The sequence below is a fragment of the Dermacentor variabilis genome, chromosome 3, assembly GCF_050947875.1.
Source record: "Dermacentor variabilis isolate Ectoservices chromosome 3, ASM5094787v1, whole genome shotgun sequence".
In the NCBI taxonomy this organism is placed as follows: domain Eukaryota; kingdom Metazoa; phylum Arthropoda; class Arachnida; order Ixodida; family Ixodidae; genus Dermacentor; species Dermacentor variabilis.
This window is the reverse complement of record NC_134570.1, coordinates 79,095,463-79,167,551: the sequence shown is the minus strand read 5'-3', so window position 1 is coordinate 79,167,551 and position 72,089 is coordinate 79,095,463. Positions and strand designations below refer to the sequence as shown.

General features: G+C 43.1%; 2 protein-coding genes across 3 annotated transcripts; both read right to left on the bottom strand.

Annotated features, from left to right (window-relative positions):
- Positions 1–18,717: 18,717 nt before the first annotated feature.
- Positions 18,718–61,007, bottom strand: LOC142575931 (uncharacterized). Of its 2 annotated transcripts, none has more exons than XM_075685736.1 (22): positions 60,850–61,007; positions 59,248–59,480; positions 57,613–57,690; positions 54,377–54,497; positions 50,218–50,282; positions 49,019–49,096; positions 46,638–46,761; positions 45,723–45,787; positions 44,503–44,580; positions 44,086–44,200; positions 43,394–43,458; positions 40,696–40,773; positions 40,254–40,374; positions 38,707–38,771; positions 36,476–36,553; positions 36,064–36,184; positions 32,542–32,606; positions 30,877–30,954; positions 28,854–28,974; positions 25,409–25,479; positions 23,582–23,659; positions 18,718–18,910 (listed from the first exon to the last, which is right to left on the bottom strand). In XM_075685736.1, the coding sequence occupies exons 1-22, from the start codon at positions 60,896–60,898 to the stop codon at positions 18,797–18,799; spliced, it is 2,061 nt and encodes a 686-aa protein (XP_075541851.1). In that variant the 5' UTR covers positions 60,899–61,007; the 3' UTR covers positions 18,718–18,796. The 2 variants fall into 2 exon arrangements, with proteins under 2 accessions (XP_075541851.1, XP_075541852.1); XM_075685737.1 differs by having other exon boundaries at positions 25,415–25,479.
- Positions 61,008–63,774: 2,767 nt separating this feature from the next.
- LOC142575927 (uncharacterized) lies at positions 63,775–70,826 on the bottom strand. Its single transcript, XM_075685731.1, has 3 exons — positions 69,064–70,826; positions 66,041–66,142; positions 63,775–63,862 (listed from the first exon to the last, which is right to left on the bottom strand). The coding sequence occupies exons 1-3, from the start codon at positions 70,522–70,524 to the stop codon at positions 63,803–63,805; spliced, it is 1,623 nt and encodes a 540-aa protein (XP_075541846.1). The 5' UTR covers positions 70,525–70,826; the 3' UTR covers positions 63,775–63,802.
- Positions 70,827–72,089: the final 1,263 nt, after the last annotated feature.

The window sequence follows — 72,089 nt, the reverse complement described above, 5'->3', positions numbered from 1 at the left end:
ACTACTTTTTCTGCTATACATTGATGATATCGCAGCGGTTGTCCAATCACCTGTAAAAATTAAGCTTTTCGCAGATGATTGCCTAATTTATTGTCCGGTAACATGCAGGGAAGATCAATTTAAACTCAACCAGTGCCTTCAAAACTTAAGCTCATGGTGTCAAAAATGGGGTATGGAAATTAATTTTAAAGAAACCACTTACACACACATAACAAAAAGAAAGGAAGTGATCTCGTTCACATATAATATTGCTGATAATATACTGGTAAAAGTATGTAGCTTCAAATATTTAGGTATAACCATAACAGATAAATTGAACTGGCGTCCTCATGTTGAAAATATTTGTCAATCAACGTACAGGAAGTTGTGTTACTTGCAAAGGAAATTACGCCAGGCGACGAAAGAAGTCAAGTTGATTGCATATAAGACATATATCCGTCCGAGCCTAGAATACGCTGGTGCTGTGTGGAGCCCCCATCAAAAGGTTTTAAAACATAAACTAGAACGAATTCAAAGAATGTCAGTTCGCTTTATCTGCTCTAAATATCGACGACGTGACTCGGTAACTGAAATGTTAAAAATATGTAACTTGGAACCACTGGAATCAAGAAGGCAGAAGCAGCGATTGAAATTGCTTTTTCAAATACTACACGCAGATGTGAAAATAAACAAGGATGATTATCTGACGCTCTTTCACAAAAGGTTACCACGAACAACACGCAGTACATTCGTGCAACCAATAGTAGCTCGAACCGACTTATTCCGCTTTTCTTTCTTTCCTGACGCTATTAAAATGTGGAATGAATTACCGAATGATGTGGTACAAAAAAATGCTATGAGTGATTTTGAGGTTGTCCTTGATAAGTATTTCGCTCACATTGTATAGCTTATATTTGTTCCTTGCATGTAGCTGTGTGTTTTTTTTTTGTACAAATGTTCTATGTATTACAAATGTTCTACTACAAATGATCTTCAGTGTTTGTCCTATGTACAATTCAATTACCGACCCTCCCTGTAACGACCCTCAAGTGAGGGTTAACAGTATGACTAAATAAATAAATAAAATAAAAAATGAACAAGTATGCACGTCAGTAATATGTACCACAAGAATAAAACTATCAAATCCCACCATTAATCAGACAGTTAAGTGAAGAACTATGTCCCGCTGCGCCAGAAAATGGCCTGTGTACGCCTCGTTCCTTCGGCAGGGCTGTAAGTTGCTTCTCAGATAGAGCATAGTTGGCATTCGACATAGAAAGCACCCGTTCGAGCAAGAAATCGGGCGAAAGTAAGAAAGAAAGCTGTTCGCTTTAAAACAGCAGAAAGAGCCAGTCCAATGAATTCGGTTTATTAAAGGAATGAGGTGCTTGAAGACATGTTTGTTGCAGTGAGGATATCTAGGTAGCGAGGTAGCGCTCGTCACGTTGCGTAATTCCGTAGAGAACATAGTCGCGGCACCTGGCACATCTGCTGTGCCAGTACAGATGGCTCACCGTATAGCGCCAACTCATTATATGGGTGCTGTCTTGTCTTGAGCCATGTTAGAGGATGACGCAGTTGGATAACATTTTAACGCAAGCAGATAAACACCGAAGGAGGCGTTGACACCACTAAAAGCCGCTTCACTAAAAGGAAACCCGTAAATTCATCTGGCTTCCCAGTGTAACACGTGTGGTTGCAACCAGATTTTTAAGAAGTGCGAAAAAATTGGAAGATATAGTGAAAAGCGCACGCGGGAAATCGTTGAGGCCGTTTGCATATTCACAATTGGCTACGCATCTGCGTTCTGCATCTGCATCTACGCATCTGCATCTGCGTTCTGCGTTCGTCGCGCTTTTAACAAAACAACTGGATTATTCCCATGACTAAGGCTTACCCTTGCTAACTTTCTTTTATGTCACCTTCAATAATGTCTATATATGCTGTTTCTGCAAAAAAACCATTGGGTTGCTAGTCAGCGCTTTGTCTGTGCTCTTTACTCGCTCGTCCTGTGTCACGTTGTTTCTGTTTCATTCCAGTAAACACCACGCTTCCTTCCGTGGTGTGCACGCTTGCCTTCTGTCGTTACCTGTTCATGCTAAAAAAATGTTATCAAAGTTCAAATAGCAACAGGCCCAACACGCCACAATTGAGTAGTTTCCGTGAAACGGAGGTCTGCGGTATACCCTGTTAAAAAGCACTTCTTCTGCAGAAATGACTTCATTCTTTATACTGAAACGTATAAAGACCCCTTGGCCATCCTTAACGACCATGAAATGTGTAGCGACTCAATTTTTGTTGCTTTTGCTATTAAGTAGTAGAAAACTAATAAGTGCATGGTATTCTGAAAGAACCTCTGTCACGAGCTCATACCACGGCTCTAAGGTGTCACCACAGTTGCTGCGAGGTATGGCTCCCTTTCAAGACGAATAGGAACTACCTTCTTTGTCACAGCAAGTCTCTCTTACACATGTTTCCGAGAGACAAGTGGTGTCTCTCCCGCATCATATATTTCATTACTAGCTTGTTCGGCTCCACATGACGTACTTATGACGGCCTGTGCTAGAGTCTCAAATCATACGAATGAATGAATGAAGCGTTTATTAATATAAGGTTCACTTTATGGCCTAAGTGGGAAGAGGTGGGTATGACAACGAATGAGAGAGGAGGGTCAGCGTAGGAATCAGCGACCAATTGCTCAACTCTTATGGCTCAAGAACTACACTAGAATAAGATAACAGATTGCCTGCTCTGTTAATATGCAGCCCTTAAATTCATCATCCCCTTTATCCTGTGTTCAGAATATTTTGTGTAAGAATTAACCTATCAGTTCTATTTGTGCTGGAATAGTGGGGCACACCTCCTGCGGATTACAAATATTGGCAGTGACGATATGTTAGGTACTTCACGTGACAATGTATAAAAATGGACTGTAATATGGTCAATATGCTGTTAATTACTGTTAGTAACTAATCTCAGCGCTTTCTGAGTGTAGGCTGCTCCGTCGCCATTTTCACTCCTGCACGTGTCATAGAGAGTTTTTCGTACAGAAGCCCAATTTAAGCGATATATTATTGGCCGCTCAAAAATGACCAGAGCCAGTATTCACGCCTGTGCTGTCCATAAAGCGCTTTCAGTGAGAGAACATAGAGGCGATCGCCAGGAAAACAGAAGCAATACTTAAAGTCATTTTATTATTAAGAATCGTGAAAAACCGAATTAGCAGTCGCTGCCCTCGATAGACCAATTATCCAGGAATGAAAATAGCTTATCTGCGTTGTTATTGGCATCACTGTCACTATCAGTCTACTGTCGGCGGTTAGACTCCAATTTTCATTAGACTTTATTTGGAACGCATTTCCCGAGCACACACTGTCCAGTCGGTCCGCTGCGCTTTTTATTCGATGACACCACTTTTTCATTCGTCAGCTGTTTAAAAAGAGAAAAAAAAAGTTAATCCATAGGGAAGCCTTCAACATCCTTCAACATATATTAATACAAATACATAAAGGTGTATAAAGCGACCATGTAAAAGCGTGGGTTGCGCCAAACCGTTGCTTTTAAATAAGGAACATCAGACGTTTTTTGTTGGTTTATCATATCGGAAGCAATCCACGTGACTTTGGTGGCACCTGCATCTGCGCTTGGCGAGGAGTCTTGAAGAGACGTGTGCGCAGTTACAGAAAAGTTTGTACACAGGGAAAAAAATAGCCAGAGTATACCACTCTGACGACGAGCACCGCAAGTCACATCATACGAGAAGAAACCTCTCCACTGGAGCGCCCCTTATGTCACGTAGCGTGATCTAGTGGAAGCATGGAACAACTCTTAGATAGCAAAACTACCTGTATGCTCGGGGTGATGCATACTTCTGTAAATCTCTATAGCGGGCGCTGTGTTGCCCAACATTGCCTGCCTCTTGTTGGACTTTGGACAAGATGTTGGCCTGCCGGGATCAGCAATTACACACCCTGCTAGATGCTATGTTCGTTTGTATATGAGAAACGTTTGAGAGCGCTGAAATCACGACGCGCAAGCGGGCGTGTCACGTGGTATATTTTTTGTTGTATTTTGCAGGTAACTGCAATAAGCGGAAACACACTAATACCTAATAGATAGAAAGTTAGAAACTATTTAGTCGGATGTTTTGCAAAGCGCTCTATACAAGTTTCTAATCGGAATTTTTTTCCTAACTTCGTTGTCTCAGAAGTTGGTTAACTAATCTTCACTAATTATGCAATTAAGCAGAATACAAGAAAAATAGTGTAGCTTACTACGTACAATAATCAGCAACATGCATTTGGTTGCATCGTCTTAGAGTGCATCGCATGTTTTGAAAGTCCGGCTAAAGTTAGCAGGGACATCCTGCATATCGTGTTAAGAGCGAACAACTTAATGCCTTCATTCGGTCGTATTTTAGTTAACTATAGGCGATGTTTCAGACTCGCAGACAGGAGCAAGTGGACAACAGCTATGGATAATAATATCACAATAACTGAGAGATGACCATGGAGTATGAGAAGTCACGAGGACAGCGATCGACAGTGATCGAATTATAAAAGCTGACAATAATTGCGCGTTGCAGTCACTCGACGGAAGCGTGACTATCTGTTAGCTTTCATTTGTTTTTTGTTTTGCATTTACTGTGAGTATTCGCTTTACTTTTCTGCCTTTGCAGATACAGTTCCTTGTAATGGCGTGCTGATAGCACATGCATCGCTTTACGAGAATGGCTGCAAAGTAGTGCTTTGGTCCTTGACTTGCTGGGCGAGAGGAAACCCACAAATCGCTGCGCGTCGTTCGTAAGGTGGTTTACGAGGGCGGAAAGTAATCATGGAAGAAAAAAAAAAACAGCAATTTCATGACCAGTTGAATGTGGACACACGCGATCAGCTATAAGGCTCGCATTGTTGCGCAGCTTTCGGTTGCCGGACCTTTTGGTTACGGAGATATGGAATGTTCGTCTCACGCATGTCGAGCTTGTTTGTTTTTTGCGCAGTTGCTGTTCACTCTTTCCGCTTCTCAGCATTAACCGCTAGCTTACGCACTGAGAGGAAACACTTCTTTGATGCCTGAAAGACAGAAGATTGCGTGAAAAGCTTCATCGAGGCAACGGATTTGCGCTCTCACTTTCTTTTTGCTCTTTTTCTTGAGCCGTCGTAATGGAATTTCAAATGTATCATGAGTATACATCAATGACTTCAAGATGGTTGTTAATTCCTGACGATCATGGAAGTTTGACATCAGCAACAATGGTTCTAGAAGTAGGTCCAACAGGGAGGAAGAAATAACAGTTCACTCTGACAAGATATCTGTTTGGGCAAGATCGGTGCTACATGTGTGCGTACACTCGTTCTTTTCCTCGTCCGATTAGATCTATTTCAATAATTAACAGTTTACTAGTACGTTATAACTATTGCGAAGGCTAAAACGAAAGAAAGAAGCGTTAAATTATACGATGCAGCGAATGGCAATGCGTTGCATCCTTGACCGACGGGAACATTACATGGATCGCTGTCATTAGGAGTCACTTGTCCAGCCAGACCATGCGTAGCAAGTCCTATTAGACCAACTCCAGTGCTTGAGTTCATACACTTTAAAGGATTGTTAGGGAGGTGCTGGTGGCAGCTTATGGTTTAACAGGAAATAAATCAGGGCTGGTTGATAAATAGAAAGAGCAGGGAATCGTCACGGTTGTGCCCCTTTTACTGTAACACGGAAACTAGAGGCAAGGGAGAGAACTGTAACAATAAGATCAACCTTCCCGGAGTAGCGAAACCACAAAGCTTTTTAATTTACTGTTATCCCTACTTCAATTGTTTTAAAAGCATCGAGTAGGCCAAAATGGAAAGAAAAAGTATCTCGACCAACACAACTTTCTCAGTTACGAGTGGCCTGAGTTCATTACATAAAGCTGACTGGAAATCTATGGATTGTAATAGCACGTTACTGCCATCTGCGATATACTTCAAGGCAAGAATCCGTGGTGTCTTTAGCGCACGTTATGAGATGCTCGAATCAAGTGATGGTAATAATACCTTGTGCGTGTCGGAGCGAGTGAAGCTTAATACTGTGAGTAGTAAATCAACAATTATGCGGGAAATAAAAGAATGCAAGAAGTTTTTCAGCCATGAGAGCCTTATAAATGTATTTTGCTTACTAAGACAATAAATACTGAAATGGTATTGAACGTGCTTACGTTGCATGGTTCGTTGTTTTGTAAAGATATTACTTCGTCACCTTCACACGTAAAGGTGCAAGACGTGTAAACGTAATTCTGTAAAGAGGACAATTGGACACAGTGATTAGTTTCACATTTGCCTGCCAGGACTACACGTTACGTATTCCGCGAACGGAGTGTTGCTATTTCATTAAGTGAACTCGGTGGAAAATTGCAGCCTGAATGAAACATCTCGAAGCGCAGGCTTTTTAGTGGATTCCAGTTTGAAAGCTTTACGATTATTTTGCTTGTGCGTGCCACCTACATACCTGTTTCAGCGCGTTGCGTCCCTTTTAGGTTACCCTTTCATATTAGTGTTTTCCGTCAATTTACTTTTTGCCATTCGATGCTTCCGCAGTACGGACACGGCTGAGAAGGAGAGGATCCAAAGTGGCTCGATGCTTTGTTAGCAACAACCACATGAGGCAAGCAGAACGATTAAGGCATGGATAGCACAAGGGCGTACGACTGCTTTTATTTGAAATGCAGAAGTAGCAACGAAAGAATTCCGACAGAAACCACCTCAGTATGGCTGTCGATGTTAGTGCGATGACATAGAAGCAATGTAGTGACACACCACTTTGATTCCCTCCGAAACGCGCCATGAGTATGAGGCATGAATTGCAGTCAGGATGCTCTCTCGCACTTGTCTTGGGACACGCTGCGCCACCTAGCGGTGGCACTACTCAGTCCACGCGTGGCGCGTATCCTAATATATAGATCTTTCAGAGAGAGCAGTCTACGCAACCCGCACCAGATGCCACTAGAGGCACGCCACCACTGAACGCCTTCTGCATGAGACCAAGCAAGCGTCCGCCACCGCCGGCCGCTCCAGTAACGTTCCCCCGAAAGGCCGGGGACACCGTTTATTTAAAATGTGCAAGAGCCCAGGGAAGATGTGCTCTGTCGTAAACTGCAAGAATGGCGGCGGAGACTCGAAGGTGTGAATTGAGGCTGCATACCGTCTCCATCGACCGCAGCTGCAAAAGGAGTACCCCACGTTTACGACCGTTTGCCACGTACACCTTTCCTCAACATGAGCACAACAAGCTCAGCCGCCAGCACTAAATACGCCTGCAGCAACAACACAGCGTTACCAGAACCGTGCCTGGCACAGAATATCACGTAATGTTGAAAGTCTATGTGCCTGTAAGTCAGCGCTTTGACCTATACCCACTCAAGCGCGACTAATACAGATGGAAAAATTTAGTGACACTTCGAGCGAGTGCGCTTCACATTTAGTGCCATTCGCAGGCTGTCAAACGGAAAGGTCTAGTGACACTTTCTGTCAAGTGCACTGGCCAGCGAGTGCGTACGATGAACTGACTTCGCTGTGCTGACGTGTGTAGCCTCGATAGCTGTGCTTCAAGAATATAAAAATTCTAAGGTTAATTTTTCATGATTTCAGATGTTATGAGCGTCTTTACCGACATCAGATAACCGAAAAGAAGCTTTAAATGCTTCATTTCGGCAGACAATCCACCATACTGATTCTTTGGGCTTTGATTACGTTCCGTTCTTGTAATGATTCAAAGGCAACTAGATGTGTTAACGAGATTTTTATCTTATGTTGCAAAACTTGTATTTGCAAAACACAAAACACAAATACAACTCTCAAAACTTCTAGATAAGCATTTCATTTTGAAATAAAAGAGTAACCGTTTCTAAAACTCAAAATGATAAGATATCAGGCGCTACAATTCTAAATTGTCATTGCCGAAATGACACTTCGTGCTACCGTCTAGCACCATGTCACTCAAATGACACTCGGCGAGGCAAAGTACACTCGCTCGAAGTGTCATTAAATTTGCCCGTCTGACGGGTAAATGTAACTCGAGCAACTACACTTTCCATATAGCTGCGAAGTCAAACTTGAAATAACAGGCAGGCACAACGAGTTTTTCTTCCTGCGCCATGACTCAAACAGCAAACGAGGGATCGCTTAGCCACTTTCAAGATTTTTTGTCCGCACGTACGCTGTTATGAGATGTAATTACAAAGGTGACTGATTACCTGCCTAGCAGTGAGCGAACAGCACGAGCGCTCCCGCAGTTACAGCACGGGTCGTCGTCGTCGTCTTCGAGCTGCCACCAAAAACATGAGGCGCGTCTACTTCATTACAACGCGAACACGTCCTAACAGCGTGCTGTAAATTGTTAGAAAACATTTCTGGTCAGAACCTTATCTGATTAGCCCTGGCGACAAGAATGACCACGTCGGAACCAACCACCGTGGTCGGAGTGGGTCGCTAAAGAACATTTTCTGCACGTGCACGCACGGGTATTCCCAGAGTCGTTGCACGTGCAAGTAACGAAAACAGACGCATGGCCGTAATACATGTATAACAGCCTTACAAGTATACCGCTGCAAAAACTAGGATGTGAAGGGTAAAAGAAAACATCCGGCTGCTCCATTTGTCACTCTCAGCCGGTAAGCTTGCGCACAAATAGATTGCGATGCACACGGAATGGATAAATTAATGGCTTACTTACACTGCCTCCGCACCTATGACCTACGTCTTGCGTCGTCTACACACTATCGGCTCACCGTGGTGGGCGAATTAGTGGCTATCTGAGCAGTGCCAGGGGTCGCCGTGGCAATTGCAAATAAGCGAGCAAACGCCGGTCAGAAGGTACGTCAATGACGGGCGCTATCGTGTCACTAAATATGGAAGCGTCCATGGGTATGGTGCTTCAAAAGACCTCTATGGCGTGATTTGGATGGTCTGAATTTTACAAGGATCTTTAGTGTCACTCAAGAGTGGCACATGCACAGCGGCACATACTCAGTGATCCAAATTCCTGTGAAAGAGGTTTCATAGAAACGGACAAACCAGAAAGTAGCTGGAGTTCCCAAAAGAATGCTAATCCCATTGAAGAGAAATGAAAGGCGGCTAAGAGACAAATTGCTGCCGGTGGAAGTCGAATTCACAATATCTGCACGACGTATGCGGTGCTATTAGTTCATGACTGTGACCCAGAGACACGATTTGCGGTGATAGTATTTGCGATGCGCAGTCTTGATATTCTAGAAAATGTGTTTTGTGTTACCTTGAGCGAGCGATGCGGCAAATAACATACCAAAATCTAGGATCTCTTATTCATGCCAGGTTAGCAGAACGACCCTTAAAGCTGAATTACTTTTTACCAACCCTGGAACTCTTTATAAAGATCACTGCCCGAGCTTCGGGGGCTGAATACACAAATATTTTCGTTCGTAAGGGCTGTTTTGCGTCGGCCTACCGCCTTCGCTAATATTTCCAATGTTACGATTCCGTAGCACCTGCTCTTACGAACACATTTAGAGTAAAAGAATTATTGTGGGTACAGGCACCGATCTGCCCTTGGTACTGCGTGGTCTCAAGCGTGCTATTTGGACAAAGGAACGACAACACATTATTGCAGAAAAACAGATGGACATTTATTGCACCTTTCATACACCAGTGCTAGATAGCCAAATTACTATCAAGAGATTATTCCGATGGGTGCGGACGAGTCGAGGAAGTCCGAGGAGGTTGCCAATCCCAACTGAAAGTGGCAGCTGCCCTTTTACGCCCGAATAACCATGATATTCTGGGGCTTTACCAGCGCAATACTCGAGCCCTCTTTCGCACTATTCTGCAATTAGACGAACAACCGGCTGCGCTTAGCTACGTGCTGACCCCAAAGTGAAGGAGTAGTGAGAACCATGCGGGGAAAACAAGCTCAGTGGACGCGTAAGAGTCGAGCGTCTCCACAGTACACGCTTGCTTCTTAGAGAACAGCAAATGCTGCACCAGAACTTCTCTGTTTCAGCCACTGGAATTCACCGGGGCATGTCGAATTCATTTTATCGTAATAGTTTGCTCACTCGTGTACTCGCATTTAGGTAACGGGCAACCAGCGGAAACCGGAAACCGCTGGTGCGGAGTCTTGAGCACCAGTATTTCGTATTATTGCGCATGCTCGATATATTATTTATGGTTGCTGAGTGGATAGCGGCGCTCAAATAACACACAATTATTTTGTGGCAACTGAACGCTAAATAGTTCCTGTTCAGAAGATCCAGTTTTCTACCGTTTTATCGAACTATTTTTTATCTTTAAATTACATCTCTTAATCATGGAATTCGCTGCCCCCTAAAGAGACCCGCCCAACTGTGATCCCTATTCTATGGTTTATGGGGAGCATGCGAAAGGTGCGCAGCGCTGCTTGCTGAATGTGTGTGTCATGCAGAATTAATGTTACGATTTGCAGTTGAACAACTATTATCACGACTTAATTTCATCCCGAAGGTACAACTGAACTCGGCGGGGTGCTGCTGTGAATGGCTTTATATTAATTTTGACCAATTTGCGGTTTCTAATGGGTAGGTAAATATAACTGCACAGAAGCTTTGACATTCCTTCATCATCGTAATGCGGCCGACGCGGCGGCGACTGCGACCCACGAGTCCCGACCTCGCGGTTATCAGCTCAGCGGCGTAGCCTCTGCAGCACCCAGGTAAGTGGAATTATGAGTTATAGTACGAGTATAATTGTGTGCTAGTTCGGTTACAACATGCTCGAAACATATGACGCGTGGCAATGAAGCAAACACAACATTTTCGATACTTACGGCATCGCCGGTCTTATTGCAGTTTGAGTCGCTGTCTAGCGGAGGTTCCTGTGTCCGCACATTACCTGTCGACACAAGTGATCCAGATATATACGTTATCACATAAATGCTTGTTTCAACAGTTGTAGAGTCTCAAACGTGCCCCTAGGACAAAGGAACGACAACACAGTAGTGGGAACAATAAAAAGGGTGTTTATTATGTATTTTATACTCCATTTAAGCCAGTCGAGTTACTGTCAACAGGACATGTCGATGGGCGCTGACGAATCTCGAAAGGCCGACTCACCGCGACCAGATATCGTGCGAATATGTTCGCCCCCGTGCTGGGCACCAACGCCTAATCATTCGTGTGTTCAGCCACGCGAACAGTGGCGCGTTCGAGCGATCAACTTCGCCTATCCCGGCGACCCTCCCCGAGGCCTCGCGAGACAGTCCCGCAGAGCGGGCCGACTGGTGCGCGACAAGCCCGCCACTCTGCCGCCTCCAAGCCAAACAGGAAGTGGCTGCTCTCTTTTGCGCCCGAGGAAGTCCGTTAGCTGGCGCCCGTTAGGTGGCGTTAGCAGCTCAACACTCGCGCAATCTCTCGTACAACTGTACATCTTATACAATCTATACAATACAATATAATCTTATACAACTGTACACCGAAAGCCGGGGCGGCCATTTCATTTATGCGGTGAAGACGGATTACTGGAGATCTGAGTGCCATGCGGGGAAAACAACGTAAGGAAATGCAAGCAAGTCGAGCGCCTCATCTCAGCCTCATCTACAAGGCTCAGTCTACTTGAGCGGACAGGCACTGCGAAACACTGCGGCATAGTCACCGACATCGTTTATGTAAAAGTTGTGTTAACGAATTCTTTAGCATTCAATTGCATTTCGGGAGAAAGAGTACGGGCCCTATAACGTAAAGCTATTCCAATGTGTTTTATTCCCATCTCTAGACGTCAAATTTGTGTAACCGCCGACGTAAGCATCGGGCGGTTACCCGCAGGGTTGTCTGGACAGACCAATCAAACGCTGTCCTCGTTAATAGGAGGTCCCTTTTGTTTGCTTGAAAAACGAATAACATTGCCTACACTCAGCGGCTCGTCTTATCTAATTGGCTCACAAGAGGGGAGGAGCACGCTCAAGTGGAGAAGGATTCGATGGGGCCGAGCCACTGCACTGAAAATCGATAACTGAATGAGGAAAGTGGTGCCGGCGTCTGTGATTGGTCCGTTTTCTCTTACTTACCTTACGGTGGCTCGTCGACAATCACGGCGGCATGCAACGGAAGCTCAAGAATGACGCTAAAACTGATCCTCAGCAAAGAATAGTTGGCAGAACCAGGTCGGAAACGTGCCGAAAGTGCTGGAAAACGTTACGCGGCCACGCAAAAAGTTCTATTACATGCAAATAAACCCGTGCTCTCCGGCAGGTGCGAGTAGCCAGTGCCTGAGCGATCGGCGGCAAGCATCTTTTATTCCTTTCGGAACAGGACAGCCAGCTGCTATTCAGAAAAAACTTCAGTTTTGTTCGGCATATTAATGCATCTTTAACACGTACACGTCACTCTGACGCGATGAGTTTTTTAGATTTCGTGACGTCGCGGGACAGGCAGGTGAAGTGGGTGCAGCCCGAAATCTTTTGACCAATAGCCGATTGCTAATGGCGAAAATGCGTCAAATCAGAAATAGCTATTTCTCTTCTGTTCAGTCAAATCATGCATAATCAGTGTGTACACGCTATATCAGATGGGGAGCTATCGCGGTTTTCGTGACGTCGCGTGACAGACAGCTGAAGTGGGGGCGGTCCAAAAAAGTTTTTCACCAATCCTAGAGGGCTGAATGTAGAATTGGAATAGAAAAGCTTGGAATAGTTTTACGTTATAGCGCCCTACATTTTCTAACTTGTTGTGGGAACACAATACACCAAGTGAATTAAATGTATTCAGTATACCACTGTAAATTGAAGGCATGATACAGGAAAAGAAGAGGGAGTTGATCGGTTTTGTTCGTCTGCGTTTGCTCTCGCCACGACGTAAGGTACGGGAACATAACCAAGCACGTATCCCTGATAACGAACCAGTGCGCGCGCATGGAACACTCACATTGGGACCCGCCGTATACGCCCAATGTTTCCCGACGGACTTACGTCGTGCATGCTGTGCTAACGTCGACGATCAGCGGCGCTTCCGACGTAAGTACAAGTGAAATGTGCCGAATTCCACTTTCGCTTCGCCGGTATTTCCTTAGTGCTACGTGGATTACTGGCAAAAAGCGCTGGTTATTAAAACAAATTCGCAAAATAAGAAAAAAAGAATGTGCCGAGAGTGAGGAGGACACAGTAGTGACCACATGGCAAAGGCTCTGCTAAGGTAAGCAGTGCTAAACTAGTGCGAAGGACGGGGCAAACGAATTGAGTGGGGAAAAAAAGGGCGTAGTCTTCTGCACTGTATTTGTTTGTCCCTTCATTTCAATTGGATGTTGTACTGTGTCTAGTCTTTACCCAATGAAACTTGGACAATTTGTTGCAGGCTATCTCCAGCGTTACTGAACAGCATGATATTGTCGGAATATTTGTAGGCTGCTGTAATGTTCCCTGCTCATCCGCACACCTGATCGTTCTCAGTTTAATAGCCTGAATACTTCTAGGCATGCAGGGAATAACAATTATGAGGTTATTTCTTCTCGCGTGATGCCGCTTTTAATAGCGTTTTTTTGAGCTTTACTAGTGAAGAATTATGCTAGCTAAATGTGGAATCTTTGAGCACATTCACTAATATAATCAGACATCCTTCTGTATATCTGCATTCCTCAATCTTCAAATGAGTGCTTGTATTTCACAGAATTGGTGGTCGTCTTGGAAACCAGTAGGCCATATTGAGGGTTCAAGAGTTCCGTTATATCCCTAAGCTTTCTCAATTACCTAGTATAGGACCTGCATTTGAGTCCTTGATGCTATCTATTTCTAATGTCAGCTCGTTTCAACCTTGCATATATGTATCTAAAGAAATCTAGAAGTCAGAATGTGATTGCTACTACTTGCACTAACTATTTCAGGAAATCAAAACGTCAAAAAACTGTTTGGGAACACTAAGAACACGCAAGGAGAAATTTCGCTCTGAAATAAGACCTTCCGTTGCTACAAGTGCAAGTTTTATGTTATTGTCTAAACAAGTGATAACAAAGGGAACGTGAAATCCAATATAACAGACTGCAGATACTGCAACATACTGCAGATCTTTCACGAAAACGCAAAGCGCTATTTCATATAATACTGTTGATATACTTCCATTGACATTATTTGGAGTAACACACGCGAGGGAATTGGTGTTTTTGCATTAATACATCTGCCTTGAAGGTTCTGAGAGAATGGAAGCGTAGCAAGTGGTGGCAGAAAGTTAGGTGGATGGATGAGATTAAGAAGTTTGCAGGGACAACAGGGCCACAATTAGGACATGACCGTAGTAGTTTGAGAAGTATGGGAGATGCCTTTGCCCTGCAGTGGGCGTAGCCAGGTTGAAGAAGAAGAAGAAGATGATGATGATTATTATGATGATGATTATTATGATGTAGGAACGCAAGCCAGCTGTAACGAATACATAGTTCGCTCTCTGTAATTAAATAACAAATTTCAGTAAAGCAATCTTTGTTCAAATGTTCTTCACCCTAAGGATTCATCAACGCGAAGGACTATAGACGTGGCCTGTGCTCTCGGCACTTAATAGGGTGACACGAAGGAGCAGTTTTGTATAGATTTAATTCAATCAGAATCGTTATTTTCCCCCTTCTCAGGCAACCGATGCTTAGTAAAGATATGCAGACAGGGTAGCTTTTTTGGCATGATTATGCATACTGTACAGCATGTACAAAAACGGACGTAAGCTAAGAACTTCAAAATATACTCACTGCTCAGTGCTTAGCGGAGAGAGTGTCCGCACGTTTCACTGATTTCCAGCAGAAGAGGAAGTGTTTCCATGCAAGGCACTCTCACTTAAACTGGACTACGTAGGGAATACCTGTGTAACAACCGGTTGTCTTTTTTCTAAAGCAGCATACAACCATCGAGGTAAAGTTTCAACATGAGGTCGTTCTGCGCCAATCCTGGATACGGGAACGGTAGTAGGCCGTCAAAACTAACTTGTACTGGGTCTCTAAATACGTCTTCTGAATATATTTACGCTTAGATCACGTTGAAATAGATGACGTTTCTTATGCGACAATTTTTTTTTATGTTGGCGTTCCAATTCATCGTAGCTTTTTTGATGTGATTATGTATACCATGAAAAATGCAGCGTCCCTTTCTTGTAACCACTCTGTGGCTATAGGTTAATGATTTATATATTTAGGTTGCTATTAGACATTAGGTTAAATGGCACGCGCTAGAAATGGTCTTGAAATTCAGTTCACTTACATATAACAATATTCGCAAGTACAAATGTGGCAACAAGGGCTGGAGGCATTTCGCACAAATACTGGAAGTTGGTTGACTCCAAGTTGGTTGCCTATGCGCGGATTACTGCCGCAGAATTCTTACAACCGAATAAATTGCCTTACAGCTGCCACGACACGTGACGTTAAGTGGGGTGAGCGCAGACAAGAGTACTGACATTTCAAACAAAACGTGAAGGATATGTTTGCATGAGAAAAAAAAATGACTGCCCTTTTGGTATATTCTGGTCCCATTCACAAAAAGGTTAACTTATTTTAACCCTTTTTTAGACAGCACCATTGTGTATTGTTTACCACCATAACAACAGTGGTTTTTCTCTAACGAAGTCATGTAAACACAACTGTTTCGAGCTGCTCGAGTGGTAATAAACAAGAAGGTAACCTTAAGCGGGTAGGAGGCAAACCCAACGGGTAGGCTAGAGGCACTCTGAATGAAAAACGGACGCCTTATATACGTAAGGAAATGAAGGAGTGGAATGCTCACATCACGCTAAAAGAGTGAAAATTACGTTCTTGGCCTCTGTCAGCTCAACAAACTTTTAGCACCTTAGATTTGATCTGATTTTATTTTTTTTCATTTCTAGTGAGGAGAGAATAATGCAAACAAGGAAAGCATTTGTGAAATGAGCAGTAGTACTTCGGAGAAGCTGAAAAGCGATGACAAAGCTGACCTTGAACAATATGGCTACAAAATCATACAATAATGCGTGGAAACTTCCATGTGAAGTCCGAGAAAGAAATCACTGTTCGGAAACGTAGAATCGTACATTCCCTGCAATCGTGACCACGCCGGGATCAGCCTGAACATATGTTTAATTGAAAAGAGGACTTCAATCATAGCTATTCAAATAGTTGTACAAGCCTAGATAATAGCGCCGCGCATATATGGGTTCAGAGGAAGTTTTGACAGAGGCAATGACAATGACACAACGAAAAAGGCAGTAAATCGTGGTAGATATTCATCTACCTGAACCAGGGTGTTTGGCGTCTCCCTGACGTCAAAAATTGTAGTATCTGTTATTATCAAACGCAAACCTTTACCAGCGGAGCTTCTTAATTCATTGAATTGCGGAAGCCCATTGAAACTGACGAAATGAATAAGACATCGCGCTTTTTTCCCCGTAGATCAGCGCTGTGACAACGAAGGAGGGTGGTTGACCAGTCAATGCTAGCCAGATTGATGCCCCCACAAATATGTATTTTATGTTTGGTAAAGTCAGGCGTTCTCTCCAAAGCAGCATAATGTTCAACAACAATAGTGGTATAGAAATTCGGAGGAACATAGTAGCACCCAAAAAGGCACTTCAAACCACCATATATTGCAACTTCAATTCATACGCATTCCTCCTAAGTAGCTTGATCATTCGTTATAAATGCCTCGAATATGTCACGACAAGCTATGCCGACACCTCTACCGTATTTAATATTATCCATGTGATTGCGGTGCCTTCTGAAGACGGAATAGTCGTTAGAAAATGAAGACTTACTTAAAGAGGAAATATTTCACCAAATTTAAGGGTCGTGTTCACAGTCGTGTTCGGGGCCGTGTTAAAAATAAAGTCACTTTTTTTCTTAGTCAGTTTCTTGTTCTTGGTATATTTCGCTTCAATTCGGACCGATGATTAATTTCCTTCCCCTAGCAGAATTTTTTTTATATATATGGGGTTATTTTCTTCCTAATATATATGTGGAAAACGCCATTGAAAAGCTTTGTTCTGTCTTTTTTCCTAGAAGTCCGGAGTAGAATAGTTCTGTTTTACTGTAGAGGACGCAAAAATATTTATGCAGAAACCAAATGCTACCCGTGTACACCAAACAGATCGAAGTACAGACATTTGTGCGGTGTCCGTCGCGTCCAGCCGCATTCAACTTGACTCAGCTCCGCGCCACCTAAGCAGTATGAGTATGAGTATGAGTACGAGTATGAGTTAAGCAGACACACCGAGTTTTATGACGTCCAAGTTAACCCGAAAGTTCTTCCCACTCTATGTAATTTCAAAAAGTTTTTTGACGGTTACCTAGAATGCTTTATGGTATCAAGCACACCGCAGCATCATTCAAGAGAATAACTTTTCGGCAAGCAGTCATTACAAGCAGCCGTCGTAAAGTTCTCTGTGATAATGAATAGGTAAAGCACTTCACTAGCTTCATAGTTGCCTTCCCAATTACCAACTGTATAGGAGGACCTCATAGTCGCAAAATTAGTCAGCCAGCATGTAATGCGCATTATCTCAATAAAAAATTTTGGCCCTGGCATGGCTTCAAAGAAATATATGCACAATATTTGAGTGTTTGATGTTGGGTCTACTTGAACAATGACATTTGTAAAACAATGTTTCTAGTGCACAGGGGTCATGAAATTTGAAATTCTTTCATTTAATGCGGGTGCATGTGAATCCCTTCTCCCGGCCTGATGCTTCTTTGGTTGCATTGTTTGCATTTAAGGTATTTGACGACTTCGTACGTTTTGGTGTTTGCGGAATGTGTGTGCGTATTTATGAAGAAATGTTTAGTTGCAACTTCTTAACTACGCCATCTTATAGTCGACACTAATGCAGCCTGCTTTACCATTTGTCTGAGGTTATTGAACAAGCACACAGCGTGCGGGACAAAATACATTGCTTTTCTTCTAAAACTTATCCACAGTGAAATAAAAGCATTTCTACGAAGCTCCTGAGTACATCCCCCCCCCCCCAATTAGTAATTTCGTTAAATATACTAGAAGAACTGATTATTTGAGTCTGTGATTTTATTTCTTGAATTATGTTCTCTGCGAGATGTAAGCTATAGTTAATTGCGATCTCATTTTCGGGGCCACGATAAGGGAGCTGCATTTTTGGTCAGCATACTCAGAGGGTGAGTGTCAGATGGCGATTCTTGTGCAATGGGTACTTCACTTTGTTGAAACGTCATGATATTGCGGCGCAGAAGTCTATAGGGATGACGATCCAATTAAGACACTTCAATTGTGATTGGGTACTTTAAGCGCTGCTCAGTTTGGCTTGCAGGAATTCCGTAGAGGCACGTTGGCACTCTGTATTGCTTCTTATAGAAGCTCTCGGCTTCGCTGCAAACCACCGTTGAGAGTAATTTCGGTTTTTCCTAACAGATGCCCAAGAGAATATAGACTATCCATTTATCGCGGCGTCCCTTATATTTGTGATAGCAGTTGCACGGCAGAATTACCTGGACCCTGCGCATAAATCTAGAACAAAACGAATCACCCGTTTCCTTAGCCAAACGCTATAACTTTTCTTTAGCTTGATACGTAAAACACATTCCTTTCACATTAAAAACCCACGTATATTTTTATTTGTAGAGATGACTGCTTTCCTTAAATTTAGTTTTAATCTGTCCTAATGTCGGTGTAAATAATATAATTCAAACCTTCGAGTCCGTGGCTTTTTACCATCACCATTGGAAGTGATCCTTATTTTACATGTTGCGGAAAGCTTGAAAGTCGCTTTTCTTGTATTTGACTCATGTGAAAGCATTCTGCTAACCTTTATTTGTTAAATCAAAGGGGGCGCAAAAATACATTCCGTCTTGCTTATTCGTAATGGAGCCTAGCTCTTCTTCGTGCTTTGAGCAACGCATACTCCATCTTGGCAGACGCCTTTAGGCCAACTTGTTTGTTGTGTCAGACTCGGAACGGGTGATTTAACTTGGCCTTCTTGAAGCTGAAACGTGGAAAAAAAGAAACGACAAAAATGTTACCGCTTCCGAACCCGTCGCAGGAATTTCAAAGACAAGAGCAAAATATAAGAAGCTGACGTGATAACCGCTGGACATTCAAGAAGATAATTAAATTATTTAGCTTCTTTTCCTGCTACACAGCCTTTAATAACTACTTTTCTCCATTATATATTAGTAAAAGATAGTAAATAAATAATAAATAAATAAGTAAGCCAGGTAAGGAGCGTACTGACAACGTACATCAGATGATTTGTAAACCTTGAACACCAATCCCAAATAATATGACCTTTTTTTGTTAGTCATCGATAAATTAACAAAAAATCACTGGTTAAGCAAGCGGCCGGCTTTTCTGGCTGCATGAGGAGCTTCCGTAACTGGCGCCACGAACAGCCTATGGTGTCACTGAAACAGCTGTTCAAACAATGCGATACGCTGTCTTCAATATTGTTACGTTGTAGTGATGGTGAAAAAACACACTACCATAACTGTGAGTTAGGGATCTATCTTTTTAGTGGGCATACTTGTGCACAAAAAGGCAAGCAACCCTGAAATCAGAATCATATTGGCTATCTCAGTCGCCGGCCGTCGAATCCAATCTCTTGGGTTGAGTTCATCGGTTATTTATACATGCCTCACAGTATATTCAAGAGTTATCGCTTATGCTCGAGTATGCATTCGAGAATGTACAACATTATTCTCTGAACGTTACAATCGGATGAGACACACACTTACTGCGCTGTAGAGTTGCTGGCAATATTACAGAAATAACTAATTCTGAAGGTGCTTCGTGCATCTACTATAATTGATGCACGAAGCACAAACACGTACATACATACAAACACTGTCAAAAAGCAAGGCGAGGACGCGTAGAGATATGAACAGTGGTTCCGTGCTGGTCTCCAGCTGGCCGTAGCCAGTCCGTACAACTCTCCTGTGCGTTGCAGCCATCGACATTACGTATAATCCACGCTTACATAAAAGAGATGGCCAACAAAAAGAAATAGATGATCGTTTAGTGTCGCTTGCTACCGTCGGCTACGGCCAAGTGAGTGCATATGAGAAGTTCTCTAGTATCCACACGCCAAGTAACGTTGGCTTGTGTGTGTGTCTGTGCGTGTGTGTGTGTGTGTGTGTGAGTGTGTGCGTGTGTGTGTGTGTGTGTGTGTGTGTGTGTGTGTGTGTGTGTGTGTGTGTGTGTGTGTGTGTGTGTGTGTGTGTGTGTGTGTGTGTGTGTGTGTGTGTGTGTGTGTGCGTGCGCGTGTGTGTGTGCGTGTGTGTGTGTGAGTGTGTTCTTTTATAACAAACCGTATTCTTTTATAATTAGAATTGCTGCCCAATTTTTTACCCCTAAACCAGAGTAGTACGGGAAGATTGCTGAACCACATCAAGTCGCTGGCTTAGAAAGAGAAAGATGGGTATCAACAAAAAGAGGAGAGGTTAACCAGGTGGTAATATCCGGCATGCACCCCTGTGGGTGGATGATAAAAATCGAGGAGAAAAGATACAAGACGGGAAAGAGAGAGCGCAAGATTATGAGGGGAGCACAACACATGTGCGAAGCCAAAAACACGCTGAAGTGTGTAGTCGCTCGCCCAGGCAACGACTACACACTTCAGGCTTCCTTTGACAGGACTCGTTGGACGAAAGCACATAATCTTTTTTTCTGTCACCCAGAGACAGACAAAAAGATTGTGTGCTTTCTTCCAACGAGTCCCGTCAGCCCTCCTTCAAATCTTTACATTTGCAATAATGTTTCTCTCTCTCTTTTCTGTCATCAAGAGAGGCCCCTTTCGGCTTTTTGTGCGCGAAATAATCCTAGCTTGTGGAGCATTCCACTGCTCAATGAATGCCAGCACTGCACTCTTTATATCTTGCATACATGTCGTACTTTGATCAGGTGTACTGTGCTGGTTGTTTAGGAGTACACGGAGGTCGTCAATTACTGGCCATAGTACGTGTCTGACTTGCTCCCCTCAATTACGTGGCACGCGCCTTCTGCCACCTAATCGTACTTCGCGCGATTTTTAAATATCCTCAGTCTGCACCGTCTTCATGATCCAACAAATGCTTTGAACAAATATTTTTTGCCGTTAGCTATGCAAGAATGGAATATTTTACCTGCCGCATAGTAATGGCACGTAGTCCATCCATGTTTCAGCAATTCCTAAGAAACAATTTCGGTCTTGCTGCTTAACGTACTTTGGTTAATTTACTTTGCACCGTTTCCTTGCATTGTTTCTATTGATTGTAGTTTCATACTTCGTGGTTGCATTTCACTGCATTGTACAATCCAGTGGAGTTGTATGTTTTTGTTACATGACATCCCATAACTATGTTTCTGGCTTTATCTTTTGTATGTTCCCCCTTATGTAGCACACCGACGGAAGCCTTTAACGTTTAATTAGTTATTATGGGGATGATGACGATGATGTCGACTTGCGACTGGTAGTTCATCAGTAGGTGTATCGAATGTCAAAGAAGTCGCAGCACGCTGCGACACTTCAATCATCTGTGTATAAGATAGTGCAGGACATTCTTCTAAACAGCCTTACCAACCTCTGTGTCCGATGTGTCCTCAACTTCTGATTTGTGCAGTGCTGGAAGGGTAGAAAGTACAAGGGATGTAGGCCATCTCCTTCACAGCAGCCGTAGCTTGGCTGGAAGACTATCGGGGGCTACGTAGGCGATGCCGGACAACTTCAGTAGCTTCTTTGTGGGTTGAATTTTTCCTGACCATTTCTTTGGGGATGAAGGACTTGTTCTTAATTGAGGACAGTCTTTGGAAGGGGCGTCATGAGAACTCTAGCAGTTCAAGCACTTAAGGACGGTAGTACAGCGTCTTCTGGGCGGTTTTCCACATGCCAGTGATACGCACCTGGGTTTGTAGACACGGTATTCACGTATCGAAGTGTCAGGCGCTTGGGGCACTGAAGAGGCTTTGAAATAACTGTGCAACAATGCTGCAAGGATAAGAAATTCGTTCCTCATCGGTGTCGAAGGCAGCGAGTGGTCGTAGGAAACAAACAGGTGATGCAAAGGCGTCCAACGTAGCGTTCATAATCTAGGAACTTCCGGCTGTACGCAGTAAGTCTGGATGGTGGAGCGTACATGCACACATGACCGTCCGCTACGTTGACCAACGATATATAATGAGATAAGTACCGAGCAGCTGCTGTGTTAGACAAAGCGTAAATGAAACAATCTTTATATGTGTGGCGCCAAGCTCTTTCGTGTCGCAGAAGGTATTCGTGAACGATTTGCCAGGTTGTCGAAGGTCCGGTTAAGGGTAGTTTCGACAGTGATTATCGATATCACATAAGCCGAATGCACAAATGTTGGGGTTGTCCGGCGTACTTTGAGCGTTTCAGATGTTCGTCAATGCTGTATTAAATTTGTAAATTTTCTATGTTTTCTATCACTTTAGAAAATTGCAGATATATTCGGCAAATCCATTGCAGAGATGTCCTACTAAAAATTTTCTCCTCTCGTTCCAGCGTTGAATATCACGCAAAATTTGGGACTTCCTGCATAACGTTGTGCGTACTTACTGGGAACATGTGCTGTTTTGGCGACTGTTTGATGGGCACGTTTCTTTTTTGCCACACAGTCACTGAAACACTTCTTCACAACCTTGAGGAAATGCTCGCTTGTTGTATTGTGTCTTCCTTATGTTCTAAGCTGATAAATGCACTGTCAATCATAAAAGCAAACATTTCCGAGCCAGACAGCAAAATTCAGCTGTTTCATTGGCTCACCCGTTGGCACTATATCAGCCTGTCACTGACATGTTCGCTGGTTTTCCCCTGCAAAGCCGCGCCGCTTCCTGTAGTGCTGTGACGGTCCGTGCTGTTGGATTTGGGCCTTCTTACCTCAGTCTTACTGACGGCAGTTCAGCAATCTTTCGTTGCAGCTCCATCGCACGGCGTGGACTGCGCCATACATCTCCAAACAGTCACATGTGAGAGGCGTTTATTGAGCACACTTGAGATGGGGCAAGCGATGTCAGGCGACGTTAATGACATTCATTATTACCTATACAGCAAGTCAACCGTGCTTCTTCTAAATGTGCAGCAACTTTCATATCCTTAATAAAGGAATAGTGACATTGATGTAGAAGGAAAGACAGCCTGCAGACGCTGCCATCCGAACCGACAACCTCTAACTATTCTTTTAGCTTTTCAGTCTCTCGCGCAGATTAATTCCTCTTGTGTTTCTTTCCTTTCCCTGTTTAGTAAAGGTATCTCGTTTTTATTTCTTCTTCTTGTAATGTTATCATGACAATTTCGTAAAAAAAAATTGCGCTAAGATAAGTTTTTTTTTATCTAAAGCTGCTTTTAGATACTACGGTACTCATAGGCTCTGTAGAAATGCTAGGTTGAGTGCGTCGCTAAACTTTGCTTTCTACACCCAACTCCTGGATTTCGCTCTTTTGATTTATCTCATCCAGAAGATCCAAGGTGCACTTATTCCTTGAATAACGCCGTTAAATATTATTCAGTTCGAGTACGTATGGTTCACCAGCCTGTTGTATAATTTTCATACACACTCGACACTCTTTACGTAAAGCGCAGTGAAGCAATGAAATGAATACGAATAAAGTCGTAGTACTACTTAAATACACAAAGTCACAACATTATCATTCGCAGCATACTTACTATACACGGTTCCTCGTCTTTCAAGAATATTTCTTCGTCTTTTTCACACAGAAACATACATTTGTGGTAAATGTAACCCTAGAAAAAGGGAACAAATTTCATACATGACATTAAAGAAGCCGGAATACAAATAACAATAATTTGCTTAGCAGGAAGCTTGCGAGAATGCATCATGCAAAACAGATGCAGATTTTCAGATAAAGCAATTAACCTGACTGAATAATTAGCAAATTAGTTGGGCTTTATGCTTTGAGCTATTGTTGCTCCGTGAGATGGGGATGGAATATGTTCTGTTAAAAAGGTTAATTCTTCTTCAAATATATCAGTTGACAAGCTAAACAATGGCGTAATATAAGTATGGAATACGCTACTTTATTTTGGCTGCAACTGTGGCAAACCATCTAACAGGCGTTTATATGGAAACGTTCGGAAGTTCTAGTCTCCTTTCAGAATTCTAGTTTATATACATTCTGAACTATGCAACCTTGCCAGAAAAGCATTAATTTCTATCTTTCAGCACAACAGAGCGGGCTTGGATTTGTAAGTACTTACAGTGCAATAATACGGACTTTACTAGGTACTGTACGCACCTATTAGCTGTCATACATGTGGACAACAAAACGGACATTTCAGCTGTCAGAATCACTCGAGATGTTATGCATGTACGGGATTTAACATCATCAATAGCATTGTGACTGTTTTAGCGCTATATTCTAGCGATACATGTAGGAAACCATTATGGACAACACATTTTTTGAGTAACTGTTGCAATATGCCTATGAAACGGGCCTGCATGCTTATATTTAACTCTATTATGACGCTATGCAGTGTGGAAATCCAATTGAAAAAAAAAGACTATGGGTCACTCCGTTGCCCAAATACACAAATACAATATTCAGAAGCTTCGTCCGCCCGCATGAATCAACTTGTTTTCCCAACATCTATAGAAGAAACGCTAAGATTGTTCCGTTTCTGGGTCAGTAAACCTCTGGCATTTTCCATCTGCAGTGATAGAAGTAAAAATGCTGCTGACGTCTGGTGAGAGAACTCCCGCATATATTATACGAGATTCGTTCGAAATTCTTGCGCACGAATGGACACGCTGAGCCCATCGGCTTGCTCGCACCTGCTGCTCGCCATAAAATAATTTTCTAGAATTGTTTAAGGGGCGATCCTAAAGAATAAGCCAGAAATAGCGTAAAAATATTGTAGAATCAAGCATTATGTTTGCGTATTTTGAGTCTTAACGCAGCACTATTTCTCAGGTAAAGTGAGGTCCTTGAATAACTACTGAATTATAGCAATAAAACGCAAGAATTATTGACGCTAGCACCTTCGTTCTTATTAATTTCACTTGCCAGCTAATTAGTGTGATGATAGATGGTGGTTGTAGGTTCGAAGCCAAGCAGACTGCTTCACGCACTACTGTGTTGCCCTTTCGCAACATTAGTTTTCATTGTTTTCCACGCCGTCTTTCTGTTGAGCGTCATTGTTTCGGTCTCCGTTGTCGTATCGGCTATCACTACTTCCAACATAGTGCTTACGTTTGAGGGATGCTTGAATTTTTTATCATTCTTTGTATGGTATATTTCTTATACCCTGTCCCCATAGATTTAGCCAGCCAGACGCCTGCAGTGACTAATTTACTGGCATTTCCATTACCTGTCTGTTTTACACATTCTAACCCGTAAACTCAAAGTTAGGAACCACACTTTAAATGTGTATCACGGTTGTACTTACGACAGTAATTATCTGAATGCCGACAATATACCGATATGCATAGATTCTGAATAGACAGCGAAATATGGATAGGCTGGTTATAAATACCTTGACCTTTGACATCGTAGCGTTACAATCAGGGTTACGATCCCACGGAGGAGGTGGCATTGTAGACTTAGCTGTGTGAAAATAAAGCACGCCGTAATTAAACAGTCTCAGACACCAGTATACTGCACATAATCGGCGAAGGATGGATCGTCCTTCATGCAGTGCTTTAGACAAGCTACTAAAGAAGCCATAGGGAATAACTGTTATGTTCATTGCCCTACACTTAAATAAATATTCTTAAAATAAGTATTATACGTAACTATACAAACATTGTTTGAGCTCTATAGATGCGGGACAAAAGCAGAATCACAAAATTTTGAATGCAAAAAATCACCCCCCATTCCACGGCTGTGAAGGTGCAGCACCAGCGAAGCTGCTTAGCACACCACATAGAGGTGACACAGAATTTAGATCATCATCAGCCTGGTTACGCCCACTGCAGGGCAAAGGCCTCTCCCATACTTCCCAAATTACCCCGGTCATGTACAAATTGTGACCATGTTGTCCTTGCAAACTTCTTAATCTCATCCGCCCACATAACTTTCTGCTGTATATAAGGGTTGATTATATTCCGCACATTTCTCTATCACCTATTTGATAGCGTAAATATGGTCTATTGTTAAGCAGCCTTTATGAATTCGTTGTATTCATATAGGAGGTTGTGGCCAAGTACTGCACCAGGGTGGCCTATCCTGCTCTGGTGAGGGAGTGCGTTACTCCAGGCCGCACTCCAGGCCTGTTTATGCAATTTTATTAACAAGCGGATTTTTTTTAACCCGGTGAAAAATTGCGTGGCACCAGGATTCGAACCACGGTCCTCTTGCACGCGAGGCGGGTACTCTACCTCTACGCCACCGCTTCACCTTCTTTAGGTGCAGCGGTGGCGTAGATCACGGCGATTGAGATCATGGGTATGAGCAAATTATTTTTCTCTTGAGCTGTGACGGCTGTCATTCCCAAGAAAGGCGCGCGCGCACACACACACACCACACACACACGCGCATGCACACATTTACTTCTAGATCGGCAGCACACTAACACACACAGACATTTTATTGACCACTGTGCCTTAGTCCGCGGTCTTAGTACGACCATATTCGCATCATTAGCTTTATTCTATGCAAAAGCTTATACATCTCATTACTTGGATATGCACTTATTACCGTGACTGGTGGTCATCATAACGATAGGTGCGCACACATACTGTCGTATCACATCTATTATTAAATGCGTAAGTATTTCTATGCTAACCCAACAAGAAATTTGCCCGTCACCTAAAACAATTACTTTGACGTAGTAGTTCTGCGGAAACCCGCAAGGTGGAGAGAAGCAATGAATAAAGGGAAAATCAGACATCCACCCGTTCGTAGCAATTGCTACAAAGGAAACCCATACGGGTTCCTCGAAAGAAACGCCTCATAGTTGAAGAAAAATTCGTCCTGGTCCGTATGGGTTTCCTTTGTAGCAATTGCTACGAACGGGTAGATGTCTGATTTTCCCTTTATTTAAAACAATTACTGGTTGATACCCGCTTAAGCAATAGATCATACCCTCGGAGGCAAGCAAAAAATTATTATTAGCTACCTGAGAGTCTACTAATCTTGAAAATGATGCCTGTTGATAACTAATGTAGTGAGAATGCGTGAGACGTATAAGCTTTGACACAAAATGAAGCGATATTGCAACAAATTCAGGACCTGAGTTTTCGCGCACGCAGATTTGTTGACGGACACGAAGGATCCACGAAGCGTACCATAAACAGCTTCGCTAGAATAACTTGCGAACATAAAGGAACTTATGCGTTTTACGTCTTGTGTGCTTCCTGTACGCTAAGGTGTTCACTGAAGAAAAGCCTACTTCTTCGTGATTGAATGAATCTATATCGTACTGTTTACTTACTTTCTCCAATTGGTCAGTTATTATTATTCTTTTGCCCTAACAGCAGTAAACAGTTTCACAATGGCGAATTTCGTTATTACGGTACAATAATGTCAGTTTTTTTATCAGGATTGAGGCTCGGCATCGTAACTGGCAATTGTTCCCGCTTAGCATCTGATATTCTCAGTCAGAGCAATTGCAAGCCAGGGAGTGTTTATGTGCCAAAGAAGTTGACCAGAAAGAATCAGAATGATCGAGGAAATCGGTTATCCTTAATACCTAGTATATGCAGCCAACACGAAATGAAGCGACGGAGGGCACATTGGAGCATCTGCCGCCTTGACCACAAATGGTGTTTGCTAAAACTGATGTTTACTCCACGACCACAAATACCAAAGAAAGTGGGTGAGAGTGCAGGTGTCCCCATAGCTCAATTAGTAGAGCGTCACGTACATCATGCGGAGGGTTCTAGCCCCAGCATGGCCGAGTAGTTTTTTTTTTTCGCTTTTGTGATCACTACTTTCATTTTCCAGCAGTTAGAGAGCTGGGCTATTTGGAATGAATTGCCGGCGCAGAAATACGACGGCAATACGAAAAAAATGACACAGGAGGAACGCTCGCCCAGTGTCCTCTGGTTGCCGTCGTTCTTGCGGGTTGGTTTCGAGTATACTTAGACATTTCTGCACTTCAGTTAAATAACACGTTTCACTTTCCCCTGTGCTTTTTGTGGCTTTTCTGTTCGTTGGTCGCATGGAGAACTTGATTAATGTGAGCCACAAAGCCATCCACGCAATGAGTAGGTCACATGTGCACGTTCTGACCGCTTTTCAGTTGTCCGGATTTAAGCCCATTCACACCACCTCTAAGCGGTTCCTTCTTTGTTAGCTATTACTGGAACAGTGCCTTGCTCTTGTACCGAAAAATATCAATGTATTATTTTTCTACAGCTTTGCTGTGGTGACCACTGTTTTTGTGACTTGGGAACTGTGCTCTCGCTCGTTGCGTGGCGTTCGGTTTCTGCTTCACTGCAGACTAAAAGTGCAACCGTCCTTAAACGTCCCTACATTTAGTACGTTTTGTCGTACTATCAGTTTTAGCACAATGTAAGGCTCATTTATCGATGACATGATATTCACGTGGCCAGACGTAGGTTGTATGTGCACCGAATGTGCCTTTGTGTTTTCACTGTCACTCTGTAGTTTTGTTTTGCATAAACACTAATTGTTTGTGAAGACTTCCGTGCTTCATATAGCAGTACGCACTCTCGAACCGTAGTTTGGGGATGTTTTCCACTTATTTAGTTTTCCACTTATTAACTAAGAAAGCAAAATGCAGCTTTTATACCTTGCCGATGTTCTTGTACTTGGAAGTCATACATGTTTTAAGCGTAGCATCACTCTTTGGGAGCATGCACCTATATATATTGTACGCTTCTCTATAACTCAAAGCAAACATTATTCGCTTTTCACAATACTAAACTGCCGAGGCCACCTTGCGTTAAATTGTTCGAAATGCTCTGGATACTAATCTGTTAGAACAAATAACAGAACGGAGTAATTGATCCTACCTATGCTCGGCGTAGTCTTCCTCTTCTTGGGAACGCACTTTCCATTGTTGCAGACACCTTTAGGGGCTTTGCCTCTTTTCGTGGATCTTTTGGGAATGGATGGAGATTGCACATCTGCAAGCTTAATTGATTCATTAAAAAACAGTTAAGGACGTATAAATAAGCTACAACAATAGACGGCTACAGGCTCCGCGAACATTTTTCTGGAATAGTAAGGTTTATTCAGCATGCCGAATTATACAGAACACTTTTAGATGCTACGCAATTAAGCTAGTAGCTTTAAGCGAAATTTTCGCTTACACAGGAGTCTATTTCTGAAATCGCAAATTGGATTAAGGTTAAGAGGTCACACACAAAAAAAGCCTCATGAAGTTACGTTTAAACGTGAGTGCATTCAGAACGTTCACACCCACACGAGTCAAAGCAAAAATATTAGCACTATATTGTCCAGTAAAGATTGAAAAGAATGAGCAATAGGGATGAAAGTTCTTATAAAACACGTTAGATTGCACACATAACGATGAGAGCCCATCGTTATGAGCGCTGTCTTAGCCTGCACCGGATAAATTATGATTGAACACTGTGTCACAGACAGACGTTGGTACGTTCTTGTATTGTCACGTTGTATATGTCATTGTGCTTTTTGTTTGTGATCACTGCACCTTGTTATCATTATTGTCCTTTCGTGTCAGTGCGACACGCGCTCGCCGTATCACGTTACGGCACACGTAATACATAGCGAGTTCTGTAGCTAAAGAATGCGTCCTGTATAAACATGTATTACGAGCACTGCGAATACTGCAGTACGTTCTCGAATCAGCGCAACTGCCGTCGATGATCCGAAACTTACGATGACGCTTATATAAATAGCGGGCAAGTTCACCGTGACCGAGCCGTACTTTGCTGGCACAAATTTGCCCTTTATGAGAAACACCCGTCATAATTACGCGACCATTTATACAAAGCAAACAATTATTCTTGAACAATATAAGATCACCACCATGCCCTGTCTGCAATGTACGCAATGACGGTGTTTGCGTAGCGCATGAAAGTAGGAAGGGAAGGACAGAGACGAGTAAAGAACGCTAACTTCCAACTGATCTCTATTTGCGTACGAGCATAATATATGTGCGCGACAAACAGAAAAGCACACAGAAAAGGGCGGATACGCAGAACCAGCCCATCATAGATTAGTCCAATCACTTCGCGTGCCCCCGATTGCCCTGCGCTAGGCCGGGTGATCTCGCTCAGGTCGTGACAGAGCAACAGAAGGGGTGCTTGCGCAGCGGTCACCTAGATTGCGAATGTACTCCGCTTCTCTTACTTATCGGCTTAACTGCGCTACGCAAACACCGCCGTTATGAACCACGGCCAAGTCGCCCCAAGCCTCTACCCTAATACGCAAAGATGTATTATATATTAGACTGCGCATGTAAATTATTTGCGACTATAAAAGAACAGCCCCACTGTGCGCTCTGAAAATTCAACTAAGACCGTCATCATTTGAGCTTCAAAACATACTCGGCCCATGGAAAAACGCTGCCCGCGCATATGGCTCAACGAATGCATTTTTTAAACTTACTCAGAGACAGTGGCCTGAACGACATACTTAGCTTGTCGAGCATTATGAAGCATTATGGTGTGTTTGGTGTGCGTTATGTGTCTGTGACGATGCACTTTGCCCATCATTTCGTTTATCAGCATTCTCATCTGAGGTAGCACTCTAAACAAACCTCTCCAGCATTCATTAAATAACCCTCTCTTCCTCCTCGTGTTCTGTAGAGTGTATCAAAAAGCGATTGTGAGGGCTTCAGATTTCACGTAAATCAGCTTTGATAATGCGCTGTATCACTGCTTTTACAATCAAGTAATATTAAGGCGTGATATGTGGATTATCTTAATTTGTTCTGTTCCCTCTGTCGTATATTTTAATTACACTGAGAAGGAGCATTAGTTTTTGAAAGAAAAGCTTAACTCAGTTTAGCATAGAAAATAAAGAAAAGTGTAAGTGATGCATACTTACAATACACCTTTCATTGTTCTTCAAGGATACCTCTTCATCTCCTTCACATAAGAACGTGCAGTTGCGATATCGGTATTTCTAGAAATGCCGCAAAAGTAACTTTAAGTATCAATATAAACAAGCGAAAATGCAACTAAAAGGTTTGTTATATTGAAACCAAAATCTCCCTTGGCATGCTTCAAGGTTAGTTGATGATTTTTGAAGTAGACTTAGAGGCAGCCGCCGATTACATTGCTGGGGAAAAGAATGGGTGAGGAAGTTCCGGAAGCTTATTATATCCTAGAGGGCGATTCAAAGGCATTGAGGAGAGATGGCATATAATAACCATGCCTACATAGCACACGAAGAAAGTTCATACAAACTTATACAGTGCCTAAGCTTCAGGGAAACTAAAACAGAAGAAATTGCCGCATCGCACATAATTCCTTTTGTCAGTGGTGAACACCTTTTATTGCTGAAGCTGTAACCGCATTCATGCGCTTAACACAATTCTTGCTCTGTGCCTTTACAGTGCGAGGCAACGCAAGCACCCTGATTTTGCAAACCCGCACTGATGTCATTGAAAATAAAGTTCACTCTTTCTCTCTCGATGACGAATTAAATCAACAATTAAACTTTAATTGCACGCGTCTATGCATTACCTCCACTGCAGCAAGATAAGCACAAACAAAACACAAGTAAGCAAAATAACAATTACGAGAGGGCGGAGGTAGCGAGTACTGTGCTACCGAACGCTGCGGTCACAGGTTGCAAGCTTCATCCTTGAGATGGACGTGCAAGGACACGCCCGTTGTGCAAAAATTTACTAAAATGAAATGTGGCGCTGGTGTCCACATGGGAGCTGCAGGAAGGGTGGTTCAGGCAGCGTGGGAAAGAGGGGGTAGAGTATGAGTTTGCATAATGTTCGTCCTTATGATTTAAGTTAAACGGTTTTATGACTTTGGAAAGTGATGAATTTCAACAATGTACTGCGTTACAAATGCCACTACCCGCAGTGATAACGTGCGCACGCATAGCCTTTGCCTTGCGGATGAAATAAAGATGGATTGCAATAAATGCAGATAAAGTTTAGTAAATGAAGCCACAAGAAGGCTTTAGGTCCCAAACATGAAGGTCAAACAAATTCATGTTCTAATGTTCATTCAGATAACAGTTGAACCAGTGCGAGAGTTATCGAGAAAAAAATATAATTTGCAACTCAATGTAGACAACTAAACCAGTCTGGGCGAGTTGGTCACGTTTCCGTTTAAGCTTCCGATTATGACGATCTCAACTACTCGCAATGGAACGCACCCTTACGAGCGTATGCGCGTATGTCGTATGGCTGGCAGCCCTTGCGCTCATCACACGCTAATGAACAGCTAGGCGCGTAAGTTGACTCGCATGTGTAGCGATATTCCTAAGCGATGCTGCGTGTGGTGAAGCCTGAACTCGTACAAGCCACGGTGTTAAGAAAAAATACCATACAGATTACTGCGGAAGGCGTTACGACTTGAAGGGACAGGATCGAGTCACGAAAGCTAGTCCAGAATGCTATACTCTATAGCCCAAGATAGAGAACGGTACTATACTCCTGTGCACTCGTTAACACTACTGGTCCATAGAGGCCCATACACTTTTTGAACTTGCAGAAAAGGAATTAAGAAGAAGCATTAATATACATACACTCAGCTTGTTCCTCCAAGATTTGCAATCCGGGTTCGTTTCACGGGGTGGTTCTGGCCTTGCAGCTAGCAGAATGTTAGGAGGGAAAATCAAACAAAGGAAAATTATGGACGAACTACTTAAGAAATTTTAGGCACATTTATTAGCTTTAGAAAACGATCCACGGCGGAAAAGAAGGTGAGGGGGCGACGGGAGGGAATGCCCGGCGCCGTGCGTATAGATATAAACGAAGTTTTCTTCAATGGCAACGTACTCTGCTTCGTGCGACACAGAAATGTATTTTTGTCTTAGGGGCACGAAGTAAAACTGAGCAGAAAATTTTAATGAGGCAGTGGTCTCGATCATGAGGAAGTGTGCGGGAAATGAGGAAGTGTGCATGAGGAAGTGTGCATGAGGAAGTGTGCATGAGGAAGTGTGCCCAACACAGACCCACAGGGATCTGTGTTGGGCCCGCTTCTTTTCTTAATTTTCATTAACGACCTCCCACTTAACATCTCATCCACCATCCGCCTTTTCGCAGATGATTGCATTATCTACCGGCGTATAAATACTAAAGACGATCAAGCTGCCCTCCAGAACGATCTGAAGCTTATTGAGAATTGGTGCACATCGTGGATGATGGAATTAAACACTAGAAAGTGCAGTTTTATGCAAATTTCTGAGAAGCGGTCTAATTTAATTTATGCTTACTCTTTATTTTATGAGGACCTATTGCAGGTAGAAACTTATCGTTACCTTGGCATCACAATCAATAGCAACTTAACTTGGGTTGATCATATCACAAAAATCACTGCCGACGCTTCACGTACACTTGGTTTTATCAGAAGATCACTTCCCACTTCCCCCGCTAACATACAAAAAACTGGCATATGAAACTTTTGTCCGCAGTAGGCTTGAATATGCATCCGCGATCTGGAGTTCTCATCAGTCCTACATAATTAACATGCTTGAATCCGTCCAGAACCGCGCAGCCCGCTTCATATCGTCTACATACGACTTTCATTCTAGCGTAAGCTCCATTAAACTATCACTTGGCCTTACTTCCTTAGCTCTCAGACGAAAAGTTGCACGCCTGTGTTTATTCCATAAGTTATATTTCAATTTCCCATATCTGCGTGGTTCCCTTATATCTCCTCCCATTCGCACATCGCGCCGCCTATCCAATTCAAATAGCGTCCAACGACTTCATGGCTCCACTAATGCTTTTAACAAGTCCTTCTTTCCGACCGCAATTGAAGAATGGAACCTGCTGCCCGATTCAATAACTAATGAGCACTACGCGACAAGGTTTAAGGCGATGTTGTTAAATCATCTGGGTTGACATGTTTCTGTTTGCTCCGATTTGTGTTCATGAAATTTTATCCCTTTTCCTGTATTGAGTTTTTTTTTTCTTCCCTGTAACAATTGTCTACTCGCCCTGCTGCCCTAACCTTTCGCCGGCATGTGTGGCGCTTGTGGCTTCAAGGCAATATGGGAAGCACCGTGTTAACTATCGCGTTCCTTGCTTCATTTTATGTCCCTGTGTTGATTGTTATGTTTTTGACCTTTGTTCTCATTCTACCTTGTTTACGCTCCCCCCTTATGTAATACCCCGACAGGGGCCTTTAAGTTACAATAAATGATGAAATATATGTATTTGTAAGCGGCAACGAGACAACCGGAATGGGCATGCAGAATGTGATGCGGTAATCTTGTGCGGACTGAAGAATTTTTGAACACTCAAGCTTCCATCATATCTATTCGATCGTTAGATGATGCACCCTATGGTAATTTACCAGCCGTGACAGTTTGGCGTTTACTTTTGCTTCGGAAATCACTTATGACCAAGGAAACAGCCCGATCTTGCTGCTTGTTCGATTGTTCGCTCACTCTTTGTGACTCTCGGCTTTTGGCACGGCATGCGCATATATGCGAACCTGAACAAAGAACCAAACAGCAGGATAACAAAGACACCATAACTTAAGACGATTGCGATATAATGTCGAAACCACGAACAACGACGACGACGATGTACTGGATAGTGAGCCAGCGACGACGGCGGCATTATTACGAATATGAGGCCACGACGTTGACAATGCCAGTTATGACAACCGTGAATGCGTGGTGGCGACTAGCACGAAAGATGAGTGTGGTATGGTGTCAACTACACCGAGAAAATAATGACGGATAATATGTTGGGACCGCTACGGCAAATGCACGACGACTATAAAGATATGATAATGGCGTTGACATAACGGCGGTAGCAAAAGAACGACGATGGCAGCACAATGACGACGATAGCGGCAACTATACGTAGAGGACAGTACATTATTGACAACCGCATATTGCAGTAACCACGTAAGGCTCACAAGATCAAGTCTAAAGCTCTATATCATGGAGTGGGGGGCTCGTAACTGCCATTCACAGTGTTCGAGTTAAGGAATTACGCAGCTACGGGAGTGCGGGGTCTTCACTGAGATAAGTTTCAATTCAAGCGATGCAAGTTTTAATGTAGTTATGCGGTGAGTGGATGCACAAATCGCTATCTTTCTTTTACTTTGGCAAGATCAGGGCACTAGTAAATGTCTCATGGCGGTCGTCTTTCACTAAAAAATTAGACAAATAATGAAGACGACGAAACAGATTTGCTACGACGAATAGCAGAAAGATGAATCACGAATAAAGATACTGCCGCTCTTTGCAGCTACTTTAACCTATCTATCTATTTATTTATTTATTTTCAATACTGCCAGTCTCATAAGGGACCATAGCAGGTGCGCATAGAAAAATGAAATACATGGTAATAAAAGTGCACCTCGTTATATTTTGAGGAATAAATCGCAGTGACGCTTACCTAGATGCAGACGATATACACATGCTGTGTGTTCGCTGTGAATTACGAAAACATGTTTCTTCCGAAGCGGATTACTTCTTTGTACAGCCAAGAATGATTCAATACAAAGTAGGATGCAAGCCACAACATGCAACATACTGCAAAAGAGCGTGATCTGAATCCATGCAAAGGGTGATGTGAGTATTTGCATTATTTTTTTATAAGTATGCACAGGACGGAGGCATATCATATGTGCCCTCACAGCTACACATACGTAGATTTTTCAGAAGACCATTGCTGCAATTTATTAAAATACCTTAGAGCGAAATAGAATTCCTTCCTGAACACTTGACGTATATTTATTCTTTATGTAGCCATGTGTAAAATATAAATACTACTTATGGCGAAAAGAAGGAGAGAAACAGAAGTTTTGCAAGTATAGGAGTGGTTAGGTATAGCGACATGCTTGAAATTCTACTCCAGGTGAGATGGCGATGGATAAAAGTAAGGGAGTGAGAAAAAAAACATTACACCGATAGAAGTAGGCCCCTACACACGTGTGAAATGCACTTGAGCAAAATATATTTACGAAGTTACGAAGTCCCGTAAGATGTTCCACTACGCCCTGCATTCCTTGCGGAATACAGGGCTTAGTGGGACACCGTAGTGGGACCCTGTACAGGAGGACAAAACGAGAGAGCCGAACGTACTTTTTTGAGGTAGGGCCCCGCCGGGAAGAACACATTTTCCCTCTTTACAGACTCCCGTAACAAAAGCGGCGATGCTTCCTTGTGATGCAGTTGAAATGGCGGTTGGGGACTGGCCTTGAAGCTGTAAGTGCGGAAATCATAAAAATAAAAATAAAACACATATAACGTGACAGGTAAGTGAACAATATGCATGTTGCAATCCTTTAGGTAAGAGGATCAGTTTGTCTTCTTGTTTAGGTTGCTAGTGTATCGCAAAACGGAGCGCTATAATTTCACACGGAAGCCCGCACTCGACAGACGCTGCTATAGTGAGTAAAATGCGTCATTCGTGCCCGAATGCCTTATCTGCGTGTAGATTGAGCGACAATATGCTATCGGTGTAAAGAAAGTGAAAGTAAAAATGCATACTTACTGTGCACTTCTCACTTTTGTTCAAACGAAATGCTTCGTCCTTTTCACAAATAAATGAACAGTTCTGAAAAACGTATTCCTGTGAAAAAGAAAAAAAAGGCGAAATTGTCGTTTCAAAATGTCACCAATTTCCAATTCCCAGTAAATTCCCAACACATCTTAAAAACAGGAGTTGAAATTTTTTTCGCACACGACGCCGAGGACGCAATCCCTAATCCCTGTTACGAGCTATGTTTTCTGGGTAGGACGAAATTTAGCAAGCCAACTGATATTCCTGATGGAGACTAAGACTACTCGCTGCAGTTTGATTAGAGCTTTGAACGTTTGTTTACATTGACTGACTGATTGATTGATTGATTGATTGATTGATTCCTCGAATTTGTGTTCCTCGAAATCGGCAGACTTAATATATACTGCGAGATAGTAAAGAGTTGGGATGTAGCTCTCATATCAATATCGATGAACGTCCCCCTTGTATGGATGATGATGCGATAATTATCCCCGCTCTTTCTAACTTATAACAGAGCGCGTCGCCTGACTGATCCTCGAAGTAAACCTGCAAACAGAGTTTTGTGACGAAAAGCATGTGTGTGCTGCCGACAAACGTGAACACCCCGCTTTCTTACGACGCACACCAAGTTCGGAACGTGCATATGTAAACGCTGTGTGTGAGGGGAGGGGCGGGGGGTTGATTGCCTTCGTGCCAGATTAACCAGAACCCACATATTATCTGACTCACCTTAAACGAATCCTTAGCACATAGATAACACAGACTGACTATTTTCAAACTCCAAAGTTAACTTACACCTTCACACGCGTCACAAAAGCAGGCCGTTGAATTTTATTTTGAGATTTACTAATTACCTACGGCCTATACACTGATGATGTCTTAGTGGTATAGACATTATTAGATCCAGTTCTGGACTGTAGCATTGTTTTGACGATTTTTATGCAGAAAATTGATTTTTTAATGTGAAGCGAAAACACTGGAAATCACCCGCGTGACCTTGGTGAGATCTTCCGATATAATGCTTTAAATTTAAACAATAAATTCAGAATTGCAGGTATTTCTTCTTGCGTTACGGCAACATAACGCCAGTTTTGATCAATCTGGCTGCGACGTTGGGAACGCAATATGAAAACCCAGCATAAGCTGGGAGAAGCTTAGGAAGTATAGGCTCTTGCTGCTCCACTAAGGCTAATAAGATACGTTAATGTTCGAAGTTTTTCGCCTTTCAGTCACGGTAATGTTGCCACCAATAGTCGCTGTGATCAACCATGTGTGGTATCTAAGCTGGCTTCTCATGATGACATCTGGTGCGTGGGCTCAAATTTAGAGATGAAACTGCTCGCGTTTGAATATAGTGAGACACCCACCAATTGAACGTAGTTCTATGATATGAAACTGGGACTTTCTGCCACGTAATTTTTTTGCGACTGTCCAAACGCGACATTAAGGGGTAGGAGAAGGAAACGGCTATGCTTGTGCGCAAACAGTTGAAAATTTATTGTGAGGCACCGATTTTTATAAAAAAAACTAGCACATGTTGAAACTGTACAACACAAGCACCAATATGCACCTGATTACTTAACTCTAGACCAGCTGTGAAGCCAGAGTGTCACCATAAGCAAATATGGTGAAATACACTTGTTATAAGTGCACATAGCTCCGTCTTGCATGGTATTTTCGCTCATTTTAATCTGAGTTCTGTTACTATTTAATAAATAGTCAATCATATAATCTTATAATTGGTACCACAACCGGCGGGACCATTAAGATATGTTAGCAGGATGGGTAACAGAGTAACGAGAAATATAACATAATGCTACAATTACTGCTCCTTTCGGGCAGAAAACGAGGAATGTGTCATTGTTGAATTGCTTTGAATTGATCCTTGTATTTGTTTCGCCAGTCGTCGCGCCCACTAAATGCCACAAAAGGCTGCCCCGTATAGCTTTTCTATGTTCGAATAGACTAATGCTCGGCAGGAGTTTGCAACAATATAAAATACTCTGCACAATTTTGACCGGGCGCACACTATGACAGGGGACTTCGGAAATAAGTTAACTTCAGCGACTGTATTGAAAAGGAAGTTATTATGCTGAACAGTTCGCAAGAGCGGACATACGCTACTGTTGTTGATGTTGAACATATTATTGACAAAGGTGGCCAATCAATGCCAACTCCACTCGCCAAGTAAAAGCTATAAGAAGTCGGCCCTAGATACTTACGGCAGAACTGGGACGACTACAATCCGGGTTAATGTCACTTGGTGGTCCGGGCAATGGAAACTTTGCTAAGCGAAAACAATGGAAAAGTTGCACGATATTACGCATTTGCAAGTGGTCCACGAGTGATGGCGAGGAATTATTGTTTTGTGAATGGGCTGACTTTCGCGATGGTCTAGGATGACAAAGCAATAGATTTCGATGTTCCGCTTAGGCCGATTATGCTTATGATTTCATTTGGACTAGGCTCATTGTTTATTTTACGAGTGCAACTTCGGCTTACTAACCATTTCAGTTTAAAATTCTACACGCCATTGCTAAGTTGTTTTTAAGTAAAGCGTTTCTTTTTTTATCTAACAATCCTTCAGGAGGTAGGTCTACGTGATTACGAAGAGTATTGTTTCTCGCAAAATGGAAAACTTATATAGCCTTGAATTTTGACCGACAAAACCGGGCCAGTGAGCGCACACGTGTTCTGCGTAATCAAGCGGTAAACCACGCCTTAAAGCGTCCCCCCATATAATGTTGACTGATACGTATATCTAAAGCACGCGTATGTTATAACAAGGCAGGCTGTAATATTGAAGGGCTTTTTTTACGTATCTGGGCTACCTGTTTCTACGTCAACTGGGTACGTGCTAGCACATGCCCCAGCCTAACAGTCACGTAGTTTTGACCGTCACTGTTGTGCCAATGATCGCACCACATAAGACCTGTAGTTATGTCAGGGAGCAAGACATCTTCAAACGCCAGAGAGGTGCCTTTTGTGCGTAGCAGCTGGAGCTTGGCGTCAATGCTCTGGGTGGCAGCCATGGCCGTGAAGTCAATGACCGGTCGGCTGTGGTCTGTTGCATGAATGGCAGTGCAAGAAAGTCCATTGGCAACGGCGTTGGATTTTCCATGTTTGCCTTACAGATACTTCTAAAGCACACCAACATCCTTACCGAAGAGTGCATGATCTCCAATGTCTTCTTTGATGTTCGCGCAATTTTTTCTTGTCCTTTGGTCTACAACGGTCTACAGTCACTGCATATGGGCCATTAGGCAAGCTCCCATGCTGCACCAATATCGCACAATGGGCATGGGACACTGAGCCCTTTGACAGAAGGCTCGTAGAAGCCTCAATTGTAGTGGGCTATGTGTCGTACTTCTGAGTTCCCATACACCTCTAACCAACATTATTCACATGACAAGCGTCATACACCACATTCGCCCTTGTGGCGCAGGCAGCGAACAGCTACAGGAGACGAGGCCGTGCGCTTGTCATTCGCGGCTCGCTGCAATCTAACTAACCCAAATAAGCTTCGCGTCGTTAATATCGCAGCATTGAGTTCCATATGCGTGCTATTGGTTCACTGTGATTACAGTTCCAGTTTTTCAAAGCTTTGCGTAAAATCGAGATTTCTAAGTTTTGTTACCGTATTAGCACTTCATGTGAGACGCATATCTTAAAAGTACACAAGCTTACGCTAGGGGTACTGTCCTTCCCTTTGTAAAAATAACAGCGCACAATCTCTATAGGAAATAAAAGGCAGGTGAATAGGCCTTACGCATTTGCGGCGTTATCTTGTTCTGTTGAACACATCTACCGGCTAGGCAGACACCCATGTCTACACTACCAAGAGCTCCATTTAGGCCATTTCTTGTAGGTGATTGTGGTGTTGCTTGAAGCTGAAATTTTGGACACAAGAAAATGACAATGAACACTACAAGCACCATTGTTTTCTTTTCATTTGAATGTAGATCAGTAGAAAGCATCTCATCAGCATCTGCGATTTGAGGTATATTCAGCAGTTTTGTCAATTGAATATATATGAGGGAATAACTGGTATTGGTTGCTTAAACTTACTGTATTCTCACATAGGTGTTTCTGCTAAAACTATAGAATCAAGGAATAACTACACCATAAGAATATGATGGATACTCGTTAGGGCGATAAACAAGCAAGTTTCAAAGTGTACTGCAGCAAAATAATAGTTGAACCATACTTACGACGCAAGATTGCCGATTCCTCAACAGTACTTCTTCGTCTCCTTCGCAGATAAACGTACAGTTATGAAAAAGATAATTCTGAAAAATAAAATATGAAAGCACTAAAGCTTGCAATAAACATGCCACAGTACTATTCGTTTTTTAAAGTGAAAATTGTATACTTCAAGTACAGGAATACAAATTGTATTGATAGGCTTGGTTTTTCAATTTGCGCAGATTGAAAAGGTAGTCACCCGAAACAGATAGAAACTCACGTTTGCAATCGCCACATTGAAGCAGAGAACCATTGAAACAATATCTATGTAGAAGTGACATTAAGGTCAGCTCAATTTTTGAGGTATCCACACTTAAAACGTTCCAAGAGGTGCACTGGTGTTCTAGTTCATAGTTTCCCAAAAGCTCTCTTCAAGTAGTTCGGGACGACCCTAAACAGGACGCGGATGCAACTTCTCGCAGATTTTTTGGGCTAGTGGTTCGAAAGAACTTCACTAGCCAGACATGACTTCGCTAATGCTCACCTTGAATATTCACAATTGCAGCACGCCCTATGTAGTGAATAACTGAAAAACAGTTTTGGTGAGTATAATAATTGTGATTTGTCAAGCAAAAATGATCGCCTATTTAAGAGGTAACTCTTTTGAAACGCCCGAATCGCGGTATACGCTCTGTGCGGTGTTTCAAAAGTTTATTCGAAAAAAGATATCCTTAGTATACGATGGAGGAGCAGTTGCCTTCTGGTAGTAGATATTCTGTACTTTACAATTTATTAGCCTTGAGCACTGCAGGGAAGAGCGAGAGAGGGATCATGGTGTATGAAATGCAGGGAGGTTAGCTCTAGCTCGTTACCATGCACTGAGGTAAGGGGAGGCAAATATATTTGAGAAGGAAAGTCCATTGTTGATGTCGCCAACGTAGTGAAAGTTCTCTGTTCATGTGGCAGCTAATATGCTTAATCGTGGCCTTAAGAAGTGTTGCAAACATTATCAGAGGAATACGAGCGCTTTTCAGAGGAAGCCTTACCTCAAGGCCTTGTATTGAAATATGTGCAAATGCAGAACTTGTTTGCTCGGCATCGAGTACTCTAAATTTGATAACGTTTGTTGAATAAAAAGAAAAAGTGAATTATACCAAGTGTGGGGAGCAGATTTTTTTAAGCGATCAACTATTTTTACAGATATTGTTGGAAATCACAAAAAAATAATAAAAAAGAAGTGGAGTATCAAGTTAGTGATCTTGTAAGTCAGCAACAAAGAAAATAACGCGCGCAATTCTGTAAACTGTACGTAGTACTTAGATATACATTTATCTTTGAGTAGGACTCTGCAATGTGCTTGTAAATATTCCAACTATTTCACATAGGCTTTAAATTTGTAAATGAAATGTGCCCGCTTTAAATGCTCTAAGGAAGCAGTTGACAACCGCTATATATTTTCTTGGGTGTGTTAGGACTTTGTAAACTCCGGGCATCAGATTTGTGAACATATCAATATTTGGCAATTTATTTTTCAAAAAATATGCGGTGAATCCGAATTATGCTTTGTTTCAGGTGGTAGAATGCAGGTTTCTCTATTAAACGCACTGAACTATATTCGCATCGTGTTTGGGAGTTGTCTAACGAGAGAACTTTTTCGTTTTAATGTGTTTAGAGAAATTGGAGTAGGCCCAGAGCTAGAACTTTCTGTTAAGGCGAACCTTTCCTTGCCTTTTAATGCGATCTTGCCAAGTAGGACACGAATCAGACCAATATGTATGTGCTACTTGGCATGTACCGCCTCGATGCGATCATGTGCGTCATGGCCGTCGCGTTCGGGTAATGTTCACTAAACATATGAGTAATCATCAAAGAAAGTTTCGCTTAACTTCAATTCTCAAATGAGCGTAGTATCCGCGAAATTTTGTACTTGTGGAAGCCTTAGAATGCTACTGTTCTAACAGACATAAAATATAAAGAAATTGGACTTCATCCTAACAGGCAAAGCTTTCTTTATTTATACGATGGGTTTCCCCATTCGCATCCTGTACGATCAATTTCTTGGACGCCATGTACTTTATGCGAGCATTTACTGCCAAGGTTTAATATTAGTCCCCAACAAATAAGGCGGAAATACCACAATTACTTATTCTCGTAAAACCTCATTCACAAGCACTTCTCCTGTCCGCGGTTATTGTCACTTGTAACGTCCTGTGTTCCTCGCCCTAGCTTGCGTAATCCTAGCATTTTCTACGTGAATTCCCCTTGCACCTCTAACGCTATAACACGTCTTGTAAGACAACAAAACCTCTTGCATCATGATCTTAATATATTCATCCCTACTAATTGCTGATTATCTGACTTCTTCCTTTGATTAATTCATTTTTCTTGTTCCACTTTGTACCACTGTTGTTTGAGATATTCTGTTTTCTTTTTCGGTTTCATGTTCTTCGTGTAACACAAGTGCACCAATATTAAGGCGTAAAGCTGTTCTTGGGCACTCTCAGAAAATAAATGAAGGAAATGAAATGCAAATAGACTCCGCTATGAGTGACAAAGCACCATCTCCATATCGACGAAGCGTATTCGTTTGAGAATTGATATAAAGCGTACCGAAGTACCATTGAACAATCACCTACAACCAGAAAATGCCGAGCGGACAGATAAAGAACGCTCAGGAATATTAGGACAACCAACACATTTGACTACAGAATCAGCTCTACTTACGCGTTGATTCGTCTTCCAAGCTTTGCAATCTGGATTAGTGTCACGTGGTGGCGCAGGTTTTACAGCTAAATAAAAAAAAATTACGGGTATAGTGATTACACGCCGCAATAAATCTTTAGCTATTTCAGATAAGGCGACGGGTGACGATAGAATCATTCCTTTTCTTTGTGCTTCGCATGAAAACAAAGCATAACTAAGGAACATGGCAAAAAGAGTTTCCTGACATCATTGCATGAGTATGTTATTCTGCTGTCAATATCATTAGATTCAATGAATACCAAGCGTATTTGTTCGTATCGCCATCGCCAAAGTGTTTGTTCAGAGGGCACAAGTTTATCCAAATAAATCTTCCGAGTTTATTCTATTCCTGCCTAGTGTTTGTTCAGAGGGCACAAGTTTATCCAATTAAATCTTCCGAGTTTATTCTATTCCTGCCTGCCCACCCGCAGAACGTCTCCATGATAATGTCATTGCTTACTGTATTGATTGCTGCCGACTACAACTTCCAGATTTAGGATGTGGTCTTCAATCTATGTCTATGGTATTTAACTTCTGATTGTTTCTTGACCTATCGTCTGCAATACATATCTTTCATATCTTGCGAGACGCCCAAGATTACCCGGGTGATATATCGCGTTGATATATCCGTGAGTATTTTCTACGGAAAAAGAAAGCTCATGAATTAATCTTACGAGGTGTCTTGTCGTTCTGGGAAACACATCTTCCGCCTTTGCAGAACCCCATGTCTACAGCACCCTGAACTCCCGTTACTTGATTTCTTGAGGCTGATTGAGACGCTCCTCGAAGCTGAAATACCAAACACAAAAAATTTATGAAATCAAATATTGATGGGCCCTACAGCTATAATCTTCAGAATAATCTTGAAATTGATAATGTACAAGCAACTTCGCCGGTTCAGAACTATTTGAGAAGCGAAGTTTTCTTTTTAATTTTCCGCTTATACTGGTTCTGCTAGAAATTGTATAACAATTACAACGTCACCGTTTGGAAACGGCAGGTGCATTAGACCAACATACAAGCACTTTTAGAAAAGTCATCGCTGCGAGGTGTACGCGTAAGCAGAAAAGTGTTCATAGGCACATACTTACTATACAGGATTCTTTATTGTTCAATGACATTTCTTCATCTCCTTCGCAAACAAATGTGCAGTTGTGGTAAAGATAATTCTGAAAAATGAAACGTTAGAAGACTGTAGTTGACATGAAACGTGTCATGCAATGAATAAAATTAATTTTTGCAGAATTTTTATCGAACCTACAGGATAAAATATTATGCACATTTCAGGCAAAATTGAATGCGTGGATCTAAATTATCTTCCTAAAACGGTGATCGAGGTCACAGCGTGTTCACCTAATGCCGGTGAAAAAGTTACATGCTACATTATGTGCAAAGCTGCATTTGTCTTTTCTGCTAGCGCTAACACTACGTTATTTCGTAAACAAACAGCTCGCTGTTCAATTGAAGATGCGAATTTTCACTTATCCGTATCACGCGGAAAGGATGAGAGATGAGGCAAGCCACCAATCTAAGCAATTCAGGTTACTCTCCTAAAATTGTGTGACAGCAAGCGCGAAGCCCAGCACTGAAGTGTCCGATAGCCATCGCCCAAGTGTCTACGACCAGAGAAGGAGGAAAGGCAGGGAGCTTAAGGGGACGCGCGGCTGGTTTGCTATCCTATGCAAATCGGAAACAAAAAGAACAAGGCCGTATCGGTGCAAACACCGGGCTTACCATCATGCCTACAATAGTTGACTTAGACCAAATTAAGAAAAAAATTATAATTTTCGAATTCCGGAATAATTTTGACCACCTGAAGTTCTTTCTTTAGCCTGCACCGTAAAGCTAAGCACAGGAACGTGTTTTGCATATCATCATCATCATCATCATCATCATCATCATCATCATCATCATCATCATCATCATCATCATCATCATCATCATCATCGACCTGGCTACGCCCACTGCAGGACAAAGGCCTCTCCCATACTTCTCCAACTACCCCATCTAAATGCGGCTGCCACGGCCGGGCTCGAAGCCAGATCCTCAAGCTCAACCGTGCGAAGCCGTAGCCACTGGGCTAAAAAAAGGCGAGCGCCAATGAGACAATTTCACGTCATAAATGGAAGTAATTAATCACTGCGTAGCTCGGTGAGCTTGTGACGCGTGGGGTTATCGTCCAAAAAATTTGTCTTGGAATATCGTCTAAAATCTGGCCGGTCTAACACAGTCCGAAGAACGTCCCGCTCGACGTCATAACGGACACATAAGGACAGTGAATTTACTTGAGGAGATAATCTGCGGTACATACGGCCAGCTTGATCTTCGTAGCAGCACAATCCGGGTTGGTGTCACGTGGCGGCGGCGGTTGCCCGGCTACACGAAAATTGAGAAGCGGGATTACAAACTCTTCCTAAAGAATATCTGCTTTGAAAAATTGCGACTTGAGATGTGTGGTGTAGTGTGAATTGTTGCGCTTTCAATGAGAGTCAAGTACATTAGAAAAGCATAAAACAAGACAGGACAGCAAGTTCCCTGACGCGTTATCACATATATATCTGTACATTAATAAGCACCTAATTTGCCTGAATCATTTGTTTCTCTCCAAGAAAAATGGGAGATGAAAATGGTGTTTAAAAGATTTTAAGCTCAGAACCACGCGAAAATTTCACGATGATGTGTTTTTTGCTTCTGCCTTCAAATGCGACAGAGCCTAGCTACACATATACACGGAAGGAAAGGGAAACAAGTCAGCGGTCGTTTTTTTTTTTTTCTTGTGTGGGTGAGCGCCGCGTTGTCACACAGTGTCGTAACTTCCTATGCAACGACAGTGGTGAGCCAACTTTTCGGTTCCTTCGGGTCATATTGATTCATCTCGTATAAGTTTTCTAAGGAACAGGGTGGCTATGAAAGGGCCAGGGGGCGGAGGGCAATAACTGTGATGAAATAAAAAAAACACAGTTGGGGATGTCATGTCTGATGACTATATACCAGAATGAGTTGGCATTTAAGTGATACGGCCTAGAATGCCTTAACATGTGTGCAACTATGGTAATACATCTCATTCTTCCCTTTATTGCTTCGGATCCTGAGCCGTTAGCTTGACGTGTACGACTATAGAAGTGGTGCCTGAACGGCATCTTTTTCGCAGTGCATATCGAGCAACTATGGGTTACCCTTTCGTCAAAGGCTGAAAGTGCACTTTACAGCAAGGCAAAGAACTTACGCTTTTTCGGTGGAATCAAGGTGTCCTTGAGAACGCATTTTCCGTCTACGCAAACTCCCGTAACGAATGCAGCCACACTGCCCTCTAGTGAAGATTTTCCGCCAGATGAAGATTGCCCGGGAAGCTGAAATATTGAAACCTATAAATGAAGTCGGAAGCTATGTGTTCTAGGCAGCAGCATCCGGAAATACTGCGCTGCTTTTTAGACGCTTAAAGATATGTTGCAGGTCTGGAATTCTCTCTATGTGCGAGGACTTCAGGAACTGATGCCCCAATTCTTGAACTGGGAGACTTGCGTGCTCGTACAGTATATATACAAATTAGACCAGCACTCACCCTATAGGGAGAGCCTATGCGTAGAAATGCAGAACATCGAGCGACGTTCATTTACTTTACTGTCCAGAGTTTAGTTAAATCAAAACTTGTGCGCCGCCTTATACGACCGCGCTGCAAGCTCTGCGAGTTGACACAGTTTCTAAGAAGTTGCGTGAGGCGCTAATATGAAGAGCTATACCAGTGTTCTTAGCATGATTCCTCTTATGGGGCATTCTAGTCTGAGAAGTTTAATTTATCCGGAAACTGCTTTTCTCGTGCCAATAGATGCGCGCACATTTTTTGTCAATTATTTCCTCGAACGGTAGCTCGAACGCCGCGCGCATTTTGTAACGTTTCTTTCTGTCCATATCAATACATAGCATATGTGTGTGGTTTCATCATTCCTGCTTCCGTTAACGACTCTTTTCACGCGCGCAGCTTCACCAAAATCATGGATAACCGCCTAGCCCGTTAAAGCCTATCAATGCACAGCACTGCCACATGCATGACTACCGGTGAGACGTGGAGACGCTGTTTGCGTGATAATTTCCTCGTTTCCTTCCCTTTCAATTAGCTTTGGTTTGTTGCTTATAGTCATTAAAAAAGGCTTCTATTTTTTAGAAGAATTTCTCGGCAATAAATTAGAAAAAAGGAAAGAGCAAAATAAAAGGAGTTGGACCACTTGTAAATTTCTGTTTGGCTACAGTGCCGGAGGCGGGGTAAATGGAAGAATGGACGAAGAATGCCACAGAATGAATGAATGAATGAATGAATGAATGAATGAATGAATGAATAAATAAATAAATAAATAAATAAATAAATAAATAAACTAATGTAAAGTAGAATCTACTATAAGCCTTGATTAAGCACGATAGATAGAGAAAACCACAACTTCTCGGTCTTTAAATATGATACCGCGTCACGTTATGTTCTAGGATCATCTCCTTCGACAGAAGTCACTCATCGAACTTTTGGGCGTAAAGGCAATAAACGCATAAACTAAGTAAATTTTTGCGCAACCTTAGAGGATATACAGTTCTGACTAGCAGCAGCGGTGGGCAAAAAAAAAAAAAGAAAGGAAAACGAAGGTAGGAGTAAGCAGGTTTCACTGAATAACAAAATGTTTTTATTGCGGATATGATGCAATCACTATGTTTGATTTTGTAGCAAACAACTTTACATCATCGACATGATTGCCTTGAGCTGTACTCAGTGGCCCTCACCTCCTCAACGAGCCTAGACCAAGTGAACTAAGAAGTAGCATGACGCCTACATTTACGATTAAGAATACCCGTTCCTCGAATCGCACTTAGTTTACTTGACTTTTTGAACCTTCTGCTTGGGATAGAGGGGCCCCACGACATGATAGTAATGGCAGGATTGTAATAAAATGGCCCATTAAGACTATGGTAATGAATAAGGACACAACAGAGAAGGCCCCGTACGTGTCCTGTCCACCTTAGTGTACGTCCTTGTCCAAACAGGCTCTTTTATTGATGTTAGTCGCCAAATTTTGCAGGAGAACCATTCGGTAACCAATAGAAAATAAACTTCAGGTTGAATTACTAAATTTTTCATATAAACTCACATGGGCTTACATTTGCAACAGGTCTAATTAAAAACAGATTTTTACTTTTGTATGTGACGCTCATCTGTCAACGAATTGGTAATTGTGTACCAAGCATCTTAAGTACGGTAGCTTCTGACATAGTTTCTTAATTGACTGAAAAACGCATCAGTACCAAATGTCTGCCTGAGAAATTCACCCCAGTTTTCAGCCTGAAATTTAAAGTACGAACATAACGTCAAACGTTGCGACGAGATATAACCAGCTGGGAGTAACACTGTAATGTGCAGGGGCCGAATTTTCCAAGGAAATTTTTGTGCTAATATGTTCATCACTTATCATACTTCCCTTTGACTGACCGACCTAAGTAAGAGCATGGTAAAGGCTTTCCCAAGTCAATCAGGAAGGACAAAATTATTAAAAATAATAAAGTATTGAAACAACATGTGGGCCCAAGTTATATACAAGCAATTAAAACGTTTATTGGATGCATACTTACTATGCACAGTTCCTTATTGTACATGGTGAATAGTTCATCTCCTTCACAAATGAACGAGCACTTTTCAAAAACGTAATCCTGAAAAATCAAAAAGAAATCAGCACATTCATTCAAGGTGTGACGAGATAAATATTATATACGATGTGTTTCTTTTTTTTTCTCCAACGTATTGATTTTTCTTTAAAATCACGCTGGGTATATGGAACCGTTTGATCTTTTCACTTATTAACCAATATTAACTGACGCATATTACTAACAAGTGAAATCACAATGTCAGGGTAGCTAATTAAGATTCACTGTACAGATTTTAAACATTCACTTCATAAGAGACGTTGAAGTTGCGCAGCTGAAAACAACCTTTAGTGAAATGACGTCTGCATCGCAGTAATCCTTTTCGCCCTTATTATTTACAAACATATTCGTGTTCCATTTAACACCTTCCTATATGCCATCTCAAGCAATTTGAGACAATGTTAACAGGAATGATGATGCCTTTTTTAACAGATTTAGATGACTGATATTTCGAAAGTACCGCAGATTGAGATGTACTTGTTACGTCATGTTTTTATGGCGAATGGAAACAAGAATTAAAGCAACATTGGACAACGGGAAAGCACTAGCATTGTTTATCTTGTGAGGTGTTTTTCCAATCCGCGCAGCCATCCTCTCGTAAGTGGTTAAAATCTATAATCGCTTAGGCATAAATGACTTCACCACTGTTCAGCATCCATTTCGCAGTTGCCACTTGTACTGTAAATTGAATAACTATAGAAAGTTGATTAATTATCTTTGCAAGCTCTTATGTGACTATACATAAGTCCGCATTGGGGGGGGGGGGGGTATTTTCTTGCATCAACTTTTTGTCTCTCCATCCCTTCTTTTATGCAAGCTCAACATACCTGAAACCTCCTGTTCCTAGTTTTCCATGTCCTTCCAACGCTTAAATCTGATTACAATATTTTCTGCCTCCGATACACCCATCCGCTTTCTCGAGACTGAAGCCTATCATTGTCTTCCTTACTACGTTTACGCATTCTTGGCAGACCTAAGAAAGATGCGCTAGCTTAGGGGACCAGAAAAAGTTGGCAATACTTTTGTTCACGTTAGATTAGCCCTGACCGTCAAAATTTTTACACTCGTAGTTGTGTAGTCCTGTCCCCTAGTTTAAAAAAAAGAATGCCGATTTTGTGCATACTCACGGTGGTATTTGGACGATGACAATCAGGGCTAATGTTGCTTGGCGGTCGTGGCTTTGGTGTCTCAGCTGAGGAAAAATAGCACGCGAATAAAATAGACGCGTTAGCGTCCCTGTATCAACTTCAAAAGGCGATACCATGTGGGTGATGTGCGGGTCTTCGATTCTTATTTCGCAATGCATGGGACAAGATGAACTATGAAGCAGAGTTAGGTGATGTACTCGGGCACATATCCTTGTAGATATTAGTTATATAAGAACAATCCGCCACTGGCACCATGCACTTTTCTTCAATTCAAGAAACGAAAACTCAAATCAGACTATCACAACGTAAAGTCGCGTTGAAACGCTTTGCACGAATGCTTTCTGTAGAGCTTCTGCGTGTACTTAGGAATTCTCTGGAATATTTGTGCGGCTTCAGAGATGCCTAAATTAGAAACGAGCCTTTCGCTATGTACATTTACGTTAAAGGTACCTATGGAAATCCTATAGTTGGGCACTTAAAATTCTTGCGAGGATGTAGTGACACAATTACGTTTGGTAATTTTGTTAGTGCAAATTCACAAATAAAAGTTCTTTTTTATTTTTAAAGCCATTTCGGATTAATACTTCTTCGTTGTTTCAGAGATTCACGCATATTAACTACGTCAAAAAGGCTATAAGAACATGGAAGTGAGCGAGCAATTTATTAAATTGGTTACATTCCTGCTCATTGTCTTTCGGAGAGAGAGAGAAAGAGAAAGGCAAAGGAAAGACAGGGAGGTTAACCAGAGATTATCTCCGGTTGGCTACCCTGTACTGGCGGAGGGGCAGAGGTATGCGATAGGTGAGAGAGAGAAAAGGATAAAAAATAAAAAGAAAGGAAAAAAACACACACACATACACACGTAGACATGAACTGTTGCTGTGGGCACTGTCACGCAGCTTTTAAGAGCATCTTCATCGTAAAGGTTCCGAGTTTTCTCGTGTGAAAGTTTCTTTAAACATTAAGCTTCCAAAAGGGTGTCGAATAAGCAAAATATCAAATGTTTTGCGCTCTAAGAAACTAATCCATATTTATAAAGCTTCTAGAAAGCTGCAGATAAAAAAAACATGAAATGCCACGCGCTCTAAGCAATCACTCCACACTAATGACGTGCACGCAACTGAAGAACGCACCCTAAGGATGCCAAGTGCCTCCTTTCGCCTGCGAAATAGTTAATCCTTTGGAACTTTCACTGACATGTATGCAAGCACGGACAAACGTAATTGGATCGCGTGAGCTGTGGCCCACGTGATCCCCGTGCCCTCTAGCAGCCTCGGAGGAAGCCAGAAATTGGATGACGCATAAACGAACTGCGGCGCTCATGACCAGTTGGCACCACTCGATCTGTTTCTTTACACGTATATCGAAGCGTCGTTCGCAGCGTGTGCCAATCACTTTTGTCTGCACCCAAACCTAAGAGTGAAATTATGTGAGCCGTAGTTGTGTTAAGTACACGTTATGAGCCCATACACATTAAAAAAATTTCCCTGCGCTAACGCTCCACTCGAGTGTTTTTCCTTAGTCCTGTAAAGCCTCAACACAGTTACACACCGGGGAAAGAAAATTAGAACTTGCTCCCTTGGATATCTTGCTACGTAGATTGCATTTGTACGAAAGCCTAATGAAACTTTATTTGCGGTGAAGCCTAACTACTATTGCGATAGCAGTTATATGGATACTGCAAGCGCATTTCTGCCGTCGCCGTGAGGTTCCGTGTAAAGTCCAAGGGTGATAAAATCGTCGCCGCGCGCCTTATGCCGTATGTGCGAGTGAAAGCGTGCGAAGATGAGTCGGCTATCACGGCTCAATCTCGGGACCGCAAGCGAGGAAAGCGTGGAGGAAGCGCGCCGTCTCCCGTCGAGCACAAGGCTCCATGAGGAAAGTAGGGAGGGGGCCACGTGGCCGCCCGGGCCGCTGTACCTAGAAAGCCATTTGCGACGGCGACAGAGTCCGCCACGCGCTATGTTTTGGCGGCTTAGTTGGCCTTGATGCGAAACGCAGTACGAAGGTCAGCTCGCTTGCTGCTGCTGACGCGCTTCCCCACTCCAGCGTTCCGACAGCCAGTTTCCGCGGTCATCGAGGGAGGTGGGTCCATTTTTGCTTGTGCGCGCGTCACACCATGCGTGTTAATTTAGTTAGTATGCCTATGTTTGCATGTTTCTACGGCCGAGAAAACTACTATCCTTATTTCCTGTAGCTTTCTACTAATTTTCTCGGGCAATCGATGCTCCGCCTTTCGGGCGAAACTGCGACATTTTTTTTATCATAAGTAAAGAAGTAGTAATATGCTCGCTGAACTACATTAGCTGAACACTCACTCCAGCGTATCAAAAACGCTTCAGCGTTCTGTTTTCCGAGCTGAAATTACAATTTTCAGGTATCAAATGCCACATAAAATAATTGTTGCGTTGGGCGTTACAGGCTTATGCATGGTGACGTTTCCTAATGTGCAGATCTAGATATGCATGAGCCCATCATTTAGTTGCAGATGTGTAGGAATATCCAGGAGAAAATTCTTTTCGCGATAACATTTTGCTCTCTATCCTCATCCGCACGCCTCACAACGTTGTTTTTGATCTCTTCTGATTTTTGTGCGAGCAGGGTAGCAGTCTGAAGGAATTGAACGCTGTGGAATCCTCTGTGGCTTTCCCCAGCGAAATTTCTATCCATCTTTGTCTCAGCCTGGTCAAAAGCGCATCTGAATGGATATGGCAGCTGTTGGGGTTCTATATGAACACATATGTAAACCGTCGCCGAAGAGCGACAATTAATGTTCCTCGTGCACATGGAGCGCGCACACGAAGTTGACTCACAATTCGTCGCGTGACTTGCTGCCCCGCAAGGTGTGAGCACAAAGCTTACGACTCATGCTATTTCAATCTCGATACCATCCACGAGTAATACATTTGGAAAGGATCAGTGTATAGAAGGTCTCGTGTTTATTTCTGGGGTTCACCGTCTGCTACTGCCATCTGAAAATTTGTTTCCATTTAAGACGTATATTCTTCTAGACCAACTTTCACCCGCGTGTTTAAGTGAATTTTCTTTTCATTCTATCGCTTTTTTTGCGTCGAGTTTATCAACTTTCCTTTATCTTTCGACGGCGAGTATACGGTTCACTGTTTTTCTGACGCTGAAACGAACTGCATGGTTTCACATGCTGCTTTTGAAAAATGCAGGGGCAACACAGTTAAGTCAGCTTTCGAGGAGTAATTTATAGTAGGGCCGCAATGCTACGGCGATGTCACTCACTCACTCACTCACTCACTCACTCACTCACTCACTCACTCACTCACTCACTCACTCACTCACTCACTCACTCACTCACTCACTCACTCACTCACTCACTCACTCACTCACTCACTTACTCACTCACTCCTTGCAAGTGAACGCATGTAGGCTAACAGTGCCGGTGCGAGAAGCCAGGTGACAAATACACTCTCTAAGATGTAACTCCCCAAGCGAACTACGGAGAAAATGTTGCCTATAGTTGCCGTGTTCCAAAAATGTGGGTAGTTCTCTTTCTTACTATGTATCTCTGCTATCCATTCTCCCTGTGGTATTGCCTGCACCATGTAGCCATGCTTGTCAATATCTTCTTATTGTTTTGCTGTTGTTTTTTTCAACTCGCTCTCCAAACTATAAACAGACTGATCGTCTATTTTGGATTTGTCCTTGGTGTCTCAGACTGCAGCTTCGAATTCCTGCAGCTCTGTCACGAATATGTTTTGATTGTGGTGCTTTACATGCCAAAACCACTTTCTGATTATGAGGCACGCCGTAGTAGGGGACTCCTAAAATTTGGACCTCCTGGTGTTCACCTAAATGTACACCTAAATCTAAGTACGCGGGTGTTCTCCCATTTCACCCCCACCAAAATGCAGATGCCATGGTTGGGATTCGATCCCGCGATCTCGTGCTCAGCAGCCCAACACCATATCCACCGAGCAACCACGGTGGGTTCTCACGAATATTTGCACAATTCTTAAATTAGAGCTCATTTTTCTACTGGAACTATCATGGGTATAGTTGCGGCTTCGTTTTAGGTTGTGTGCAACTCTTGACGACGAGTCTGACCTTATCTTGCCGGGTTCAGGTAAATTATGATTATTCTTTTTTTGCTAAGAAGTTCGCTTACGCATTGTTGGTGGGTTCACGCTCTGTAGAAGGACGCACTTTCCGTCTTTACAGGTTCCCATGTCCCCGGTGATGGTTCTTACTCCTCCTCTTACTGGCATCTCTTCGAGCGGGTCTGCAACCTGAGACATCAAAACCAAGAAAGCAAAAAGAGAGAAAGAGAGAGAGAGGAAGAACAGCTAGTTAGAAAGACTGGTGTGGACCACGGCTGGGCAGATATTTTGTCTCCTAAATGATAATAAATAAAGATACAGTCAGCAGCGTCCTTCCGTGCGCGCCTATTATTCAAAGGGAAATTTCCTCAAATGAATACCGATAACAAGTTCTTGTATATGTTCGAAAGCATAGAGCTACGATATTTTTATGTCTTTGAGGGTAGCTATACGGTCTTTTTGGTATGGCACCTTGAACTTCGTCGTAGCGTAGGCAGAATGACCGCACAGACAGAAAGGCACACTAGAGATATGTCACATATGTCACATTAGACAGCAGACACATATGAGTATATGTGTCTACACGTGTAACCGTGTCCTTAGAAAGAGGGGCAGAAACAAAGAAGGGTGGAGGGAGTGTCATGATTGACTTCGACAGCGCCTACACTAGCCCACAAAACCTCTTCGACAGTAAATTTCATGAAATTCTGGTGAGTCAGCTGGTATCACCTACTCGACAAGCGGCCGAATATCCTCGAAAGCTATGCACGCGTCACAGGCGGCTGTCTCCTCTATGCATACGAATGAACCGGTGCTGCCATCTGTGTTTTACTACGCTGCTAATTCGCATCACGTGATGAAACTTCGAGGCATGGCGTTGCGCGCATTCCTTTTTTTTCGCACAAATTATAAAGCCAGTCAACTGAAATTTTCTGATGATGTCAAAACTCATTCATATTAATCACGCTACTCATGCCTTAGTCAAAAATCTGAAAAGTCGCGAAAGGTTTGTAATGTTCACTCGAGTATGATTTCCAATAAACTCTTCTTTTGGTTGGTTTAAGAAACAAACGCAACGCCGTCCGAGGGCGAACTTGAGTAATTATCCGAGCATGATCCGAGCAGGATGCGAGCATGAATATGTTCAAGGCCCCGAACGACGGCGAAAACACGCCAATACACAAGCCTCTCGGCCATCATTGCACATTGCCTCTCAAGAGAACATTTCTCAAGGTTCGTTACACCATAAACTACGGCGGAAAATGTCTGCAATAGCGGCTCACTGTGACCCTCAAGACAGGGCCCTTCCTTTAACGTTACTCAAGTGATATTCTTTAAAGCCAATCCAGAAACTGACATGGCGGCTATCTCATAACGTCAAAATTGTATTCGCGCGGTCGTAAATAGGTTGCAGTGTTCTCTTTTTGGTGGCGCCACCGAGGTATAGGCTGCAGGAGTCGCAGATATAGCACGTACGCTACTGCTTCTGGCGCGAAGCGGCTTTCTCGTTTTTAAGAACATCGGAGTTTCTTGGAATTCTAAATTTCATCAAAAAGCAAGAAGGGCGCCACTGGGCAGGTCCCCAATATACTATTCCCGAAAAATAAAGCATTTTCTTGAGCGCGACCATATCCTCACACATAGCCTGTCTTCTTAAACCAACTTTTTACTACGGCGTACTTTTCTAGGTGTCTATTGTAACCCTGGAATCCTTTCTTTTTTTTCGGCGGAGGTAATTTTCTAAATGAATCTTCACCAGCTTTCTTCATCGGTCGTTTTTTTCGCGTCGAGTCTATATGCTGAGATTTTTGTATCTCCTTCGGTAACTATCATGACAAATTCGACTGGTCGTTTTCGAGTGCTCCAGTGAAGCTTCGAAGGTCATTTAAGAATGTAATTAAGCTTTACTATGACTAGGAGCGCGTTCTTATTTAGTGCTTATAAATCTGGAATAACGCTGCCAATGCCATTTGTTTCCGTAATATAATTCCATTACTGCTTTACGCGACCATTAAAGCGACTTGAAAGCGCTCTAAAAAGGCCAGTCGTAAATGTCATCTGTTTTACTGTACTTGTTGACGCTTAAACGTTCTGTATGACTACAGATCCTGCTCCTCGGTACTGTAGTTGATTCAATAACCGGGACAACAATGGTTTTGAGCAGCAGTGTAATACAGGCGCAACGTGGCGCATTTCTTTCATTAGTGTGCAGTTTCAAAGCCAGGAGGAAAGCAAGGGCGCTAGCTTTTAATGGCTCGCAATGTCTCTAATGAACACGTTAAAGGTGATCACACACACATAAAAAATTGTAATTTCCTCAGCACACGATGCTTCGAAACGGAGCAACACGCGTACTTTCACGTTGCTTGGGTGGTCGAGCAGTAGAGCCCACGTGACTGGAGCGCCACCGCAAACCTGCCTTAATTTTGGGTTTCAAGCCAATAGGTGGTGCGCGTGCGCACGCCTGATTCCACTACACCTATGTAGCTCGTTGTATAATAAAATGTAGTATAGTGCCTACAGTTATCGAAATCTTGAACAAATTTCATAAGGCACTAATGTGAAAGAGGGCGCTTGTCACTATGTCTTCTGATTACTTTTTAAATATTTCTTTTTTTCAGCACAAACCAGCTTTCTCATCCTTTTCTATGATGTTTACTTTGGGAATTGCAAAAGGGAAGTAAAAGAAATGAAATATTGCTTTGTTTTTCACTGATACAGATACCTTGTTTTTAAAAAACCGCAAGGCCACAAGACTATGTGTGAAAAAAGGTTAATAGAAAGAATAAATACCGTCACGCATACTATATAACAGAGTCACTGTTATTCTTGGTCTTAAGAAAAATGGTATACATAATTAGCCGTCCTGTGTCAACAATGAAAATCGATTTCAACAATGAAACGATTTGAACAATGAAACGATCAACAATGAAACGATTTGAAGATATCATTTATCTTGGGAGCATGATTGAGGACAATGCGGTAAGTTGTTAAAATTCCCTTTCCTCTATTACACGCTCGCATAGTATTCAAGAATGTGAGGAATAATAGATAAAAAAGGTTTGTTTTTATTTGTGTGTAACCCTTAACTCCTTTGATACACTTCATGTTTCTTTCATTTTCAATGCATTTCGGTTAGTCAGGGTGCGATTTTTTGTTTATTGTTATGTGTAAAACATGTTTCTTCATCCCTTCTCAGCCTATGATATTATGCCACTCGGGGGCGCTTGAGTTTTTGACAAACTATGTCAAATTACACTATGCTATACAGACACCAGTTGAATTTCACTCCAACTATACTTACAAAGCACGACTGGCCGTCCCTCAAGACAAAGTCTTCATCTCCCTCACAGATGAAGGTACAGTTGTGGTAAAGATATCCCTGTGAAATAGAAACACATCCAGAATCCCAATGAGACTTGCGCAAAGGAAACACTTCCAGGTTATTTAAAACAAAGCCATCGGCTCATCCTTCAGCGAGGATAGGTGGGCTTCGCTCTTGGGCAGCCCCGAACTTAGTGACCAAACCCTGGCCATCCAGAGTGCCCGCGATCGGGCCGTCAAGCTCGGCTTGGCGGTTCCTACGTGGGACTAGCCGGGTGGCGCGGGGTCTCCCCTGCGTCTTCTCTGGACCTAATAAAGTTATTTCACTCACTCACTCACTGCCCTGCGAAGTCTTCTAGGTTGACTTAGGAGTCGCAAGGTAGATATTGAGTGCGTAATTCGAGACTGAGATTATATGCTGAATTATGTAATTGAAATTGTGACTGGGGAAGCCACATAAATAGTCAAAAAAGAGTTAGTCATACTTTATAAGAGCCTATAGGCACAATACCGAAGTTCAAAACTGTAAATGTTATCGTGTGCTCCGCTTCCGCTTGATTTTCGGCTGAGGCTCTATGATTTAGCCCCCCACAAAACTGCCCATGCGTAGCTTGAGGGAAACTACCAAATTCTGTAGAAGCTAATGCAATATTTACTATTATTTGTAGTCAAGAGAACGGCTCCCTCATAGGGCAGCCAGAGGTAGACATCACAAGGGCCGCGTGTTCCAAGCTATAGCCACGATTCGGATATCCCTGAGGTAAACTTAATCGTTAGGAGTGCTATCTAGATGCCTGCTAATGAAATATTAACGATAAAACAAAAAATACATAAGAACATCACATGTCAATGACCTAAATGTTGTACTATCTTGCCGCTGTGATTCTGAGCAGACGATGGACTTTAATTAGCGTGCAACTTTTTTGAAGATGCAGCGGAACAGTGAAATATGAAAGTGTGTCTAGAATTTAAAGTGTTTTACCAGGAAAGGCTGTCCCTACGCCTCCTTCATATAACTTCATACTCTCTTAGAAGAAAAAAAAAGAACAAATTAACAACGCGCTTGTTTATTCTAGTACAAAAAGAGAGCCTGAAATAAAATAAAGTACTGAAATCGTGGGTGAGTCGCTTCGTGCGTGAGCCCAGACATGAGGCACACGTGTAAATTCCAGGCTGCATGGCCCATGCCATCATCAAACTTAATTTATTTCTCGCTCTTTGAGCTGTCTTCTCTGCCGTGCATGCAGACTACAAGTCGGCGTTGAACGATTATTTATTTTGCAGAATTTTTTATTTGGTACAACTCGCTATATTTCTTCACGCGCATTGCAAGAGTATATAAGCTGGGCGTGGAAACGGCGTCAGAAAAGAACTCGAACATTAATATACCAGAAATGTATACATTTCAAAGCTAATGCAAAATTTATCAGCGCTTTGCCTGCTTCTTTCTCATCGGCAGTACTTTAGGGCAGCTTTTAAAGATAACTTCAAATACATGTTTTGTCAGAACGGTCGGTAAGGTCATCTGTCCCCTGGCAATATAAAACTATGCGCGCCTTCTGAATAAACTATGCACGGCGCCGACGTAGAACTAAAAAGCTGTCGCAATACTTACGGGAACCTTTTTTCTCAAAGCATCACAATCGGGGTTTTTGTCACGCGGGGGTCCCGGCGGGGCCTTGGTTGCCGTAGGTCCTGGGGGTACCTGAGGCACCTGAGGTACCTGGGGCACCTGGGGCATCTGGGGTACCTGGGGTACCTGGGGTACCTGGGGTACCTGGGTTACCTGGGGTACCTGGGTTACCTGGGGTCCAGGGGGTACCAGGGGTACCCGTGCCTTAGATTGCGCTGGGCAAAAAGGAAATATGAAATAATCGGCCAAAGTTAGGTAGGGGTTTCTTACTTGATAGCAATTTTGCAACTCTAGTAGATGGTTTCGGAAAGTAAATCAGTGCTCCAACCTCTCCAGCTTGCCCTCTCAAAGTCAACAGTTTTAATGCCGAAGCGTTACATGTCCCACGAGGCGGAAAATGCGGCGCTTGCGGGACTATGCCATGGTCCGAAAAGGACCACCCACGACCACTGGCCGCAGCCGGACCCACTATGTTTGGTGTTAAGGCAAAGTTTACAAAGACAGAGTTACTTAAGATATACGTAATTAAGGCACTCCAACCAACGACCTTTGGTGTTGAATAAGCCAAAGTAAATTAAGGCCCAGTTAATTGAGGTAGAGTTAATCAAGGCGCTCCGACCCGCGACCTTTGGTGCGAGCTGAACCCACTGCCTTGCGTTGTGCGGACCTTGTGACGAACACCGTTGGTCACGCCGTGGCGCTTGTGTTTTGCGTGGTCGCTCGATTCACGTGACTCTGCCAATGGCGCCCCGGATGTCGCCAGGCATCTGCTGACGTGGCCGCAATGCTTCCACATTCATCCTCGTAAGGATAACGAAGTGGCAAGAAACCACCTCGCGAGCTACAAACATCCTTTCTTCTCCCAACTAAAGCTTCTCTTTACTTTGTTGCATGCTTGACGAGAATACTCCTTGTTTTCTTCAGCTATATCAAGCTAATGTACGATCACACAATCATGGGTCTTATGGCTGCAGCCTAGCAAATGGTGGGAATGTTTCTCGGTGCTGTAAGCCGTAGTGCGAGTGTTCTTTGATGAGAAAGAGAGCAGAGGCGGAATGTTGTTTATGACGGCGAGAAACATAGATACATGATGTCTCTTATTTTTTTGTCTTTGCACCTTGAACTGCCAAGCTTTCGATATTGTTCGCTCCAGGCATTACGCGTGTGTAATGCTGTAGCGCTGTAGGAAGTGTTCCTTTCACTCTTCTCCGTGTAGCCTATATAGAAGCGACACATTTTGTAGTGTTTCTTGAAAAAAAAAAACGTTTGAAGTTACACGAAAATTACTATGGGCGATAAGCTTTCATACCTACAAAAAAATGAGGGCAACACGAAAGCTACTGTGCTCAAATTATTGTGTCTCGAAATGCGGAGCTTTAAGAATGTTAACAGGATAAGATGTTATATTTCGCCAGTCATGTATTTGTACAAAGTGGACGAAGAATTGCTCTAACTTAATAGAAGGTTTCCTGAGTGCATTCGTTCACGCTCATTTTGCTAGCTGCAGTGTCTCCTGAAACTGTGCACCGCTGTCTGACACTCAATGACATTCTAACTACCCAAACGCAAGCCTTGGTCACTTACCTGCGACTAGAACGGCCAAACCTGCCCATATAACGGTGTCCACGAACATTGCGTTGAAATTTCGAAAATTGAAGTGTTGCTTAAAAACTCTTCCACAAACGTGCAACGGCCCTCGCTTTTTGTTACACTGTCTGACGCACTGACGAATAAATACTCCACCGCGTGATGCACAAGTAGATGCGTCTGGCGCAAAAGCTAAAAGCTGATTGGGTAGCCCTTCCGTCACGTGGGGCTGACGTGATTCCTTGGAGATGGCTGACAATGTATAAAAGATTCACGGACTCCAAAGGCTAAGCCACCACACATAAGTGTCTGTGGGCTTTAAAGCATCGCACTACCTTTGCGAGAAGAAACGGGTCAAGTTGTCACTATTCGATGCAACGTGTGTATATCCAGTGATCCTTGGCCCACATCTGTCATAGACAAGCCGTTTCACTCAAGGAAAATAAAAGGCCGACCTTGGTCCACCTTTGTCTAAGCGCCAGCGAGGATGACGCGGCCTAACATTTGTAGAAGCACATGGTCGTAGAAAAAAAAAACAATTTTCGTTAAAAAAGTGACGTCAAGTCATCTGTTTTTCGGCAGGAGTCGGGTTCTCACACACATGAGGGATTGTCAAGCTCGCACCTTTAGTGCTTGAGACAAATAAAGCTGATTTAATGAATTTGATAAGCTTGTTTGCGTTTCTGCGACCACGAAATTAGATCTTTTAGACGGGATTCTTTAGCTTATATAGACACTTTGATGTTTAGAAGTATTAACACCGGAAGATTACAAGTTGCGTCATGTTTTCATAGGGCAAGAAACAGACACAACCTACCGCAACTGCCTCCGAAACAGAACATCTTTGGTAGCAGCAGTTTTGTTCCGCATCGGAGACACACTTTTATTTGTGATTGTATCCACTGCACGAAACAATAAGAAAGAGTACTTGACAACCTATATCGCATTTCAATTGAGTAACTGATCTGTACGTTGAATGGAGCACAACCGAAGTATCACTGATAACGTTGCTTTGGTAATGTCGTGAATGCGCTTCCTGAAAACAAATAAAAACAACGGAAACGAACGATGAAATGTACTGTGCATTATTTCTTAGCTTCAAAATAATATTAAATCAATTCCTCTTTGTGTTTTTGTGTGTTCTGATAAGCACATTTGTATCACCATGATCCGAATAACCAGAGTCTACTTGCGTTCATTCAATGATGTGGGAGAAATAACGGAAACCATTTATCAATAACGAGGCAGAACACTTGCGAGAAAAACAGGATAGTAGCTGTTGCCAGTAGGTCACCTAACGCAGTCTGGTGATCCTTGCGGTAGTAGTGATAGGAGCTCCTGAAACACATATTTTTTTTTCTTGCTTGTTATCTTTGAAAAAAAAAACTACATTAACAATTGATAGATGAGGTGTCTACTTATCGCGCAGTGAAAATCAAACCTCAGATGCACAATCGCGCAGTTGTTTGGCGGAAAACACGATAGAAATATTCATAATGGTTTTCCATCTATGGCCACCTATCTACTCGAGTAATTCATCGCACGCAGCAGTATCACAGTGTCTGCAACAGGCCGGTTTTAAATCTTCTATTTACCTGCAGTTTTTTTAGAATAACAGGTACCGCACTGCCAATAAAATAGACTTCGTAGAGTTTGTTTCAATCAAGTGGATCGCAACATGTTGCATAACTAAGTTAACCTCCGTGTTCGGGTATCAGATCGTTTAGTTTTTTACACCATTAGCATTACTTGACGACGTTAAGCACCTCCAGGCTATCTAGCCTCTTACGCTGATCTAGTGACCCAAGTTTTCTACGCTTGGGACACTAGGTATTTGCTCGTGATCGCGATGTCCTCGTGGCTGTTCCATCGTCACCATAACAGCATCGGCTTTCGACTTTTATTGTCGTCCTATTGTCGTCATGTCGTGATCGTCCTACCGACTTCGTCGTTTCGTCGACGTGATTCCTTCTTCGTTATTCCATCATCGTCACTGCCTCGTGGTCACGCCATCATTGTCATGGCCCACTCTGACCAGCAAGTGCAACAGCAAAATGGGCCAATCCCGGAGACAGTGCGTGTGTCGCATAAATCGCAGAAGCACTGGAAATCTCAGAATGACCTCTTCTGATTCTAAATAAAGGTGTCTTCACCAATAATGTGTGTCGCTACATCGCGTGAGTACTAATGGACTTAACACCGACAATCATCGTTAGATGGATTGCGTGGGAATTTTTCTGATTAAGGTCGCAAATTCAGGTGCGTTTATCACCGACGTTCTGCCAACATAGTTTTACGATCCATAGTTCTGCCAACATAGTTTGACATAGATGGATTGCGTGGGAATTTTTCTGATTAAGTTCGCAAACTCAGGTGCGTTTATCGCCGACGTACTGCCAACATAGTTTGACGAGTCCATAGTTTGACGAATATTCGTCTGGACAGGTAACACCCTGATGAAATAGTTGCGGTCGCTGGCCAAGTATAGGTGAATAAACACTGAGACGTTTCGGAGCCCGTACCAATTCCCTGTTCCCAGACTTGATTAAAGAAAATGCACCATTTTGATGTGAAATGTTCCGCTCAATTTATGGCTAAGGAGAGCAACCTTTAAATGAGGTACAATACGCTCATTTTATTGGTCCACTCAGTTACGGTAAAATAAATTACGGGGTCGAATGTCCTGACGCCGGCATAGCGGGCTAAAAAGTGCGCTTTGCTGAAGAGTCCAAAGAAGTTTTGAGCACCTGAATTTCCTTAATGTGAACCTAGGTGTAGTTACTCCATTGTTCGTGCGCGCATTTTGATTTCCAATATGGCCGCCGTGGCTGGGAGCCGAACCCGTGGCCTCGTGCTCACAGCGGAACGCCACAGTCACTGGGCCAACTACAAGAAAATAATATTTGAAAAAAGAAAGCAAGAAGACGTTTGACAGGCAACGCACATGCCCTCATTTATTTGCAATCTGTTGACACTGCCCACGCACACAGACGCCGATCAGGCTCCCAACCTGAAAAAAATAAAGAGAAACAAATAAGTTTCGTTCACTCCTGACGCAGCTCCCCAGATGGTAGCGACCAAGAGGGGAGGTCGTACACGTGTAGAGAAATTAAAACATTTCTACAACCATCAGCAGCACCACCACCTATTACTAATTCCTGCAGATCCCTACTCGCGATGAATGTCGACGTTAATGCGATGATCACGGAACCAATGTAGAGGCACATAATACTGCCTCCTCAGAGACGCTTCATGGATGAGGCGAGTACTGGAACCCGGCTCCTCTCTCGCGTTTTCATCTGGAAACGCTGCGCCATCCAACGCAGCCGCTACGAAGTCCGTGCCTGGCGCGTGTGTGAATATATTGGAGAGTTTTACACAAGGGGACGAGCAATCACCTTGCGTACCCAAGAAATTAGGGCTACGGCACTGCGCACGCGCAGAACCCGAAGCGTGCTGGGTTCTTGGGGCGGCCGATCCGGAATGCACATCGCTGCCCCGAAGAGGTCTCGTTACTACCACTGTGCTGCCGCAGTGAACAATAATTTCCCGGGAGCGAACTGAAACAAGGGTAGACAAGAGTAGCCGAGACACGTATTCAGTGAACAATGGGCGTTGAACATGCGAGCGGTGCCATATTCGTCAATCTCGCGACAGCGTTCTTCCACCGGGAAGTGAAATCGACGAACCGCCGATCGCAATACATTCGGTCAAAATGTACTTTCGCTGAGAACCTGGCGCACCAGAGGCCGAAATTTATGCCATTGCGGATTGCTTCGACTCGGCTTTAATCACAGCCTATGCAATGTACAGTGTTAGCTTCGTGCCAACTAAGAGCTCTTGCGTGTAAATGAACTATCTTTCAACAAAAAATTACCTCTTTTAGTTGTCATTTTAGGGTTAGGGTTATGTTTTGGGAACATCAAACGCCACATGCATAAGTGTGTGGTCATATGTGACTACATGTCGAAGGAGCTGCGAGTTAGTCTGACTTGCATATGGAAATGCAAACGATTGAAGGTTTGACTTGGCTACGGAACCACTGACCTACCCAAACGCCAGGAGGCCCCAACGCTTAAATATGCCCAAATCTTAAACTCTATTTTTTGAATAACTATGAGGCGGGGGAGCCGAAACCAGGGTAGAATGGGTAGAATCGTACCCATTCTGCACACCAGGGTGACCGTCGGGCACGGCTGATGAGTTGGCGCGTCCTGGGCCAACCGCATGAGGCGAAACTGAACAAAAACTGAACGCGCGTTTCGATCGCGCCCAAGGTGAATTTTATATGATTTACTGTCATTGAAGAGTTGGACATATCCATTGACACATACCGAGTCACCCAACTGGGAGCCAAGAAGATTCGTTGAAAATCGACACATACTCAGTGACACATACCCAGTGACACAAGTTGGTCCGAGAGCTGGTTTGGAACCGGGTTCCCTGAGCATAACAGCCAATGCTCTACTCTTTAGACCATAGACTACGCAGTGACGCAACTTGGCAGCAGAACGGTTAGAGACATCGACATACAAAGAGGCAAACAGGTGTAAATGCAGACGGGCACCGGAAAGTGCGTGAGCATCCTAAGAATGAACTAAAACTTGGCTTATTTAAAATTGAGGAATGTACAGACACGAATGCACAAAAAAGATGGCCGCGGATACCGTAATGGTCTCATAGCGTCGCAGACGCACGCAGGACCCTGTGTCTTCAAAGGATCAGTAAATAAGTATTTTTTTACCAAATATTTCAGTGTTAAGTTTTTGTGTTGCTAATTTATTTTGTGCCTAGGATGAAAAAACTTTGATTTTTTTATAATTTAGTATATTAGCCCAGGTGCACACAAGGCTTCCTCCTTCTTACTATGAGTCCCAAATTACGACAGAGGCGGAGGACTGTGAAATACTTCGTCGATGTGGGGATTTATTGCAGCAGTATGAGAGCTCTGCACATCAGTGCTTTCCTCGTTGTGCTTTCATCGGAATGTGGCCACTATCAACCCAAATCATACTGATTCAACAGAACTTTGTAGACACAATGGCGGCAGTAAATAAAGGGCAGACTAGAGGAAATGAAGTAGAGGAAGACAGCTTCTTGGTGGGTGCCATCGTCTGATACTTGAGTTTGCAGAACGAACCTAACCCAGCGGCATCCATCAGCACATAGTGGAACTTTCGCAACTTACCCTTCTGTGCAAATGGCACGGAGTTCCGTCTTTCTCAATTTCGTAGCGCTCATTGTCTTTGTGGTTGTCACACGTGAACCTGCAATTTAAAACTGGTGGCACCTGCAAAATGGAATAAACCCAAAATACAATTAAATATAGTTTCGACATGTTTAATGCCCATTAACACCACCAATGGTACCGTATAAAGACCGCACCGATAGCCATGTGCAGCACTTGAAGGCTAAACGATGCATTTAATGAGAACTATCAAATTGCCGTCGAAAATCTAACGACCGAACGCCAAAGTTGTATCTTGCGCCACAATATTATTGCAATAGTAAATATATGGACACACCAGACGCGTTTCTGCCGCCGTCGTCACCGTCGCCATCGCCGCGATGTTCCATATAAAGTCCAATGGCAGTAACACCGTCCCCGCGCGCCGTAAGCTGTATGTACTAGGGAAAGCATGCGAGGGTGAGCCGACGATAGTGGCTTAATCTCGGGCGTGTAAGGGAGGAAAGCGGGTAGGAAGCGCGCCGTCTATCGTCACACGCAAGGCACTGAGGGGGGGGGGAGGGGGAAAGGAGCGTTCTATTCCGGCGGCTGCTGCGTATAGCGTGGCCATACTGCCTTTATCTTGACAGCGATTTGCAATGGGGACTGAGACTAGGTGCCTAGGTGCACCGATGGCTGATAGCTTCGTGCGCGCTATATTCTCGCCGCTTAATTCGCGTTGAAGCGAAAGGCAGCACAAAGGTCAATTGGCTAGCTCCTGCTGCCGCCCTTCCTCACTTGAGTGTTCCGACAGCGAGTTTGCGCTGTCATTGAGTTACATGTGTTCATGCTTTCTTGTGCGCACGCAACACCATGCTTGGCAATTAAGTTAGTAAGCGAATGTTTACAAGCTTATATGGCCTATAGAACTACTGTCCTTGCTTCTTATAGCTGTCTACTAATTCGCTAACGCAATTAATGCTTCTCCTTTTGGGGTAAACTGCGACTTTTCTTAAATCCCTGAATACGTTTGCTAAAGCTTTAGCGGGGTCACAACGGCATACATGTATAATGCCAACAAAGAATAACGCCCAGGAAAGCATAGGGGAAATGCAAAATAATGAACAAAAGTGAAATGAAAGAGGACGAAAAGTTAACTTGTCGTCGGTTGGATCCTAACCCACAACTTCCGAATTCGAGATCCTCTTTCTGCAAAATTAACGAGAGAAAATTGAAACCGAAAGGCTCGGCGCTTGTTAATCACGACCAAATAAACACAACAAACAATGAAGCCAAGGAAAGAATCAAGGGAATTACTCGTAGCTGAAATTTAATTGTAGAAAATAATGAAATGAAAGCGGATCAAAAGATGAATTGCCGCTGCCGGCCGAGTGAAAACGGTCGCCGTTGTGCAATCGGTAGCACGCATATGCGGAAGTTGTGGGTTTGGCTTCCACCGGAAGCAAGGTTGGTTTTCGTTTCTCTTTTCTTTATTATTTTATAGATTTCAGTGTGAACAACAGCTAATTTTCCCGACGCTTTCATTGGCTGCAAGGTCGTTGGGTTTATATTGTCATGATTAGCAAACATCCAAACCCTCGGTTTCCCTTCTTCTCTTGTTCATGATATATATATATATATATATATATATATATATATATATATATATATATATATATATATATATATAACATTATTTGATTGACACATTGACATTATTTTTATTATTATCTATTATTATTAATTGAAGCACAGAAATCACAAATAAATCAGAATGAAAGTTGAAGAAAAACTGGCCGCATGAGGGATAAGAACCCACGTCTTCGCATTACCCGTGCGACGCTCTAATTGACCTAGCCTGGCGCCGTTTCCTTTTATACTGTCCGCAGCATTTGTTTGTCTGCTACAACCAAGCCTGATTATATTATTAGCCAGTGCCACCACTCAAGTATATGATAGCAAATATAGAACATATAATATATCGCTGGCCTCACGTAATACGCGCACTTTTTGCGTGAAAGCAACTGGTCAATAAACCCACACATGCTACCTGAAGGCATCGATGTTGCCGTACTCGAGATCCTCGCTATGTCATGAACGAGAAGAAAAGAAACCAAGGGGCCCGCTTTTTTATCCGCCTAATCATGCCTTAAGGTAGCTTGTGTGTGCTTACTGACCAGTTACGTTTACGCAAAAAGTTCACGTACTACGTGACGCTTGCGGTGTAGGCATGTGACCTGTGATTATCCAAACAGCCTATTGGTCAGACAAATAAGCCCTTTTACGGCTTCTAGAACATTCAGGGGCGTAGACCACTTTGGCGAGTGTCAGAAGTTAAGTGTCCTCTAATTAGAACAGAGGGATTTGCCACGATGTTGACTGCTTTCTCTGTAGCTCTTAGTGTCGTGATTAATCGCAATCGCTTCCGTGGTTTTACCGCGTGCACACCTGTACCCACGTGTATACGGTTAAAAAAGAACGCGTTCTGTAGTCCGATTCACTCTGATGAAGGCTGGTCCACTGGAAGCACCATTAGTAAAATAGTTATTTTCTTGTTAAACGCTATGTCATCATCATCCGTCATCACACCTTTATGTCCCCGTTCCCCCTCCCCCTGTGCAGTGTAGCAGGCTAGAGCGCCTTAGCTCTAGGCCGACCTCTCTGCCTTCTTTTACTTAAACTATCTCTATATATTCTTGTTAAACGCCTGAATCATCCTTTCGTTAATTTATTCATTTATCTGTCAATTTATTTATTTATTTATTTATTTATTTATTTATTTATTCATATTCTGTTCTCTGTGAGGATGCTAACGAAAAGAGCAGTGTCCCATCGTAACTGCAGCTCTGCAATATTCTCAACCTTGAAGTTACTGCTGACATAGCAGGCAGCCTATTTTCACAATACAGCCGTATAGATTCGACTGATTACTTTTCCTCGCAGATCTCCAGCCAGCCTGCATTTCTTTATCCCACATACATTCTTTGTTGCATAAAGGAAGAGCCATATAACCGAACTCAAATTTGTCCGGCTTTCTCACTTACTGGTGGTTGTAACCTGCAAGGCTGTCCTTTGGTTTGCATCTCTGATAGCGATGGTTCGAGCTGAGATGCTTGCCCGGTCACACGTTGTTGCATTTCCGTCATTGGTTTGTGCACATTTTTGAAATATGAAGGCATCGCAGGACTCTCGTTATGTATCGTAGCTGCTGACATCTTCCCAATGGGCTGAATGGTTGTGCTGGACGAGACGATGTCCGTGACATTGAAGATGCGACCACCAGGTGCCTTCAGAAAAGTTGTTATTGTGGTGGTGGTGTTTTTCCGCTCCAAAATTGGTTGCAGACCCGAAAGAACCGCTCTAGCGTTCGCAAGGGCCTCTTGATCACATTTGTGACCCGTAACAAACGAAGCTTTAGGTATCGTTTCTCTAGAAAGGGGCTTGCTTGCAACAGCAGGTTCTGCCGTGAAAGAAGGAAGTAATTCCCTCGAATTAACTGCGCTTGGACTTGTCACCCTCACTCTGCCGAGGATCCTCAACAAAAGCATTTGCGTCAACGCTGACGGGAAAGCATTGTTGCTTACTGTTGCATCGCGTTGCGTGGCAGGGACCCTTATCGAAGTTTTTCCACTGGGAGGCGCTAACGGAATTCCAATTGTTTTATTTTCCATAGTTGACGTTGTTATTAGAAGTTGGCCGACACCGTCGTGCTGTGGCCACGCCTGATTCAACGTGACATGGCTTGCAGTTGTCGCATTAATCGTCATTAAAGTTGTAGGCCTTACTTTCAATACTGAACTACGCGTTCCGGAAATCGTCTGAGAAATAGATTTCCCGGTTGATTTCTCTGAACCTGAGCGATTCTTTTTGGACATTTCCTCAAGCGATGATTGCATTGTCGAAATATCAGACCCTCCTGCTCGGTCTCGTAGCCGCTTTTCGGTTTCAGCTTTAGTATCTGATGTCGCCGGGACCTTTCTAGGTGACTTTGCTGCAGGTCTATGAATCGTTACTGGTTTCCCCTTCGATTCTACACCAAGCAAAACGCTTCCTGCCGCTGAAGCATTACTATGGCTACCAAAAGGTCCTTGCTTCTGCGACAGGCCTGCAGCTGGTTTCGGTTTGGTTGGTATTGATGGAACGGCACCTCCAAACACTCTTGTGAAATTGGTTACTATTTTTTTCGTGGTGTGTGTAGCTTCACCTGAAGTTAACCCTCCATGTGGTGGTACAGGTGGATTTCGTGGCACGGTGCGATGTTGAGAAATACTTGATTGCTTAGGTGGTAATGATATACGTGGTACGCTTCCTTTGCCTTTGTGCTCAGGGCTATTAAAATCTGTCTTCTTTGTTTGAACTGATTGCGAACTTCTAGAAACTGTTTTCTCCGTTGTTATTGTAGCCGTGGATGCTTTCATGGGTGTGGCTACTACAGGCCTGTTACTCACTGCTGGTCTCAACCTAGTATGAGCCCCAGGCTGCGCAGGACCCGCTGCTGTAACCATTCTGTTCAAATCAGAAGGTGCTTGCTTCTGCGACAGGCCTGCAGCTGGTTTCGGTTTGGTTGGTGTTGATGGAACGGCGCCTCCAAACACTCTTGTGAAATTGTTTACTACTTTTACCGTGGTGTGTGTAGCTTCACCTGATGTTAACCCTCCATGTGGTGGCACAGTTGGATTTCGTGGCACGGTGCGATGTTGAGAAATACTTGATTGCTTAGGTGGTAATGATACGTGTGGTACGCTTCCTTTGCCTTTGTTTACAGGGCTATTCAAAGCTGTTTTCTTTGTTTGAACTGATTGTGAATTTCTAGAAACCGTTTTCTCTGTTGTTATTGTAGCCATGGATGCTTTCAAGGCTGGGGCGACTTCAGGCCTGTTAGTCACTGCTGGTTTCAACCTGGTATGAGCACCCGGCTGCACAGTACCCGCTGCTGTAACCATTCTGTTCAAATCAGAAGGTGTTTGCTTCTGCGACAGGCCTGCAGCTGGTTTCGGTTTGGTTGGTATTGATGGAACAGCACCTCCAAACACTCTTGTGAAATTGGTTACTATTTTTTCCGTGGTGTGCGTAGCTTCACCTGAGGTTACCCCTCCATGTGGTGGTACAGATAGATTTCGTGCCATGGTGCGATGTTGAGAAATACCTGATTGCTCAGGTGGTAATGCTATACGTGGTACGCTTCCTTTGCCTTTGTGCTCAGGGCTATTCAAAGCTGTCTTCTTTGTTTGAACTGATTGCGAACTTCTAGAAACTGTTTTCTCCGTTGTTATTGCGGCCGTGGATGCTTTCATGCGTGTGGCTACTTCATGCTTGTTAGTCGCTACGGGTTTCACCCTAGTATGAGCACCCGGCTGCACAGTACCCGCTGCTGTAACCATTCTGTTCAAATCAGAAGGTGCTTGCTTCTGCGACAGGCCTGCAGCTGGTTTCGGTTTGGTTGGTATTGATGGAACGGCACCTCCAAACACTCTTGTGAAATTGGTTACTATTTTTTTCATGGTGTGCGTAGCTTCACCTGATGTTACCCCTCCATGTGGTGATACAAATGGATTTGGTGGCACGGTGCGATGTTGAGAAATACTTGATTGCTTAGGTGGTAATGCTATACGTGGTACGCTTCCTTTTCCTTTGTTAACAGGGCTATTCAAAGCTGTTTTCTTTGTTTGAACTGATTGCGAATTTCTAGAAACTGTTTTCTCCGTTGTTATTGTAGCCGTGAATGCTTTCATGGGCGGGGCTACTTTAGGCCTGTTAGTCACTGCTGGTCTCAACCTAGCATGAGCACCCGGCTGCGCAGGGCCCCCTGCTGTAACCATTCTGTTCAAATCAGAAGGTTCTTGCTTCTGCGACAGGCCTGCACCTGGTTTCGGTTTCGTTGGTATTGATGGAATGGCGCCTCCAAACCCTCTTGTGAAATTGGTTATTACTTTTTCCGTGGTGTGTGTAGCTTCACCGGACGTTACCCCTGCATGTGGTGGTACAGATGTCTTGCGTGACACTGTACGAGGTTCAAAAATAGTTGATTGCTTAGGTGGTAACGCTGTACGTGGTACGCTGCCTTTGCCTT

What these genes read in the sequence shown, in the direction of transcription:
- LOC142575931 (XM_075685736.1), bottom strand. Translation starts at nt 60,898, where the DNA reads ATGTTCGTGGACACCGTTATATGGGCAGGTTTGGCCGTTCTAGTCGCA. An exon ending in ACAATAAGGAACTGTGCATA is followed by an intron (nt 46,762 to 49,018) that starts GTAAGTATGCAT and finishes TCAATATTTCAG; the next exon opens with CTTCCCGGGCAATCTTCATC. An exon ending in AGAACAATGAAAGGTGTATT is followed by an intron (nt 28,975 to 30,876) that starts GTAAGTATGCAT and finishes GAATCAATTAAG; the next exon opens with CTTGCAGATGTGCAATCTCC.
- LOC142575927 (XM_075685731.1), bottom strand. Translation starts at nt 70,524, where the DNA reads ATGGTTACAGCAGCGGGTCCTGCGCAGCCTGGGGCTCATACTAGGTTG. An exon ending in CTTGCAGGTTACAACCACCA is followed by an intron (nt 66,143 to 69,063) that starts GTAAGTGAGAAA and finishes TCCATTTTGCAG; the next exon opens with GTGCCACCAGTTTTAAATTG. An exon ending in CGTGCCATTTGCACAGAAGG is followed by an intron (nt 63,863 to 66,040) that starts GTAAGTTGCGAA and finishes TATTTTTTTCAG; the next exon opens with GTTGGGAGCCTGATCGGCGT.